This window comes from Hypanus sabinus, chromosome 21 (genome assembly GCF_030144855.1).
Source record: "Hypanus sabinus isolate sHypSab1 chromosome 21, sHypSab1.hap1, whole genome shotgun sequence".
Lineage (NCBI taxonomy): Eukaryota > Metazoa > Chordata > Chondrichthyes > Myliobatiformes > Dasyatidae > Hypanus > Hypanus sabinus.
In genome coordinates this window covers 36,011,747-36,074,436 of record NC_082726.1, presented here as the reverse complement: position 1 = coordinate 36,074,436, position 62,690 = coordinate 36,011,747, and the positions used below count along the sequence as shown (strand labels likewise).

Below are 62,690 nucleotides of genomic sequence, written 5' to 3'. Positions count from 1 at the left end.
TAGGTCAGGACTCTTGATAATGGGACTGGAAAATGCTCTGGGTGGATCTGTCAATATGCTGTAGGGCTAAAGGCCTGGCAGGTGACAGAAGACACAATACTGCTGCCTTGCCACAGGCTGGTTGAATGTAAATCCATTTAAGAAATTTAAAAACAGGTTAGGAAATATCAGATTGCCATTGAGGACGTGTACACAACTGGCCTTGTGGAAAAAAAATTGCCATCAGTGGGCATGTCCTCTGTACAGCTTTGTAAACTTAACTCTGTTTTTAATTGAATAGAATCCATCTGAATTTCAATGTAATGATCAGCATTTGCTTTTCCCTTTTCCCACATCTGCTCACCTTGTGTTTCAGCTTAAATTGTATAAAGTTCTGGGCATTGTCAAGTCCTTAAACTTCGACTTTCAGGATTGTGCAAGCCCTTCTGGTCTCACAGGACTTTAGTATTAACTCTGTTGTAATCAGTTTCATTATAGCAGCCATCACTGCTTATGTGTAATCAAAATAAACTAAGTTTCATCTCTTCTTCCCTTTCTATTACAAATATACTTTGACATTGCTTCAGCAATGGTATTTATAGATTTTGGTTTTAAGTATGTAATCATCTCAATAAATGCTGTAGCAAAACTAAGTGCCTTCATGACTTTTATATTATTGTACCAATCGATTTTAAACTAGGCTCCGATGATATTGTACGATATCAAACCTCTGCCAGTGGGTTATGCTTTGGATTTGATGGGGGTGTAGTTTAAACAAAAGAGTGCTCCATTCTTTTTTTTTGTTTTTGATGTCACCATTTCTGAGGGTCTTGACTCTTACCACAATTTTGACTACTCAATTTTACCCTTGCCTCTGTTGTAGCTGATATTTACAGAATTCTGTTTATAACTGTTCCTCTTTCTAAATCTAATAATGCAATCATGGCTGATTTTTATTTCTCTCAACCCCATTCTCCTTTCTTGTCCCTGGAAAGTTTACCAACCAAGAACCTATCACTCTCTGCCTTAAATGCACCCAAAGACTTGGCTTCTGCAGCTTTCTGGCTATGAATATCCAGATTCACTATCTTCTGAAAGATTATTTTAAGGCTGTGCTCATGGATCCTAGACACACTACTAATGGAAACATCCGCTTCAGGCCTTTTTGCATTTGATAGGTTTCAATAGTTCTGAAGTGCAGGGTCAGATATCAAATGCTCATATGAAGGCCTTCATTCATAGGCTCATTCTTGTGAACCTCCTCTTGAATCCTCTCCAAAACCAGTACATCCATCTTTTAGATATGGGCTCCAGAATTGCTTAATATTCTAAATGTGGTCTGACTAATACCTCATAAAGCCTGAATGGTCCATCCTTGCTTTTATATTCTAGTTCTCTCGAAATGAATGCTAACTTTGTTTCCCTTAATCTGCAGGTTTAATCTTAAGAAAATCATGTCTGATTTCTGAATTCTCCACATTTAGAAAATAGACCTTTATTCTTTGCAAAATGCATAAACCCAAACTTTCCTATGTTGTATTCTAGTGGCACCCAACCAGGGGGCTGCAAGGAAACAACATATGGTATGAGTCAGCTGCAGCTTTCCTCAGTCCCTGTCACACCCACTGTTAAACTGGAATACATGTAAGGTCAACAGTGGCTTTAGCACACCAAATGTTCGTGGGAAACCCGGTGTTTAAAATATTTGCAGACTACCTAATTCGGGCTCAGGGTTTTGTAAGTAGCAGAGCAGGCTACCTCGCTGCAATCTACTTAAAGTCATCCCTCGAACCAAACTTTTGTCAGCCAATAGATCCTGCCTACCTACAAGGAGGGGTGGGCGTGTGCTCTGTCACTCGCCCCGGACTGCGACCACCGCAGCCCTGACAAGGGGACCTCCGGCCCTTCCTTTGTCCTCTCACCCCACCCACGACCAGCCGCACCTGGCCAAGGTGGTGGGCGGTAGGCTGTCTTAATGAGGCAATGAAGCCCTTAAAACTGCTTTGGCACCTTGCATCCAAGCACTCTACACTTAAAGACAAACCCATTGAGTTTTTTGAGCGGAAAAAAATGTGAGCAAGCGGGACAGAAGCAAGACCCGAGAGCCATGAAAACTAAATTGTGGAATAGACTGGACATAAGGAACCACCTTCGAGTATCTCTGTCTCCCATCATCCCTCGACTGGACTGTCTTGTTGCAGGCTCCCACTGATGCAGTGATGTTGGTGCATTGCAATGATTTTATATGTTCATATGAGGAAAGTATGTGCTGTGTTTAATATCCGAACATTATGCTATTGACAAGTGACTTATAATGGACTTATCACTATATTCATGTGAGGAAAATGTGTGCTGTGTTTAATATTCATTAGGTAAACCCTTTTAGAAATGAAATTGAGTTTATTGGCCACTTATAGTTGACTTATCACCTGTATTCTGGTCCTGATTAACACCCCGTCGGCTGGTCTGCAAGAATATTGTCAATATTAAATCTGTCCGCGGTACAAAAAAGGTTGGTGACCCCTGTTGTATTCCACCAACAACTTTGCCCACTCTCCCAACCCGTCCGTCATTTTTGCAGACATTCTGCCTCAGCAACACTAAGTTCTCCCCCCCCCCCCACTTCTATCTTTGTATTGCCTACAAACTTGGCTATGTTATCCGTTCCTATGTCAAGATTTTTACAGTATGAAGTGAAAAATTGTGATCCCAATAGCTCTGCAGAGTTCCACCGGAAACTGGCAGCTGTCCTGAAAAGGGCACACTTATTCCCAGTCTCTACCTTCTGCTAGTCAGCTTATCTGCTATCCATTCCAGTACATTACCTTTAATAAGGCCTATTTAACATCTTCATATGTACCACATTGACACGGACTTTCTAACCTACTTGTTCCTTAAAGAATTCTAACAGATCTGTCCGGTAACATCACTTATGTTCTAAGTGCTCTGAAATTTCCTGCTTAATTATGGGCTCAATCTTACCATTCAGGGTAGATTAACTGGTCTATTTTACCTCCTCTGCTGGATCCCTCCTTGACTACAGCGATTATTCAAAAGTCCTGTGCTAATGCCTCCTTTCCCTTTGGCGGCCTTTTTTTCCCCCCAGTGTAGTCCATTTAGTCCAGGTGATTTCTCAGGTTCCCCAGCCCCTTCTCCTTAGTAATGGCCACTACACTCACCTCTGCCCCAACTCCAGTAGCCACTTCCCTATTCTCCTTTTCCTACTTTTCCAATGTCATTTTTTAAACAGTCCAATCTTACCTTTTTCTTATCCTCCATGAATCTAAAAAAATCTTTCATGCCGTTGGTCCAATTTCCCTTTGTATTTCACCCTACTGCTTTTTAAAATTTACCTCTGTTCGTAAGGCAGCAAGGCAGCAGAGGTTTGAAATCAGTTTTCTTTCTCCATGGCTGATGAGCCCTATTTGCCCAAAGTGACTAGTTTTAAGGCAGCAGTAACCCACCTTTGCACGTTATCAGTAGAAACGGAAAAGGGTCTGCCAGCTAAGCCACATGTGAAGGCCAGGAGCTGGACCTGGTTGTCAAAAGACTTTGATATGCACACTATTGGGAGTACTTAATAGGTAATGGGAGCTTATCCTCAACATCCCCCCTCCCCCCCAAAAAAACCAACCCTGGTAATGACAAGCTTAAGGAACAAACTTGTATGGTATCTTGTTTGCTCTTATGCTTTTGACTTCCTTTGCCAGCCATAATTGTATTCACTCCTGTGTTTGCTGTCAGCTTTAGTATTCTGGATCCTCTGGATGACCCATTAGCTTGATGTAAAATATAAGTGGTTCACCAACCTTCAGAAAGATCTGCCATCCTTACATGCTCTGGTTTATCACCAGCTTATAACATTCACACTAAATCAATTCTAATATAACCAACCACATTGCTCATTAGTTATGCCAATAGCATTACTTGTCCTCAACTGATGAATTGATATTACATAATGAATGCATCCTAAGTAGAAGGCGCAAAATATGCTGGTTAGGGAATTTGAATGTCAATAGCAAGTGTTTGTTACCATGACTACAACCAGCCCAAGTCTTGATATAGTTGCTCATCCTGGTCTGCAGCAGATGGCAGATGAGGACTGAACTTGTTAGTGCTTGTTGCAAATACATTTAACCCTGACAGGTCAGTAGGACTGCTTTTCAATCCTTTAATAACTACCACAATTGAGAGGTCAATGACATCTTTTACAAAGGGCGGCTTTCATTATTGTGTCACTTCATTTGTGACATGGTATAAACCTGACTTATAAACTGAGCATCCATGAGGTATGTAAGCCATCAGTGGCAGCAACAATTGAATTTGATTGCATGGTTCTGAATATCCCTCATTTAGTCACTAGACAATTCTGGGTCAATGAAGTATATAGAAGGCCACAACCATCAGACATAGTAAAAACGAGATGCTAACCTGGCACAACTGCAAGATCTTCACATGCTCCACAATCCCACAGATACATCAGAGTTTTGCAGTATACCATGTCAATTTGAGTCACTGGGCTTCAAAACCATTTCTATTGTCTACAAGACCCTATTGTATCCACTTCCACCCCTGTTGCCGGCAGCCCATTCCACACACTCACCACTGAGTTTTTAAAACAATTACCCCTGACATCTCCTACCTACTCCCCAGCACCTTAAACCTGTGTCCCCTTGTGGCAGCCATTTCAGCCCTGAAAAAAAGCCTCTTGACTACATGATTAATGCCTCGATGTTAAATAGTTCTAGAAACTTTAAGCTCCAAGCATTTGTGTAAATATTAAAAATAAATAAGAATATTATTAACACAATAAATAGCTTTCCTTTATTTTGTTCTGTGCTTGCCATACAGTTTGTGACTAGATTCCTCCAATAGAATACATTTGTCTAAAAAAATACAATAGAACAGTTAAAAGGGTGGCAGCTTTGACCCAAGTAACTCAAGTAATAATTAAAGGAACAGTTCACAAGTTATTTTTCCAGCAGAGTCCTTGTGGACCTTTTCTTGGATTTCTCCAATATTTTACAAGTGATTAACAGATCAATGACAAGCTTCCCTCTTTGATACTCATTCTGAACAACTTTATTTTCAGGCACCTTATTTTTCTCATTCCATTTCAGGCCCCAATTTTATTTTCTTCACAACTATTGCTCGAAGATTTTTCCAAAGCATGCCCATGTACATAATTAGCAAGTATTTATATAGCTTTATCTCATGGGAAGTACATCAATATAACAAATGGTATGTGAAGTTTGCTTTGTTGGGACAAAATTGTTGAATCTGAAGTGATGGCAAATTAGACCAGAAGGTGGGGCACCTTGACATTCCCACAAAAATTTATGAGCATGAAACTTTTTTTTACCAGGCACAACATGGGGCAAAGTTGGGCTATATAATAAAGTAAGGAGTTTAGCTAATCCATTTTCAGAGTGTGCTGCACAATACAGGAAGTAAAAGAAAACCATCTAATTAGCTATCTTGCCATAAGTATTTGTCAAATCACTTGAATAAAAATCTAATTTGCTGCATGGGGAATCAGCAGAACAGTTGGTGAACAACCAGTTCAATCCACAAGGTTGTTGCTCATAGATCAGACACACTGAGTAAAGGCATGAATGTTGTGCAGAAGCTGAGATACCCATAATAAATCGGTACCTCGATAACTTGAGTTTAGACATCATTACAAAGCTGGATATTGAAAACAAATTAAGAGGAACATAATGAAATGGCCTGAAGATTCCTCAGGTGTGGAGGTTCTGATCCAATGTCTGATTGAATCACTATTCATGCTAGTGGAGTCTTCAGTTTCTGCTGATGGAAGGTTTGATTAATTAATAAATTATCCCACTGCTTGTGACCCAAGAATCATTCTACATTGATCCATTCTATTTGGGATTGCTGCCAATCTGAGAGCTGTGCTTGAGGGGAGTTTGTTATTTCTGCAGACTCTGCTCACCTCAGTGTCACAGTAAGATTAGGATCAATCAACCAAAAGAACAATACAATTCACTCACAATGTGAGTGTCTTCCATGTCAAATCTCAAAAAAGGATAAAGTGGCATTTAATATATACTTTTTAAAAGATCAAGTCATTTACTGTACTTATTTCCTATTCAGATGTCCATCTTGGCTCTTCCCACAGAATTCCCATAGTGCAGTCTCAGAGGGAATGTCGCACAGATACACCCTTTATATGGTCCCAGTTGTTATAGAGAGCATAGAGTCCAGTCAGAGTGAAGCCAATAAATCCTCCCCGTACAGCTCCACGAAGTCCAGCTGGGTAAAAATACAAGGAGAAAAGAAAGTTACATTGCATGCAAACCACAGAAGACCTAGTGTAGAGATTCCCAACTTGAGGTCCACAGACAACTTACTCAATTGTATTAATCCATGGCATTTAAAAAAGTTGGGAACCCCTGTTCTAGTATGTTTTCTCTTACAGGAGCTCTTCAGCAAAACTATAGAGAGGCAGAATTTGTGAAGAGAATTTGTGAAGAAAGGAACCTACAAACCCTAACACCAACCTTCATTCTCTGTAAGGGACAGACATTTGTCAGGAAAATTACAGCCAGTTTCTTTGCAAGTGGGCTGAATTGATGAACTAAATCTCCCTAGATACACTTTAAGATGATAAAAATTAAAATTATACTAAGTACTCTAAAGCCCCTTCAAACTCAAATGAATGAGGGCATTGCACTGTGGATGCATAGAAATAGACTAAGCAGGTTCTGTCATTTTGTTTGAATTATTACAGTTTGTTTTTCTTTTAAAAAAATTTCCTACCATATATCTTCATACAATCTGTTTCAGAGGTAAGTGAATCAGGAGAATCTTTACATTTCCCCCTCAGTTTTTGGACTTGGCAAAATTAACCATTGCTACAAATAGTTTACATTTTGGATTAGTCTTAATGCACTAAACAAGAGCTCTGCCCTCACCCTTTTAACACAAATCTAAAACAAACATAAAACTTAGGTTAATTTTATTAACCTAAATTTAGCCAATAAATTATAATAACCCAAATATTTCCAATTCCTAAGACTGCTAATAGGTATGCCCATAATTCAGTACCCCAGAGTTCTTTCACCACATCCAGCATAAACTGAGCTGAGAATGCACTGCACTTTATTCATCTTTAAAGCAGCAAGGCAAGAGGGATTCTGACATACTTAGTTACACTGTATTTCCAAGCCACAAAGGCAAAATGATTGGGAAGAGTCTCCAATACACCATTTTTACAGAATTCAATGAGATAGTAAGATAATTCTTGGGTTTGGGTCTGGGTCAGGGTCAGGGTCAACATTAAGTAGGAAGGATAGTGCCAGGCCAATGACTCTGCCCTCAGAATCTGAAGGAGGTCACAGAACGTCTGCCTACAAAGATCTGAGGAAAGGGCAGGATACAAGGTGCAGTTGTTCGCTAAACCATTTGCTTCAGTACACATTGCCAAAATGTGTTCAGTAGCAAACCACAACAATACAAAGAAAACAGGAACAAAGACGTTCACACAATTCACAAGAACACATCATTCCACAGCATTTCAAAGATAGGCAGAGAAGGCTATGGGATAGAAATTAAGACTTCAGATTTACCTTTTGTTCAATTCTTTGCATATCACTAAGTAAACTTTTTGCAGAGGGAATATATTTAAATATTACAAGTTCATATAATACTCTCAGTGAACTAAAGTGTCAAGACAGAGATTATACTGTAGAAATAAAAATCTGGTGGAAATCAGCACCTATGGTGCTGATTTCTCCAGTGAAGCTGATCATTTAACAGTGAACAGCATCACAGAACTGTACCCAAAGTCAAGCAACAATTAAAAAATACATCCCACCCAGCCTAACATACCATGAAATATTGTCCATATTAACACCAGATTTGAAGGCAACTCTCTACACTCCCTGTTCATACTCAACAAATGAACTGAACACATGGTATATCACCAGTATATGGAGCAATGCTCTGCACCACCATCACGAACTTGACTGAATGAAGGTCTCTGTGAATTGAGTTTGAAAGTTTGTATGACAGGCATTGTGGCTGTTACAGGGGCCCATTTCTTTAGGTGTAGATCTTGATAATAGAAACCTTACACTTTGCCCTCTTCAAGTAATTTAAATCCGAAATAAATGAAGGCCTAGAACCAATCAATCCTTGCAGCCTGTTAGTGTCTCCCATGAACTAGGAAGACAGAAACATCCAAGCCACCTCAGTAGCAGACAATCATCCAGTGGGCTGCAGAATGGTTTTTGCTGGAGCTGCATCTTTGAGGGCAGCTAATGTGTCTGCTGTTTTAAACCAACCTCACCACAACGTGGATTTCAAAACCAAGTTTTGCAGTTGTACAATATATCCCAGAGTTACTGCTGGCCTTTGAGTGTAACAGAGAGACTTCAGTGCCTAATGGTGTGCCCCAAGTACCAGTTCTTGGCATGAAGTTTTATTCCAAAACAGCTATGCATCTCTGAAATGCTGCCCTGTGAATTTTGGGACCCTTTTCTGAAGCGTCCCTTACTGTCATGATAGTAAACCTCTAAAATGGTAAACCACTACCAGAAACTAATCCTTTTTGAAAAGGATCTTTTTGTAAATTAATGAAATTCCTCAAAAAAAACCTAATTCATGTGAAAATTAGACCTTGATCACTCTGATTGATCCGGTGTTCGTTCTGCTTGTTTTTAGAGCAGTGCACTATAGTTAGTTACTTTCCAAAACAAAAATGAACCCTGGAAATCTCAAAACAAGTACACAAATATACACCCAGTGGCCACATTATTAGGTACACTTGCTCATTAATGCAATTATCTAATCAGCCAATCATGCGGTGACAAGTCAATACATAAAAGCAGTTCAGTTGTTCAGACTAAACATCAGAATGTAGAAGATGTGCGATCTAGGTGACTTTGTTGGTACCAGCCGGAATAGTTTGAGCATCTCAGAAACTACTGATCTGGGATTTTCATGCACAACAGTCTCTAGTTTACAGAGAATAGTGTGAAAAACAAACGGGTGACAACAGCAGAGTCCATGAACATACACTCAGTGGCCACTTTATTAGGTATGTCCTGTAACTAATAAAGTGGCCACTTAGTGTAAGTGAACAATGGACAATCCTTACGGAGGAACTGCTTCAATTCAGAAATAATTTTGAAGCAGTAGCTAACCAGACAACTCATCAGTGGGCAAGCAGAATTCTAGATTAATGAAAGCTTAAATCCCATTTGTCATTTACCTGTAGATTTGTATAGCAAGCCAGTTAAGGTCCCCGCTGCCACTGTATTCAGGTCATCCTCTGCACCTCGAACCTTTTCAATCACAACACCAAATGTGCTGTATAAGAGAGCTGCATAAATAAATCAGGGTAAGTGATGTGGTCATACAGTGATGTATAGACATAGGCGCTCATGAGGCCTGGAGAAATACAGACATCAATTAACTAACAGGCAATACAAACATGAAGCAGTACAAAGCTAAAGTACCTATGCAAAATGACCTGGGGCTAAATAACAATTCAGAGACTTGATCATGGAATATTCCTTCTCCAGTATGGAATTGCTTTACATCAATTGTCAGTCTGAGAATTCAAATTTAAAATGAGATTATATCTGAAAAGTGGCAGCTTTCATCCTTACAACTAATTAACACAGCCAAAGTTCAACGACAACCCTTAGGAAAACTACCCCTGGCATTCTACTAATCTGCCATGTATGCATTTTCCAGACATACACACAACATAGAACATTACAGTATAGTTCATGCCCTTGGGGCCACGATGTTGAGCCAAACTTTGAACCTACTCCAAGATCAATCTAATCCTTTCCTTCTACATTGCCCTCCATTTTCTGTCATCCATATACCTATTGAAGAGTATCTTAAATGCCCCATTACCACCACCCTGGCAGCGTGTCCCACACACTCAACTCTCTAAAAAAAAACATACCCTTACATTCCCCCAAGCTTTCCTCTAATAACCATAAAATTATGCCTCCTCATATTAGCCATTTCCACCCTGGGGTGGGGAGAGAAGAAAAACACTGGCTATCCACTTAATCAGTGACTCTGTATTTTGTGGACAACCATCAAATCATCTCATCCTCCTTAACTCAAAGGAGAAAAGCTCCAGCTCACTCAACTTCTCCTCATAAGCCACGTTCTCTAATCTACACAGCATCCTGGTAAATCTCCTCTTCACCATGTCCAAGGCTTCTGTATCCTTCCTACGAGGCGATCAGAACGGAACACAATATTGTGTGTGGCCCAACCAGGGTTTTATAGAGCTGTGACATTACCTCAAGGCTCTTGGACTCATCCTCCTGACTAATGAAGGCCAACACACCATATGCCTTCTGAACAACTTTATCAATGTACACGGCAACTTTGAAGATCTATGGATGTGGATCCCAAGATCCCTCTGGTCCTTCACATTACTAAGAATCCTGCCACTAAAACTTGTATTCTGCTTTAAATTCCATCTTCCAAAAAGTAAATTACCTCACGCTTTTCCAGGTTGAACCCCATCTGCCACTTCTCTGCCCAGCTGTGTGTTCTGTCAATGTCCCGTCGTAACCTTTGATAACCTTCTACATTATCCACAACTCCACCATCCTTCATGACATCTACAACCTTACCAGCCCGCCCTTTCATTTCCTCATCCATGTCATTTATCAAAATCACAATGAGCAGGAGTTCCAAAAAGGATCCCTCCTGAACACCGCTGGTCACGGAATTCAGGCAAAATACACTCCATCTACAACCACCCTCTACCTTCTATGGGCAAACCAATTCTAAATCCACAAGATTCCCTGGATCCCATGCTTCCAGACTTTCTGAATAAGCCTAACATGGGGAATCTATTAACTGCTTTACTAAAATCGATATACACCACATCCACTATCCTACCTTCATCAATGTGCTTTGCCACATCCTCAAAGAATTCAATCAGGTTCATGACCTGACCCACACAAAGTCATGATGATTAACCCTAATCAGACTATGCTTCTCCAAATGTTTGTAAATCCTGTCTCTAAGAGTCTCTCCAAAAATTTGCCCAGCACTAAAATAAGACTCACTGGTTTTTACTGGAGTAAGGTTATCCCTACCTCCTTTCTTGAATAAAGAAATAACACTTGCCACCCCCAATCATCTGATTCTACTACTGTGGCCAGTGTTGGCAATTTCTTCCCTCATTTCCTGTAGTAACATGGGTACATCCTGTCTGACCCCATAAAGCAAGAAACAATGTAGAAAAAACCTGTAGTAGAAGTTATGTAAAATTTTAGTTAAATTAGTTCTGTGGGAAAAGAATAAGTATTTTTCTTCAAAATAGTCTCACAATATCTGAAATATATGTTCATAAATGTAAAACACTTACCCAAGGAGCCCAACGTGTTGGCCCACAAAGCTCCTTGCCGTGTGACCATATTCAGGATTCTGCAAAATAAAACAAGCATTAGAGTACAAAATTATAATGTATTGAAGCATGGCAAGACTTTCCATAACCTTTTGGAAGTTGGAGAACAAGGGGTCAGGATTGGCACTGTGGCCAAATGGTTTCTAAATCCCTTGGAAAGCTGCAAACTGACAGAATGGAATTTTCCTACAAAAGTTGGCAGAAGGATTTAATTAACTTCTAGAGGGCTGAAGAGACCAAGAACCTACTAAAGGAGCAGAGGGAATGCGGAGGTAGTTGAGCTGGGGAAAAGTGGTGTTGAAGCCTATGGGAAAGGTTTGTCAATGATTATTTGAAATACAGTGAATGCTGGATAATTGGGACAGCTGCCTATTTGGGTAAATTCTCAGAACAAACTCAAATCAAGAAAATAGCCAAGATACCCTTCATTTATTTGGGACAAAATGGCACTTAACTGGGACAGGAGACTGTTGTGGCTGTTAAGATACAACACTGTGCTTCGAGCGAACAGTTTTTAAAACAGCAACACACACAAAATGCTGGAGGAACTCAGCAGGTCAGGCAACATCTATGGAAAAGAGTAAACAGTTGATGTTTTGGGTCAAGACCCTTCATCAGAAAAAGTTTTTAAAATAATGTCAGTTGCACGTGCTTGTGTTCAAAAAGTGTCAATTGTTGTCACTGACAATTGGCAGGAAATAAGCAGCAAGACAATTCAGAACTCTTTTGCTCACTGTGGTTTCAAGCATTCAGGCTTGGAGATACCAGAAATGGCCAGGAGTGAAAATGGAACAATGTTACTACTTCAACAAGTTAAGAACCAGAAAGAACTTGAAGATATCGACAATCATCTTGAATGTTTTAATGAAAATGAAGATTTGGAGGAAGCAATTGAGAAAACCTTTGTATGAAGGCAATCCATTATCTGCACTAGTAGTCTGTGTTGATTTTGTTCATTTGCACTCAAAAGAAAGTGATGTGGGTAAATGCTTCCATTGATAAGTATTAGAAACTAATACACAGTTTTATAGTACTGTAGTGTTTTAATCTGTTCTGTAATTCTTTTAAAAAAATATTTTCATGAAACTTTGGCTAACTGGGGCAGGAGCTTAATTGAGCCAAAATGAACTGGGTTAGCCAAACTACTCTTTGCACAAATTAACTTGGGAAACAAAAGTTTATTAGTGAAATACTGCAATGCAACTGTTGAAACTGCTTTCATTACGAATAAGCAAAGGATTATACCACAGGGTTCCATGAAGTGATTTCAAGTGTCCTACAGGCATTCTGCTAGACCACTGAACCATTGATTAATTCTGATGGTTGAATAAAATGAGCTTTAAATGGTAAATTTAAATTAAGGATCCATTAAAAAGGGGATAACAACTATTCCAAAAAGAAAGAATATGGAAAGAATTAAGACAGAAATATTTCAAGCAAGGGTATCAAGGTCACTGAAACAATGAGTTTTAAGAGCAACTAAGTAAGAAAAAAAATGAATAGCAAGAAGCTCAGTTTCAGTCTAATTATGCAGGAATAATAGTATTATTTCTAAAATTTGCTATGTGCCAAGGTACAATTAACTGCTGTGTTACTGAAACAATTTCATCTGCATTTCTACATGCTATTTGGTATTTAAACACTGACCACTCAAATTAATTCTGAATCCCAGTATTTCCCAGGCAAGAGTAATGGAAGAACAAATAATTTCCATTTCTAAAATATTCTTCATGCCAAAAGATCCCAAAGCAGTTCACAACCATTGTATTTCTCTTTACGGGTAATCATCATTGTAATATAGAAATCAGAGACAAAATAGCACTATCTTTTTAAAAAATCAGCCATGACCGTCCATGATTAAATTAGCCAATGAGAATAGCTTCCCTTCAGCACTGCAACAGGCATCAACTTACAATTTCTGCCCAAATCTCAGCAGAGCGACTGCTTATATTTACAAAAATTATAAATGGTGAAATATTTTATACATTATATTTTATAAGTTAATAAAAAATAACAACTATTTGACAGCAATATGCTTGAGATGGAAGGAAAATACTATTTCCCCTTTTCTCAACAAAATGAAAGAGCTGCTCATTGACTTTAGTGAGAAGGGTCAAGTGCACACCTGTCTGTATCAATGGTGATGAGGTGAAGGTAGCTGAGAGCTTCAAGTTCCTCAGTGTAGATGTCACCAACAATTTGCCCTGGTCCGGTCATGTCGACGTCAAGTCAAGAAAGTACATGAATGCCCCTACTACCTCAGAAGACCAAGGAAATGTAGCATGTGCTGATGACTCTTTCCAATTTTTAATAGATGATACCACGGAAGGCATCATATCCAGATGTATTATAGCTTGTTATGACAGTTGCTCTGCTCAAGATTGCAAAAAAAATTACAGAATTATGAACATAGTCTAGACCATCACACATACCAGCCTTCCATTTTTGACTCTGTCTACACTTCCCACTGCTTCAGGCAATAATAGAATGATGGACCCTTTCCACCCCAATCACTGTCTTGTATCTTCTTTCCCATCATGCAGAATATATACAAAGGCTTGACAGCATATACCACCAGATTCAACATACAGGTGTCCCCCGTTTTTCGAACATTAGCTTTACCACAACTCACTGTTACAGAAGACCTACATTAATACCGGTTTTTGATAACCAAAGAGGATTTTCACTTTTACGAAAAAAAGATGCCCGCTTTATATGTGTGTTTACCCCGAGTAAGACTACAATGACCGTGAAACCTTGAGCGGGCGGTTGTTTGCACATGCGTGCACATGCTGATTTTTTTTCCTCCAAATCGATTTTGGCTCACTGTCTTCCTGATTTTGATAAGTGAAACTGCACCGTACACACAATATTTCTACTTTATATAGAGTGTATATTTATAATATCATTCCTGCTTTTACTATATGTTAGTGTTATTTTAGGTTTTATGTGTTATTTGGTTATTTTTTTGGGTCTCGGAACGCTCAAAAATTTTTCCCATATAAATTAATGTTAATTGCTTCTTCACTTTACGACATTTCGGTTTACAAATGGTTTCATAGGAACACTCTAACTTTGGATTGGGAGGGAAACCTGTACTGGAAAGGTGGATGACAATGGATAAACGGATCATTTGGTTTAAAAAATTATTCATTGTTTCATCATTTTGACTGATTAAATAGACTCGGTACACAAACTACACAGCTGCTCAAACACTCTCTGACCCAAGCAAAATAAAGTAACCTCAAACTATGGTGGTGTGCATTTGTTTTTGGAATTGCAGGATCAACTTCAGAAAACATTATTTCCAAATACTTAATATTCAACAATGAGTAAAACTAGTAAACAGAAGAGATATTTAAAATGAAAATGTAAGTGTAGGAAAAAAAATGGGCAATATTGCCATAGTCAGCATTTTGAAAAATGGTATTCATACCACTTTTGAATCAATTCACCAAACCTGTGGGTTAAACATGTTTGTTAATGCAGTGACATGGGAATTGGATGCTTTAACTTTGAATATTAAATGCTCACCAGTGTAGTTCCAATATGTTTATATTTCCAGAATTTTAATGAATTAGGAGGAAATTCATTTAGGAGCAAGAAAAGGGACAAACAAGAAACTTCCCTGCAATAATGCAGCATTTCTGCAAGTGAAATATAATTCAAATAAAAAAAGATTAGTTATCACCTTAGGTTTAGAGAACCAGACTGATAACATGTACTCACTGAAACAGCTGTCCAACCAGTGATAACACATGATGCAAAGTTAAGTGACCTTAGGAAAATTAAATATTAAAACTCTGGGAATTCATGTCATTGTGGTGGTCAACATTTGCTAAATATGCTAAGGCACTGCTATTCCAAGTATTCAAAGACAACAATGTGGTGTGAATCCATCAAAAATCAGCAGCTTCCATTTCACCAAACTTTTCTTCATATGAGTTCTACTGAAGGGCAGTACAGATAGGACAGATGAAAAGAGTAAAACAAAGCAGCAAACTGAAAAGGGCTAATTTTGACCTTAATGTGCATTTGTGTAGTTCTTTCCCAGTGGGAGTTGTTATGAAGGGTAGGTATCATGGATCAATGATTAATAAAACAATATCACATAATGTTTATAGAAGCTTGCTGTCCACGAATTATTTACTATACATACAACAGTGCTACACTTCATGGTTATAAATTGTATTCGTACACTCCAAGGCTGTGAAAAGCATTGACAAAGAGAGCTGATGTTTTTACCAAAAGAGATTTATAATTAAAATTTTTAAATCGATATGTGCCCACCACTCTCTTCTACAATTTAAAGTGGTTCATAGGGCCCATATGACCAAGGATAAGTGGTCTTGTAGCGGTGTGTTACACGCAGCGCTGAAATAACGACACAGTAGATGAACTGCAGTTAACAAAACAGATTTTATTCGAACTTCGCGGCCTCGCTTTAAAGCCTTCCTGATCCCGCCCTCCCCGGGCGCGGATGCTGTAGGTGGCACGTATTCACAGTCCTGTCCCCCGCGCGGGCTTTTCCCCTCGCTGGTGAAGCAGACTTGGTGCCCTTTTGGGACTGGCCTTTATGCTGGCGCGCTGGTATTTGTGAGCCGGTTCGAGTGCGCTAGGAAGTGGGTCGCCACATAACCCCACCCACCCCCCCAGAACCGGCAATACACCCCCCCCCCCCCCAATGTCCACAGTCTGGGCCGGACCCTGTTTGGGAGGTCTGCCTCTGCATCGTGGTGCCGGAAACCTGACCGGTTGTGCCACGTCCACATGGGCCAGTTTGAGTCGGTCCACTGTGAAAACCTCCTCTCTCCCCCCAACGTCCAGCATGAATGTGGACCCATTGTTCCTGATCACCGTAAACAGCCCCTCATAGGGCCGCTATAGCGGTGCCTGATGTCCGTCCCTTCGTACAAACACAAACTTACAGTTCTGCAGGTCTTTGGGTACGCAGGTGGGTTCTGCCCATGCTGTGAAGTGGGTATGGGGGCCAGGTTGTCGAGCCTCTCGCGTAGTCTGCCCAGGACTGCTGCAGGTTCTTCCTTGTGCCCCCTTGGGGCTGGTATGAACTCCCCTGGGACGACCAGGGGTGCACCGTACACCAACTCGGCCAACGAGGTGTGCAGATCGTCTTTGGGCGCCGTGCGGATTCCAAGCAGGATCCAGGGAAGCTCGTCCACCCAGTTAGGTCCTCTCAGGTGGGCCATGAGAGCCGACTTTAGGTGACGGTGGAAACACTCCACCAGCCCGTTCGACTGTGGGTGGTGGGCAGTTGTGTGGTGCAGCTGTGTCCCCAAAAGGCTGGAGGTGAACTGGGCGCCTCTGTCGGAGGTAATGTGGGCCGGTACACCAAAGCGAGATACCCAGGTGGCGATCAGTGCCCGGACGCAAGATTCGGAGGTGGTGTCTGTGAGCGGGATCGCCTCTGGCCATCTTGTGAACTGGTCCACAATAGTGAGGAGGTGGAACGCTCCGTGCGACACTGGCAGGGAGCCCACAATATCCACATGAATGTGGTTGAAACGGCGGTGGGTGGGGTGGAACTGCTGCGGCAAAGCTTTGGTGTGGCGCTGCACCTTGGCTGTTTGGCAGTGCATGAACGTTTTGGCCCAGTCTCTGACTTGCTTGCGGAGTCTGTGCCAAACGAACCTGTTGGAGACCATCTGGACAGTTGTCCTGATGGAGGGGTGCACTAAGTTATGAATGTAGCTGAGAACACGCTGCCGCCAGGTGGCCGGGAAGACGGGACGAGGTTGGCCAGTGGTGACATCACAGAGCAGGGTCATCTCACCTGGGCCTATGGGGAGGTCCTGGAGCTGCAAACCGGAGACTGCAGTTCTGTAACTAGGGATCTCCTCGTCTGCCTGCTGCGCCTCCGCCAGCGCCTCAAAGTTTACCCCTTGGGAAAGGGCATGAATGGTAGGGCGAGAGAGTGCGTCTGCCACGACATTGTCCTTTCCCGAGATGTGCCGGATGTCCGTCGTGTATTCAGAGATGTAGGACAGATGGCGCTGCTGGCGGGACGACCAGGGATCAGACACCTTTGTGAACGCAAAGGTAAGCGGTTTGTGGTCCGTGAACGCGGTGAAGGGCCTACCTTCTAAGAAGTAATGAAATGCCGAATTGCCAGGTATAGCGCCAACAGTTCCCGGTCGAAAGCACTGTATTTGAGCTCGGGTGGTCACAGGTGTTTGCTGAAAAACGCCAGGGGTTGCCAGCGATCCTCGATGAGTTGCTCCAGCACCCCACCGACTGCCGTGTTAGATACGTCCACTGTGAGGGCGGTAGGGACTTCCATTCTGAGGTGCACTAGCATCGAGGCATTTGCCAAGGTTTCTTTCGTTTTAATGAAAGTGGCAGCGGACTCCTCGTCCCAGGTAATGTCCTTGCCCGGACCCAACATCAGGACGAACAGGGGGCGCATGATTCGGGCAGCTGAGGGGAGGAAGCGGTGGTAGAAATTTACCATACCCACGAATTCCTGAAGGCCTTTGACTGTGGTGGGTCAGGGGAAATGGCAGACTGCGTCTACCTTAGCGGGCAGAGGGGCTGCCCCGTCTTTAGTAATCCTGTGGCCCAGGAAGTCGATGGTGTCGAGCCCAAACTGGCATTTGGCCGGGTTGGTTGTCAGGCCGTATTCACTCAGTCAGCCGTAGAGTTGACGGAGATGGGACAGATGCTCCTGACGACTGCTGATGGCTATGAGGATGTCATCCAAATAGATGAAAGCGAAGTCTAGGTCGCGTCCCACCACGTCCATTAACCGCTGAAACGTCTGTGCAGCATTCTTCAGGCCGAACGGCATGCGGAGGAACTCGAAAAGGCCGAAATGAGCGATGAGTGCCGTTTTGGGGACATCATCTGGATGCATCGGGATTTGATGGTATCTCCAGACAAGGTCTACCTTGGAGAAGATCCTTGCGCCGTGCAGGTTTGCTGCAAAGTCTTGAATGTGTGGCACAGGGTAGTGGTCCGGTGTTGTAGCCACGTTCAGCCTGCGGTAGTCGCCGCATGGTCTCCAGCCCCGATGCTTTGGGCACCATGTGCAGGGGGGAGGCCCATGGACTGTCAGACCGCCATATGATCCCCAGTTCCTCCATCCTCTTGAACTCCTCCTTTGCCAGTCGGAGCTTGTCCGGGGGAAGCCTTCGAGCACGGGCATGGAGGGGTGGTCCCTGTGTTGGGATGTGGTGCTGTACGCTGTGTCTGGGCACGGCTACCTTGAACTGCGGTGCCAGAACCTATGGGAAATCCGCCAGGACTCTGGTGAAGTCGTTGTCGGACAGCGTGATGGAGTCTAGGTGTGGGGCTGGCCACTGGGCTTCACCCAGGGAGAACATTTGAAAGGTCTCGGCATGGACCAGTCTCTGCCTCGGCAGGTCGACCAGTAGGCTGTGAGACCGCAAAAATTCCGCGCCCAGGAGCGGTTGGGTTACGGCGGCCAGTGTGAAGTCCCACGTGAACTGGCTGGAGCCGAACTGCAGCCGCACCATACGGGTGCCGTAACTTGTCGGAGGTAAGACACTGATCTCGGCTCTGGTGTCGACCAAAAGACGGCGTCCCGACCGCCTGTCCCACACATACAGGAGGCTATCCCGATGGCCAGCCGCTGTAGCCATCAGCGGTGGCTGGCCTTGGCGTTTCCCGGGAACTTGCAGGGTGGGCTACAGCGGCGGGCTTCTGCGCCCCACCACTGGTGGTAGAAGCACCATTGTTCGTTGGTCTCCTCACCCCTGCCTCTGGGGTTAGTGGGCTCTGCTGCCGGGCCTGGTCTGGTCTGCTGCTGGGAGCGTGGCCTGGTGATCTGTGCGACGGACACCCCACTCTCCTTCTTGGCTTTCCACAGCAAATCTGCCCAGGCTGCCACCTTCCGGGGGTCGCTGAAATCCGCGTCGGACAGCAGCAGGCAGATGTCCTTGGTTAGCTGCTCCAGGAATGCCTGCTCAAACATGAGGCAGAGCTTGTGTCCTCCGGCCAGGGACAGCATCTCATTCATCAAAGCCGATGGCAGTCTGTCTCCCAAACCATCCAGATGCAGTAGGCGGGCAGCTTGCTCGCGCCGTGAGAGTCCGGAAGTCCTTATGAGCAAGGCTCTGAATTCCATGTATCTGCCGTCCGCTGGGGGAGACTGTATTTAAACTCCTCAACCTGGACCGCTGCCGCTGTGTCCTGGTCAAGGGAGCTCACAACGTAACAGTAACGTGTGTCCTCCGAGGTTATCTGCCGAACGTGGAATTGGGCTTCTGCTTGCTGGAACCATAGGTGAGGTCGCAGCGTCCAGAAGCTTAGCAGTTTCAACGAAAATGCATGAACAGGTGCGGCATGCTACACGCAGTGCTGAAATAACGACACGTAGTCGATGAACTGCAGTTACAAAAGAGATTTTATTCGAACTTTGCGGCCTCGCTTTAAAGCCTTCCTGATCCTGCCCTCCCCGGGCACGGATGCTGTAGGTGGCACGTATTCACAGTCCTGTTCCGCGCGCGGGCTTTCCCCCTTGCTGGTGAAGCAGACTTGGCACCCTTTTGGGACTGGCTTTTATGCCGGTGCGCTGGCTATTTGTGAGCCAGTTTGAGTGCGCTAGGAAGTGGGTTGCCACAGTCTCACTTTTATTTAGATATATCTCCATATTGTGGTAAGTGTAATAATGAAGAAGCTTCACTCATTCATATGTTTTGGACATGCCCGAGTCTTGGAAAGTATTGGAAAGAAGTATTTCAATCTTTCTCAATACCTTACAAAGTAAACTTTAAGCCTAATCCTTTAACTGCTTTATTTGGTATTGTTGGAGGAAAGGATATTATTTTGGAGTCATCTGACTTGCACATTTTAGCTTTAATTTCACTTATGGCCAGAAGGACGCTCTTGCTTAAATGGAAAGATGCAGCCCCTCCTATTCACACCCAATGGTTACGTGATGTGATGTCATGTTTAAATTTAGAGAAGATTTGATGTTCAATCTCTGAATCTAGTCAAGACTTTCAAACATTGTGGGGACCTTTTCTGAATTATTTTCAAACATTTGATTTGCTATTAAAGTACAGATGATGACTAATAATTTTTTTTTTCTTTTTTCTTTACTAATCTGCTTCGGTCTTGGTAGTGGGTTAGACTTTTTTAATATAATAAAATTACTATATTTCAATGTTACAAATTAATTAATCTGTATGAATATAAGGTAAGGAGTCTTTATATACGATTTAGTATAATGTATTGATATATTTTTATTGTACTCTGTATTCTTATATGCAAATTAATAAAAATATTGGAAAAAAATTCCTACCTCCACACTCTCTTCATCCACCACCACCCCCACCACCAAACTCAATTGAGCTGAAGGCTCACATTTTCTATGGGCAAACTTCCCAGTCCTGTTAGGGAATCAAAAGCTATCTATGCTGCCCTATCCAGACTCCTTTTGAAGCACCTAGCTAGAATGGACTTCATCCTTACTCAGGAGTCTGAACCATCCTGTAGTTTCAGCCGAATAGATATGTTGGCTTTTCAGTAGAAGACTAGGGCTGTGAGCTAGCTTTAATTAAAAATGTTGCACAATTAAGTGCTAATCTAATCTTAAAAGATCAATGAAAAATATGCTGATCAAACATCTTAAAACTCATTTACTCCTTCCTTCATTCACATTTTTTGTCTTCATATGATTACTACACACATTGCTTCTGCCATTCCAAGGGGCCCTCAGTACATAACAGCAGAAGGCAACCTGTTCTGATCTTTAGTTGTTGAAATGAACTCAATTAGCCTTATTTATCACATTCACCTGCATTCTCTTAGATATGTATACCTTGGCGAAACCAGAATGTGGAGGTTATGACATACAACTATCATCAGAGTAGGCAAAACTGCAAAAGAAATTAGCATACCTCTATGTCGGCATCAAAAGGTGGAACACATTTTAATTTGTGGTAAAAGGCAGCCAAGTTGACTTGGCTCTCAACATTGAGAAGAGTTTTGTCGAAGGTTAAAGCAAATGCTATCAAGGAGCAATAGTTCTTTGTCGAAGAACAAAAATGTGGGCCCAAGACAGATCACTTTGGAGACAAAATTTGGGTTACATGATTTAAGTTAGAATATGCAATAAAGAGCAGGCTGTGTTGCTTTAATATGTTATTTTTATGAACAAAATGATAAATCTTGAGCAAAATGTGCTTATTTCCATGATTCAAGTGATTATCCAAGATCTGTCATCACTGTGGGATTATTCTGCTAATTTCACAAGATCACAAGACAAAGGAGCAGAAGCAGGCCATTTGGCCCATCGAGTCTGCTCCACCACTCCACCATGAATTAAACTATTCTCCCATCTAGTTCCAATTTCTGGCTTTTCCCCCCATATCCCTTGATACACTGTCTAATTAGATACCCATCAATCTCTTCCTTAAACACCCTCAATGATCGGGCCTCCACAGCTGCATGTAACAACGAATTCCATAAATCCACAACCCTCTGGCTAAAAAAAATTCTCCTCATCTCTGTTTTAAATGGGTACTTTCTAATTCTAAGACTGTGGCCACTTGTCCTGGACTCACCCACCAAGGGAAACAGCCTTTCCACATCTACCCTTTCAACACTTAAAATGTTTCTATGAGATCCACTCTCATTCTTCTATACTCTAATGAATACAGTCCAAGAGCTGACATATGCTCCTCATATGTTAGTCCCTGCATTCCAGGAATCATCCTCATAAATCTTCTCTGAACTCTCTCCAACATCAGTACATCCCTTCTAAGACAGGGGGCCCAAAACTGCACACAGTATTCCAAATGAGGAAAGTACATTGATACAGTATGTGGATGACCTGTTGATTTGCTCCCACAGTAAGGAACAGTGTGAGCAGGACACTATAACTCTGTTAGAGAAGCTGGCGCATGGAGGACATAAAGTGGCTCTTGTTATAGGGACTATGATGGAAATCATGCAGGGTTCTCAGTTGTGCAGCAGGATCAGTCGAGCTATAAGATTATTAGGATGGAATCCTGTCCCCAACCGTGTTCTGCCCAACTAGCGGAAATCAAAGCCCTGACAGCTGCGTGTGAATTGATGGAAGGGGAGAAAGTAGACATCTATCCTGATTCGGCATATGCTCATGGAGTATGCCATTTGTTCGGGGCAGTGTGGAAGCAGAGAGGTTTTTTAAAAAGTAGCAGAGATCCCATACAACATTGTCAGCAAATTCTAGACTTAATAAAAGCCATAATGAAACCTAAAGCATTGGCTATAGTAAAATGCCAGGCACATAAAAAGGGAAATGATGTAATAACAAAGGGAAATCAAGCTGCGGATGAGGCAGCCAGAAAAGCGTCTGGGTGTACGTCAGCTGTCATTGCCCCCCAGGTAAGCCTAACCCCAGAACCTGATGTAAAGGACCTAATTAAAATACAAGGTAAGGCAACTTTGGCAGAACAGACAATGTGGAGAAAAACGGGGGCCAAGCAGAACCCGGAAGGCTTGTGGAGCATGGAAGACGGTTTGTTGGTAACGCCCATCCTTCTCCTGACAATTCTGATTTCAGAAGCGCATGGGATAGACCATTGTGCAAGGGGGGAAGTGATAAAGAAAATAAAGAAGGCTGGTTTTTGGTCACCTTATTTACAGGCTTCAGTGGACTTTTTCTTGTCACAGTGTGAGGTATGCACACAGAATAATGTTCGAAAGGGAATTACAACCCCAATAGGCCACATTCCTGTACCTGAAGGACCATTTAAACATCCAGTGATCGATTACGTAGACATGATAAAGACAGTGCGAGGGAAAAGATACATGCTGGTAGTAATTGATCGATTTAGCAGATGGGTGGAGGCGGTACCTTCAAAAGATCAAGGGGCAAAGACAGTGGTAAAATTTCTGACAAATGAAGTGATCCCAAGGTTTGGAATACCTACAGAAGTTAGCTCAGACAATGGTTCAGCTTTTATCCAGAAAGTGGTCAAACTGGTACTACAGGTGCTGAGGATAAAGCAAAGATTTGGATGTGTATACCACCCTCTGTCGCAGGGCATGGTAGAGAGAATTAATGAAACCCTAGAAGCCAAACTAAACAAAATTTGTGCAGACACTAAACTTAATTCAGTCGATGCTTTACCGTTAGCATTGATGAGTTACCGCATGCAAACTAATCGAATCACATGCCTGACACCGCATGAGATGCTCACTGGGAGGCCCATGCCAGTGCCCCAGCGGAGAGGGCCGTATAAGGGACCTAGTTTGGAACAATTGGAAATAGAATTGAAACAATACATGCAGCAGCTAACTATGATACATAGGTCTATTTATGCCCAGGAAAAACAGAAAGAGCCGGAGACCATACAAGGGGAAGGACCGATTAAAATAGGAGACCAGGTTTACGTGCGAGTTTTTCGGAGAAAGTGGAACGAGCCAAGAAGGGAAGGACCCTTTACGGTAACCAAGGCATCACCCACCGCAGTTCAGGTAGAAGGCTGCTCCACCTGGTGCCATCTGAACCATTGCACGAGGGCAGTCCTGCAAGGGCAATCAGGTGAAGTGTCTGAGTTAAGTGATGCGGAAGAGCAGTTAGCGGGAGACAGACAGAGGGAACAAGAAGCTGACACTGTACTGCAGGAGTTTGATCAATTAGTAAGGGAAATTTTTGATTCTGAGGACGGGCCTCAAGACCCTCAGGATGTGGTGATGGATAGTAGGGCTTCCTCAGATAATGGGGATGAGCTGGGAACGACCAGTTGTGCCCCTGGGGACAAAGCACCCACATACTCCAGTGCAGACTTGGGAACCATTAGTGGGGCAGATATGGAATGGGACTAATAACCTGCAGAAAAGAAGTAAGAGGAGCATGACACTTACCTCCTCGCCATGGTTAAAGACACATACTAATCAGTGGTATCAATGGGCAACTTACACGGCAGGAATGATGAAGAGACAGAATTGTTACCTGTGCTCAAGGGAAAGCCCCACTCAGCATGTAGTTCCCATGCCTTATAACTCCTCCACCTGCACGCGGTGGCGAAGAGAGCGCAGGGAACAATGCGAACGACAGTGTCCAGGTCCGGTTAGGGCTTGTTTCATGAGGATTTGCGTTAAAGCAGATCCCTGCTATCAAAGCTGTCTGAACAATGCACCAATATGCCCCTATTGGTGTATGCTATATCAGGCTTCCTCGTAGTTTGATCAAAGCAAGATTGCCTCTGAATGCAACTAAAGCAGACCATGGGCTATAAATAAAAGAAGCCAGACACCGACACTGCAACAGCTTATAATGCAGGACCATCTGAATTATGAGTGTTTCATATGGGTGGGCACTCACCCGGTTGGCCACTTCCGAGGCAACTGCACTCAGATGTGGGATGTCACCCCAGGTAAAAGACACTTGACGGGTTCCCCTCCTCCTGAGGGTGCAATGGACTCTCAGACTATCCCATTAGCAGATACTTGGTGGCTGTGTGGACAAGAAGGAGGTCTGAGATCTACGCTCCCCCTCAGGTGGGAAGGAACATGTACGCGTGTCATGCTGCTTCAGGAAGTTATAATGTCCCCTGAAGTACATTCCAATGCTAACTTCCCTGAGCAGCGGACTCTGCTACGGCAGAAGAGAAAATATGACCCGGACCCGACAATCCGGATTGACAGTATAGGGCAGCCGAGAGGTATACCTAACAAATTCAAGGCACAAAATGAGATTGCTGCAGGCTGGGAAGCTATCATACCTGTGATAGGGGTAAGCAAAAATGTTGAATGGATAAACTATATATACTATAATCAGCAGAGATTCATCAACTACACCGATGGTGCACTGGAGGCCTTAGGGCAACAGCTAGATGCAATTGGCAGGATGGCGTGACAAAACAGACAGGTACTGGATTGGCTTTTGGCAGAAAAAGGGGGTGTGTGTGTAATGTTTGGAGAACAATGCTGCACTTTCATACCAAACAATACTAGCCCAGAAGGGTCTTTCAGCAGAGCAATGAATAAATTAAAGAATCTGCGGACGGAGGTCAAACAGAATGCAGGATTTGAACAACAGTTTTTTGATTGGTTAGAAAGCAGACTCGGAGGATGGGGAGCATGGCTGACTAAAATAGCAATAACTGTCAGTATTGTATTGTTGAGCTGTGCGCTTGTGCTGTTTTCTTCCTTGTCTCAAATCTCTTGTAGTGCGTGCTGCAACCAAACAAGTTCCAATGCTCGTGGCAATTACTGAAACAAGCTTAGTGGAGAAAGAAACACCGAAAATGTATCGTTACAGCCTACAACACCTGTAGGATGAACAGGAGCAAAACGACAATGTGGGAGTAGATTGTAAGGGCTTCTGAGTCTTTTTCCCTGTCTCAGGTACAGAGGGACAGGTTTTTGGCTCAGGGTAACAGGGAGAGAATACTTTGAGGTCTTGGCGCAGAAAATCCTAGTTTTTGGGAATAAGTGCTTGAGTTTATTGGGGCTTTTGTGCGCAGACTCTTAGTCTTCTTTCTCTGTGTGAGACAGAGGGGATATATTGGAGTATAAAAAAATATTATGGAGTATAAAACTTGTATTACTTGCTGTGTAACCAAAACTGGAGTATAAAAATATGATGGAGTATAAAACTTGTATTACTTGCTGTGTAACCAAAACTATGTAGTCAGCCTTGATGTAGATTATGTAGTTTGAACTTGCTATTTGCTATGCATGTACCCAATTTAGTAGGAGAATGAAATCTTAAGAATGTAGAAGACAATGGTGTGTTAATGAGAGGTAGCTAAGAGATGTAGACTAGAACATGATTAAGTCAATAGGTAGAAACAATAGTGGCGGATGTACTTGTGATATGCACCTATAGACCGATTGGATATGCTAATGCAACTAAACCAGGAGATTGCTATAAAAAATACTATGTACAAGGATTGGTGGGCAATCAGCGACTAGCTCACTGACAGTCTCAGCTTTGATTTGCAAATTAAAGTTTAACCCTTCTTGAAGAATCTTCTGCGTCTCCTAGTCATTTGTGAGGAACGAAAAACCACGACACTAGTAACCGGCAACAAACCAGAAAAGGATCCCTTTATTCCCACCCTTTGCTTTCTGCCTATCAGCCAAGGTGCCATCCATTCCAATATCTTTCCTGTAATTCCATAGGCTCTCATTTTATTAAGCAGCCTCTTATACTGCACCTTATCGAAGACCTTTTGAACATCCAAATACACAACGTCCACAGCCTCTCCCTTGTCAATCTTATTTGAGATTACCTCAAAAAATTCCAATAGGTTTGTGAGGCAGGATCTTCTCTTCATGAAACCATACTGGCTTGGGCCTATCTTGTCATGAACAGATGTATTTCATAACCTAGTCCTTGAGGATCGACTCCAATAACTTTCCAACTACCGATGTCAGACTAATAAGTCTGTAATTTTCTTTTTGCTGCCTCCCTCCTTTCTTAAACAGTGGAACTACATTTGCGACCTTCCAGTCCTCCGTAACCATGTCAGAGTCTATTGATTACTGGAAGATCATTTCCAATGCCTCCACAATCCATGGGTGCACCTCATCCGGTCCAGGAGACTTATCTATCCTTACTCCATTTAGCTTCCCAAGCACTTTCTCTGTAGCAATCTTGACTGTACCTAATTCTATTCTTTGAGATCTCTGGCTATCAGGTATGTTGCTAATGTCTTCCACTGTGAAGACTGATGCAAAATACTCATTTAGTTACTCTGCCATCTCTGTTACCCAGTATAATTTCTCCAGTATCATTTTCAATTGGTCCTATATCTACCCGTGTCACTTTTTTTACTTTTCATACATTTAAAAAAAACTCTTAGTATCCTTTTTTATGTTAATTGCCGACTTCCTTTCATAATTCATCTCTTCTTTCCTAAAGACTTTCTTAGTTTCCTTCTGCAAGTTTTTAAAAGTCGTCCAGTCCTCAGTTTTCCCACTAATTTTTGCTTCCTTGTACGCCAACTCTTTTGCTTTTATTTTAGCCTTAACCTCTCTCGCTAGCGTCATTTGTGCTATTTTTCCACTCATGATTTTCTTTTTTCTTGGAATATATTTTTCCTGAACTTTCCGTATTTCTTGTAGGAATTTCATCCAATTTTGCTCTACCATTCCTCCATCTTTTCCAATCAATTATGGGCCAGTTCCTCTCTCATACCACTGTAATTTCCTTTGTTCCACCGAAATATCGATAGACCTGATACTAGCTTCTCCTTTTCAAATTTGAACCTGAACTCAATCATATTATGATCACTGCTTCCAAGGGGTTCCATTACCTCTAGTTCCCTAATCACCTCAGGTTCATTACACAGCATCCAATCCAAAACAGCCAATCCCCTGGTGGGCTTATGGACAAGCTGCTCCAAAAAGCCATCCTGTAGGCATTCTACAAACTCCTTCTCCTGAGATCCAGTATCTTCCTGACTTCCCCAATCCACTTTCATATTAAAATCCCCCATAATTATCTTAACATTTTCCTTTTGACACGCTTTTTCTATTTCCAGCTGTAACTTGTAGTCCACATCCCAGCTGCTGTTTGGAGGCCTGTATATAACTGCTATTAGTGTCTTTTTACCCTTGCCATTTCTTAACTCAACCCATAAGGATTCTACCTCTTCTGATCTTATGTCCCTTCTTTCTCGTGATTTGATATTGTTGCTTACCTTCAGGGCACTCCACCCCCTTTAACTACTTTCCAATACACTGTGTATCCTTGGACATTCAACTCCCAATCACATCCATCATTTAGCCATGACTTGGTGATGGCCACAATGTCATTTTTAACCTGTAGCTGTACAACAAGGTCATCCATTTTATTTCTAATGCTGGGTGCATTTAAGTACGGTACATTTAGATCAGTATCTGTTACCGGTTTTGCTACATTTCTATTGCACAACAAATTATCCTGTCTATTCACCTGCCAGTCCTTCTTGCCATCTTTGCTGCACAGTATCTTTGACTTATTTCTATCTTCCTCCACCCTAACACCTTGGTATCCTTCCCCCTGACAACTTAGTTTAAACTCTCCCTAACAGCTATGTTAAACAATCCCACCAGGATATTAGTACCCTTTGAGTTCAGGTGTAACCCATTGTTTTTGTATATTTCATACCTCCCCCAAAATAGATCCCAATGATCCAAGAATTTGAAGCCCTGCCCCCTGCATCAGTTACTTAGCCACACATTCATCTGCTTAATTCTGCTATTCTTACCTTCATTAGCGTGTGGCTCAGGCAATAATCCTGAAATTATTACTCTGGAGGTCCGGCTTTTAAATTTTCTTCCTAGCTCCCAGTAATCCTCCTTCAGGACCCCTTCTCTTTTTCTGTCTATGTCACTGGTACCAACATGTACCAAGACTTCTGGCTGCTCACCCTCTCTCCTCAGAATACTCTGGACCCGATCTGAGACATCCTGTACCCTGGCACCAGGGAGGCAACACACCATCCGGGTATCGTTGTCCGGCTCACAGAATCTCTTGTCTGTTCCCCTCACTATGGAATCCCCTATAACTACTGTATTTCTCCTTGCTCTCTTGATCACGGCACTAAGCAGAGTGTCAGAGTCCTGTTTGGCTAACAACTTTCTCAATAATGCTGAAGTATAATAAAATGTCATTTATCACATTGGCCATTTGTGAGAGTTCCCTATTCCAACTGATTATCACTTTTCTAAAGTATTTCATTGGCAATGCAACTATTGGGGCAACACTTGACTGGTATTTGGACAACAAAAAGTTCTCTATAAGTAAGCATTTTCAACTGCCTAATTTCTCTGCACCTTTGAACAGGACAGGATGTTTTAATTACACTTATAAAGGTTATCCCTTGACGAATAACTTAAAAGGACAGCACTGTAGTGTAGCTCTATTACAGAGCTGGCAACCGGAGTTCAATTCCCACTGCTATCTGTAGGGAGTGTGTATGTTCTCCCCATGACTGGGTGAGTTTCCTCTGGGTGCTCCAGTTTCCTCCCATAGTTCAATGATGCACAGACTAGTAGGTTAATTGGGTGGCATGGGCTTGCTGGGTCAGAAGGGCTTGGTTCCCTGATGTATCTCTCAATTAAATTTAAAATAAAAACACAAATAATCTACATAATAAAAAAATTGCTCCCTGATACCCATTTACTCCAATGACAATTATGACTTCCTGCCCCAAAGAAAATCTGTGGTCATTTTACAAAATTTGCATGTTTGAAATCCTTGCAAAATATTTAGAGCTTCAGGACCATTACTCTATTTGCTGGATTTGGAGACAAATCTAGATTGGTCAGCTGCAAAAGTGTCTTGCACAGGTGCAGCCCCCTCTTATAAGGTGGTGATAGCTCTGTCTCTGCTTTTGGTTACAGCACAACAAATGCTCATTCAGACACTTATATAAAATTAAGTTTATTTTCCTATACTTACTTGTGTAAGGGGAATAAAACAAAATGTTTGTACACTCGTGCGTTTCAACAGATAAAACTGGTAGAACTTGATTTTTTAAAAAATATCATTTGTTAATATCCAGATTTTCATATTTTCCTCATAATTTAGCAAACCTGATTTGAAATAATTAAATTCGAACTATAACAATAAAAATAGAAGGATGCATTGAAGAGCATTAGAAATGTACAGGCCCTTTTAGTTCACTGTGTCCATGCCAAATGTGATGCCCATCTATGCTAATCCTATTTGCCCAAATTATACTGTACCCACATTCCTTTATGCCATTCCTATCCAAGTACCTGTCCAGGCATCTTTTAAATGGTATAACTGTATCTGCTATTTCCACTTTTTCTGGCAGCTTATTCCATATAACTACTACCCTCTATGTGGAAAATTTTACTCCTTTATAAAAAGTATTCACCCCTCTTGGAAGTTTTCATGTTTTATTGCTTTACAACATTGAATCACAGTGTATTTAATTTGGCTCTGTTGGCACTGATCAACAGAAAAAGACTTTTTCATGTCAAAGTGAAAACAGATCTCTGCAAAGTAATCTAAATTAATCACAAATATTCAATTAATTATTTTGTGTTTTATAAGTATTCACCCCCTACAATGTGTCACACCAAATTATCACTGGTCCACATATTTTAGAAGTCACATAATTAGTTGAATGGAGATCTGTTTTTGGAAACTTGTGTGCAGTCAAGGTGCTTCACTTGGCTGTAGTACAAAATACACTTGTACCTGGACAGTAAACTGGCAAAAACTACACCAGGAAGACAAAGTAACACTCCAAGCAACTTCACAAAAAGCTGATTGAAAAGCACAAGTCAGAAGATGGGTACAAGAAAATTTCAAAGTCACTGGTCAGATCTTGGAGCACAGTTGTCAATCATCAAGAAGTAGAAAGAATATGGCACAGCCGTAAATCTGCCCAGAGCAGGCTGTCCTCAAAAACTGAGTGACTGTGCCAGGAGGGAACCAGTGAGAGAGCCACGAAGAGGCCATTAAGCTTCAGTAGCTGAGAAGGGAAAGACTACGCATACAACTGTTACCTGGGTGCTTCATCAGTCACAGCTTTCTGGGAGAGTAGCAAAGAGAAAGCCACCACTGAGAAAAAACTCACATGAAATCTCAGCTAGAGTTTGCCAGAAGTCATGTTGTGAGACTCAGAAGTCAGCTGGAAGAGGATTCTATGGTCTGATGAAACCAAAATTAAGCTTTTTGGCCAGCAGACTAAATGCTATGTTTGATGTAAGCCAGACACTGCACATTGTCAAAAACACACCATCCCATGGTGATTGCTGCATCATGCTGTGGGGATGCTTCACCGCAGCAGGCCCTGGAAGGCTTATGAAAGTAGAAGGTAAAATGAATGCAGCAAAATACAGAGAAAGCCTGGAAGAAAACCTGATGCAGTCTGCAAGAGAACTGCAACTTGGGAGATTTGTTTCCCAGCTGGACAATGACCCCAAACATAACATCAAAGTTACAAAGCAATGGCTTAAAAACAAAGTTAGTGTCCTGGGGTGGCCAAGTCAGAGTCCAGACCTCAATCCAATTGAGAAGTTGTGGCTGGGCCTTGTGGCTGTTCACTCATGATCCCCATGTGATCTAACCGAACTGGGGCAGTTTTGTAAAGAAGAATGGGGAAAAAATGTAGTGCCCAGATGTGCAAAACTGATAGAGACCTATTCACACACAGTAATTGCTGCCAAAGGTGAATCTACTGAACAAATACTAACTTGAATGGACTGAGTTATTATGCAATCAATTATTTTGCGTTTTAATGATGCAATACATTTAAGCAATTTGTAGAAATTTGCTTTCACTTTGACACGAGTCTTTTTTGTTAATCAGTGTCAAAAAAGCAAAATTAAATCCACTGTGAATCAATGTTGTAAAACAATACAACATGAAAACTTCATGGGGGGGGGGAATGGAAGAGGAATAGGCACTGTTCATTTCTTCCTTCTCACCTTGTATCTGTGCTCAATAGTTCTAGGCTCTGTTTTCCTGTAAATAAGATTCCATCCACCACATCTACAAGATCACTTCTCGGTCCCCAATGTTCCAATCAAAACACAGTGTATCAATGTCTCCTTTTAACTATAGAGTCACAGAATAATACAGCATGGAAACACCATAATCCTCAAGCTCCCCCCCCCCCCACTTTTCCATGTACCCATCCAAATACATCTTAAGTATTGTATTTGTATCCCCGATTATAGCTCTCCATTCCAGATGACATCCTAGTGAATCCCTTTTGCACACTCACAATTCCTGTCACATCCTTTCTGCAAATTGTGACCAGAACTGTATATATTAAACAAGATCTAATCAAATGTTTGTACAACCACAACATATCCTAACTCTTATACTCAATGGCTTCTTCTATGAAGTATATGAAATTCCCTTTTCAACATTTTGTCCACTTGTGCCAGCACTTCCAGGGAGCACTGGACTTTCAGTTTAAGGTCTCTCTGTATATCATTGCTTCTAAAGGCCCCAACATTTACTCCATGCCTTATAAGAATTTAACTTCCCAAAATGCATTACTTCTCACTTTTTTGGATTAAATTCTGTCACCATTCTAACTTTCCAGTTGATCTATGTCTTGCTGTACCTCAGGCAACAACTTCTTTAATGCATGTGCCTTCTGCAAACTTATCAAACCACACACATTCTCATTCAATAATTTATAAACAATTACAGACATAGTTCCAGTATACCAAATGTTACAAACATTTAGTCAGACAAACACTTGCCCACCACTGTCTTCGGTCTCATATCACCAAACCAATTGCTGGACCAGTTTGTCCAAAGTGTCCAAATCATTACTGTAATATGCACAGGATTTGCATTGGAAAGCATCTTTCAATCATTAGAAAACTAATTAACATGTCTATCTTGAAAAACTTAATCAGAGGTAACCATTCATAATGGATTGTCTGAACAAATCATTTCTAAATTTGGCATGTGCATTTTCCACAGCATCGGCATCCTTATTGTTTAGTTAAAACTATTCATTTGCTGCAAATTCTATGGGTTATACATTGGAAGCCTTTCCTGCTCATTACAGAATTCAGAGAGGAGTCTGCTTTGGAATGATACTCACTGAACGTTTCTAGGTTTTGACCAAGCCATATCCCGCGTTTCCTTCAAGCCCAGACGCAAGCCATTTACTGCACCAATAGCGGCACCTGATGAAACAAATTTTTCAGAGGGAAATCAGAAACATAAAAAAGCTACAGCACAATACAGGACCTTCAGCCCACGTGTGCCGCACATGTACTTACTTTAGAAATTACCTAGGGTTGCCCATAGTTCTCTATTGTTTTAAGCTCCATGTACCTATCCTGGAGTCTCTTAAAAGACCCTATCATATCCGCCTCAACCACCGTTGCCGGTAGCCCACTCCACACACTCACCACTCTGCATAAAAAAACTTGCCTCTGACATCTCCTCTGTAACTACTTCCAAGCACCTTAAAACTGTGCCCTCTCGTGTTAGCCATTTCAGCCCTGGGGAAAAAGCCTCTGACTATCCACGTTATCAATGAATCTCATCATCTTATACACCCCTATCAGGTCACCTCTCATTCTCCATCGCTCCAAGGAAAAAAGGCCGAGTTCACTCAACCTATTCTTGTAAGGCATGCTCCCCAATCCAGGCAACATTCTTCTGGTAAATCTCCTCTGCACCCTTTCTATAGTTTCCACATCCTTCCTGTAGTGAGATGACCAGAACTGAGCACAGTACTCCAAGTGGGGTCTGACCAGGGTCTTATATAGCTATAACATTACCTTTCGGCTTCAATCTCACAATTAATGAAGGCCAATGTACAGTCAACTTGCGCAGCAGCTTTGAGTGTCCTATGGCCTCTGACCTCAAAATCTCTTTGATCCTCCGCACTGCCAAGAGTCTTACTATTAATGCTATATTCCGCCATTATATTTGACTGACCAAAATGAACCACATTACACTTATCTGGGTTGAACTCCATCTGCCACTTCTCAGCCCAGTTTTGCATCCTATCGATGTCCCGCTGTAACCTCTGACAGCTCTCCACACTATCCAAAACAACCCCAACCTTTGTGTCATCAGCAAATGTACTAACCCATCCCTCCACTTCCTCATCCAGGTCATTTAAAAAACCCTGAGGCACAGCCACTGGTCATCGACCTCCATGCAGAATATGATCTGTCTACAACCATTCTTTTTCTTCTGTGTGCAAGCCAATTCTGGAACCACAAAGCAAGGTCCTCTTTGATCCCATGCCTCCTTACTTTCTCAATATGCCTTGTATGGGGTACCTTATCAAATACCTCGCTGAAATCCACATACACTACATCTACTGCTCTACCTTCATCAATGTGTTTAAGTCTCATCCTCAAAAAATTCAATCAGGCTTGTAAGGCACGATGTGCCTTTCACAAAGTCATGGCTGACTATTCCTAATCATATTATGTATCTCCAAATGTTCATAAATCCTGCCTCTGAGGATCTTTTTCATCAACTTAACAACCACTGAAGTAAGACTCACTGGTCTAATTTCCTGGGCTATCTCTACTCCCTTTCTTGAATAAGGAAACAACATCTGCAACCCTCCAATCCTCTGGAACCTCTCCCACCCCCACTGATGATGCAAAGATCATCACCAAAGGCTCAACAATCTCCTCCCTTGCCACCCACAATAACCTGGGGTATACCTCATCTGGTACTGGAGACTTGATGCTTTCCAAAAGCTCCAGCACATTCTCTTTTTTAATGTCTATATGCTCAAGCTTTTCAGTCTACTGTAAGTCATCCCTACAATCGCCAAGATCCTTTTCTGTAGTGAAATCTGAAGCAAAATATTCATTAAGTACCTCTGCTATCTCCTCCAGTTCCATACACACCTGATTGGTCCTATTCTCTCACGTCTTATCCTCTTGCTCTTCACATACTTGTTGAATGCCTTGGGGTTTTCTTTAAAGCTCTCACCAAGGCCTTCTCATGGCCCCTTCTGGCTCTCCTAATTTCATTCTTAAGCTCTATCCTGCTAGTCTTATAATCTTCTAGATCTCTATCATCACTTAGTTTTTTGAACCTTTCGTAAGCTTTTCTTGACTAGATTTTCAACAACCTTTGTACACCACGGTTCCTGTATCCTACCATCCTTTCCCTGTCTCATTAGAATGTACCTATGCAGAACTCCACACAAATATCCCTTGAACATTCGCCACATTTCTGCAGTACATTTCCCTGAGAACATCTGTTGCCAATTTATGCTTCCAAGTTCCTGCCTGATAACTTCATATTCCCCCTTACTCCAATTAAACTCTTTCCTAACTTGTCTGTTCCTATCCCTCTCCAGTGCTGTGGTAAGGAGATAGAATTGTGATCACTATCTCCAAAATGGTCTCCCACTGAGAGACCTGACACCTGACTAGGTTCATTTCCCAATACCAGATCAAGTACAGCCTCTCTTCTTGTAGGCTTATCTAATATTGTGCCAGGACACCTTCCTGTACGCACCTAACAAACTCCACCCCATCTAAACCCCTCACTTTAGGGAGATGCCAATCAATACTGGGGAAATTAAAATCTCCCACCACAACAACCCTGTTATTATTACATCTTTCCAGGATCTATCTCCCTATCTGCTCTTCGATGTCCCTGTTACTACTGGGTGGTCTATATATAAAAAAAAACAGTAGAGTTATTGACCCCTTCCTGTTTGTAACTTCCACCCACGGAGACTCAGTAGACAATCCCTCCATGACTTCCTCCTTTTCTGCAGCCCTGACACTATCTCTGATCAGTATCATGCCCCCACCTCTTTTGCCTCCCTCCCTGTCCTTTCTGAAAGATCTAAATCCTGGCACTCTAAGTAACCATTCCTACCCCTGAGCCACCCAAGTCTCTGTAATGGCTACAAACATCATAGCTCCAAGTACTGATCCACACTAAGCTCATTCGTTTTGTTCATGATGCTTCTTGTGTTAAAACAGATACATCTAAAACCAACAGTCTGAGCATATCCCTTTTCTATCATCTGCCTATCTTCCCTCTCAAACTGTCTCCAAGCTTTCTCTATTTGTGAGCCAACAGCCCTTCCTCAGTCTCTTTTGTTCGGATCCCCCCCCCCCACCTCCCGCCCCAGCAATTCAAGTTTAAACTCTCCCCAATAGCCTTAGCATATCTCCCTGCCAGAATATTGGCCCTCCTTGGATTCAAGTGCAGCCTGACCCAAAAGAGGTCCCAATGACCCAGAAATCTGAATCCCTGCCCCCTGCTCCAATTCCTCAGCCACGCATTGATCCTCCACCTCACTCTATTCCTATACTCACTGTCACATGACACAGGCAATAGTCCTGAGAGGTCCTGCTTCTCAACTCCTTCCTCACTCCCTGTAGTCTGTTTTCAGGACCTCTTCCCTTCTCCTGCCTACGTCATTGGTACCAATATGTACCATGACATCTGGCTGTTCACCTTCCCACTTCAGGATATCATAGAAATTGCAGAAGGAAACACTTTTTCCAGAGAAACTGGTGCGAAATGTTACATTAATAACTCAAATATGAAATAAATTAGAGACTCATGGAGGATTAGCATTCTGTAAAATCTACTGATAAGTATCCATGTTGTATTACTCATTCACATATTTCCACAAGTGCTCTGTACTTAATCCTGACAATCAGCCGAAAAAGGAACCATTATGAAACTATTTCCAATGGATCAAGATAACTTTGATTTTACTTGTACATAATAATTAGGAAGTGCGGAATGTTCATCTACAAATTTTTCCCCCATGATTAAAGCAAACAAAATAGATCAAACAGTTTCCTTTATTTCCACTGAACTGACATCTTCCACTTCTATCAATCAGTACGAACAGTATCAAAATTAGTTATACATTCAGATTACTACAGACAGGTTCCTTAAGGTTGTCATAGTAAGGGATGGGTAGTGGGGAGAAGCTCCCACTACTATTAAATGCTCTCAATGACGTTCACCTTAAATAGTCTCTGAAAACCAAGTCCACCTCCTGGCCTTCACATATGGCTTAACTACCGAGTACGGCAGAACCATTTCTGCTGACAGGAAAAGGGGCAAAGGCTAGTTACTGCTGCCTTAAAACCATTCACTCCAGGCAGATGTGGCTCATCAGCTGAGGTTGGCAGCTCATCTAGAATGAAAACTCTAATCTTAAACCTCCACTGCCTTGCAGCTATACCCACACATAGGAGTAAACCCCCGAGGAAAAATCTGAACTAGAGTTCTATGTTGAATTGAACACTGACTGGCAACTCCTGTGATGCTATTTGTGCCGAACAGTACTCCTGCCATTCCTTTGGATTCATCAGCTGCATGAAAGGGGGAACCTGCTGCATGAGTAATAGCTTGCTCTCCATCCCCCTGGCTTGAGTACTGATGATGTTGCACCAACAATGTAGGCAGCTAGGATGTAACATCCATGGTCGACTCCCACCAATGGAAGGCCTCCTACAAAACAGTTTCTTCTGGGAGGAGAGGATGGAAGCAATATAATTCAATGTGCATCATGTATTCCTAAACAAGTTTGCAGTGTCCTGTGAAGCACTTTACTCAGGCCCAACTTGACGCAAAATCTTCTAGTCCCTAACTGAACAAAGAGTCTTTGTCGTTACTTTGCACCTGTTCATCACTAACACCCCAACCCCATCTTCTACCTTTGGAGCTAAACCTATACACCTTCCTTGGAGACCTGTTTGTGTTAGTTGATACATGTAAAAGTGAAACTGAGAGCTTACAGGATTTAATTTTGGCTTACTCAAAGGGCATCACTCATCTAGTGATCAAAAACAAAGCAAACATACCAGTCATACAGCAGCCACCAATTGTAAAAAATGCCAGCTCAAATCTTCCTCTCGTCTTATTTGCTCCTGTTGGTAATATAAATTCATCAGTATCCTGAAAAAGATGAGAAAAGGAGAGCTTTGGTATCTACAGTGCAAGTTAACTTTATAATACATCACTGTTGGAATTTCCCTGCTGCTGACATCTCCATTCCATCCATAATGACATGTGCTTACAATGCCAGACAAGCAATTCTTATCATCAATATTAAAAATATACTCTTGCACTTGTACCAACTAAAATCATGAACAACAATGCTGACAAAAGAAATCAGGTCTTAATACTGACCATGGAAAAAGATTAAAAAGTGTGTAGTTTGGTAGTGGAAGTTAAAGCAATCTATTATTAATTTCAGATTTCCAAAATTCACAGGAGAAAATCTTGGAAGTAATAAGCAAGTCAGAGAGCACGGGAGTCAATCATTAAAACAAAGATTAGCTTTATTTTTCACATGTATATCAAAATCCTTACATTTCTTTATCATCAACAGGTCAGAGTCTCCAATTAGGGATTGAAAATCCCTATCCTCAACTCTTGAATATAAAAAGCCCCATCATTAAGACTTTCAGGGATGTGTAAAAATTCTTCACTGAAGCCCTTGACTGCCCTGTCTACTGTAATGAGAACACCCTGGCAAGCCTCATTTAAGATGAAATAATAATAAAGCAAAATGTGTTGTTTGTGTCAATGAGCAACACAGCCAGTGGATGTGCTGGGGCAGCAGTAAGCATAGCCATGCTTCTGGCCCCACCATACATGTCTATGAGAGCTTTAACCAGCAGCCAATCTAGCCACTGGAAGCTTGAAGAGGGGGGGAAATTCCTGGTTGGTACATTGCCTCTCAGGTGCCAGGATCCAGGACATCTCGGATCAAGCCTTCAGTATTCTTAAGTGGGAGGGTAAGCAGACTGAAGTCATGGTCCATGTAGGTACCAATGACATGTGTAGGACAAGAGATGAGGTTCTGCATAGGAAGTTCAAGGAGTTAGGTTGTCAGTTAAGTGCAGGGCCTCCAGGGTTATGACCTCAGGATTGCAACCCATGCCACGTGCTCAAGAGGCCAGAACTAAGAAGATTTTACAGCACAATAACAGCTAAGGAGTTGGTGTAGAAATGAGGGCATGAGACTTTTGGCTCTTTTCCAGGGAAGGTGAGTCCTGTAAAGAAAGGATGACTTGCACCTGAACTGGAGGGAGACTAACTAGCTGGAAGGTTTGATAGGGTTTAAACTGGAGTTGCAGGGAATTGGAAACCAGCTTGCCAAAACAGTTAGTGGAAAGGTTGTGGAGGCAGATGTTGGTAAGACTTCAGTTAGGAATCAAAAGGTTGAGCATGGCTCAACTAGTGTCCTGAGCTGCCATTACTTCAATGCAACAAGTATCATAAGAAAGGCGGATAATAGTGCAGAAGAAGAGGTAGGTTTATAAACAGAGGCAAATATGGTGAGGAGAGGCTGTTGATAGGCCAAAACTGAAGTCAACAGGAGGAGTTGCAACGTAAAAGTCGGACAATATCGAAGAGGGTGATAACAAGACTGAAGGTGTTGTTTTTAAATGCACGCAGTATACAGAACAAGGTAGAAGAACTTAGACAATAGACAATAGGTGCAGAAGTAGACCATTTGGCCCCTCGAGTCTGCACCGCCATTCTGAGATCATGGCTGATCATTCACTATCAATACCCAGTCCCTGCCTTGTCCCCATATCCCTCGATTCCCCTATCCATCAGATATCTATCCAGCTCCTTCTTGAAAGCATCCAGAGAACTGGCCTCCACCGTCTTCCGAGGCAGTGCATTCCACACCTCCACAACTCTCTGGGAGAAGAAGCTCTTCCTCAACTCTGTTTTAAATAACTGACCTTTTATTCTCAATCCATGCCCTCTGGTACTGGACTCTCCCAACATCTGGAACATATTTCCTGCCTCAATCCTATCAAATCCTTTAATTATCTTAAACGTTTCAATCAGATCCCCTCTCAATCTCCTCAATTCCAGCGTGTACAAGCCCAATCTCTCCAATCTCTCTGCGTAAGACAGCCCTGCCATCCCAGGAATCAACCTAGTGAATCTACGCTGCACTTCCTCAATTGCCAGAATGTCCTTCCTTAAACCTGGAGACCAAAACTGTACACAATATTCCAGGTGTGGTCTCACCAGGGCCCTGTACAAATGCAAAAGAACATCCTTGCTCTTGTATTCAATTCCCCTTGTAACAAAGGCCAACATTCCATTTGCCCTCTTCACTGCCTGTTGCACTTGCTCATTCACCTTCATTGACTGGTGAACTAGGACTCCTAGGTCTCTTTGCACTTCTCCCTTACCTAACTCGACACCGTTCAGACAATACTCTGCCCTCTTGTTCCTGCTTCCAAAGTGGATAACTTCACATTTATTCACATTGAATGACATCTGCCAAGTATCTGCCCACTCACTCAGCCTATCCAAGTCTCCCTGTATTCTCCTAACGTCCTCTTCGCATGTCACACTGCTACCCAGTTTAGTATCGTCAGCCATCTTGCTGATATAGTTTTCAATGCCCTCATCTAAATCATTGACATAAATCGTAAAGAGCTGTGGTCCCAATACAGAGCCCTGTGGTACCCCACTAGTCACCTCCAGCCAGTCTGAGAAACACCCATTCACTGCTACCCTTTGCTTTCTATCTGCCAACCAGTTTTCTATCCATGTTGAAACCCTGCCCCCAATGCCATGAGCTCTGATTTTACTCACCAATCTCCTATGTGGCACCTTATCGAATGCCTTCTGAAAATCTAGGTACACAACATCTACTGGCTTACCCTCGTCTAACATCCTTGTTACACTTGCAGCAGAATTGCAGATATGATGTTGTGGGCATCACTGAATCATGCCTGAAAGATTACAGCTGGGAGCTTAATGTCCAAGAACATATATTGTATCAAAAGGACAAGCATTGTTCTATTGGTATAAATGAAATCAAATGATTCGAAAGAGGTGACATAGGGTAGGAAGGTATTGAATCATTTTGGATAGAACTAAGGAACTGCAAGGGTAAAAAGACCCTGACAGGAGTTGTTTAAAGACCCCAAACAGTAGTAAGGATGTGGCCTACAAATTACAATGGGAGATAGAAAATGCATGCCAAAAGAGCAATGTTACAATAGTCATGGGGACTTCAATATACAGATAGATTGGGAAAATCAGGTTGCTGCTGGATTCCAGGAGGGGAAATTCTAGGGCATCTACAAGATGGGTTTTTAAGAGCAACTTGTGGTTAGGCCCACTAGAGGATCCCCTATTCTGGATTGGGTGTCGTGCAATGAACCAGAATTGATTAGAAAGCCCAAGGTAAAAGAACCCTGACGGGAAGTGACCATAATATGATTGAAGTTACCCTGAAATTTGAAAAGATGCGTCAGTATTACAATGAAGTAAAGAGAATTACGGAGGCAGGGGAGAGGAGTTGGCCAGAATTGATTGGAAAAGAACACGGGCAGGGATAATGGCAGAGCAACAATGGCAGGAACTTCTGGAAGCAATTCGGAAGGCATAGGATATATTCATCCCAAAGAGGAAGAAGCATTCTAAAGGAAAGATAACACAACTGTGGCTAACAAGAGAAGTCATAGCCAACATAAAAGCCAAAGGGAGGACATATCATAGAATTAAAAACTAGTGGAAAGTTGGAGGATTGGGAAACTTTCAAAAGGCAACTAAAAAGTCATTAAAGTAAGATGGAACATGAAAGTAAGTTAGCCAATATTACAGAGGATGCCAAAAGTTTCTTCAGATACCTAAAGTGTAAAAGAGAGGCGAGAGTGGTCATTGGACCACTGGAAAATGATGCTGGGGAGGTAGTAATGGGGGCGACAATGAAATGGTGAACAAACCGAATAAGTATTTTGCATTAGTCTTCATGGTGGAAGACACTAGCAGTAGGGTGGAAGTTCCAGGTGTCAGGGATCATGAAGTGTGTGAAATTACCATAACTAGAGAAAAGGTTCTTGGGAAACTGTAAGGTCTGAAGGTAGATAAGTCACCCAGACCACATGGTGTACACCCCAGAGTTCTGAAAGAGGTTGCTGAAGATATCATGGAGACATTAGTAATGATCTTTCAACAATCACTAGATGGTTCTGGAAGGCAAGAAATTTGCAAATGTCACTCCACTCTTCAAGGAGGAAGAAAGGCAGAAGAAACAATAGGCCTGTTAGTCTGACCTCAGTGGTTGGGAAGATGTTGGAGTCAACTATCAAATATGAGGTCTCAGGGTACTTGGAGGCATGTGATAAAATAAGCCATAGTCAGCATGCCTGATAAATCTGTTAGAATTCTCTGAAGAAATAACAAGCAGGATAGACAAAGGAGAATCTATTGATGTTACATACTTGGATTTTCAGAAGGCCTTCGACAAAGGTGCTACACATAAGGCTGCTTAACAAGCTACGAGCCCATGTATTACAAGAAAGATTCTAGCATGGATAAAGCAATGGCTGACTGGCAGGAGGCGCACAGTGGGAATAAAGGGAAACTTCTCTGGCTTGCTGCCAGTGATTAGTGGTGTTCCAAAGTGGTCCGTGTTGGAACCACCTCTTTTTACGGTATATGTCAATGATTTGAATGATGGAATTGATGGCTTTGTTGCAAAGTTTGCAGATGATATGAAGATGGGTGGAGGGGTAGGTAGTTTTGAAGTAGAGAGGCTACAGAAAGACAGATTAGGAGAATGTGCAAAGAATTTGAAGGGTTAACAATTTTTGAAATGGAGAGAAAATACAAAACATTGAAGTTCAAAGGGACTTGGGAGTCCTTGTGCATTATTCCCTAAAGGTTAATTTGCAGGTTGGGTCTTTGGTGAGGAAGGCAAATGCAATGTTAGCACTAAGTTCAAGAGGACTAGAATATAAAAGCAAGGATGTAATGTTGAGACTTTATAAAGCACTAGTGAGGCCTCACTTGAAGTACTGTGAGCAGTTTTGGGCCCCTTACCTAAGAAAGGATGTGCTGAAACCGGAGAAGGTTCACATAAATGATTCCAGGATTGAATGGTTTGTCACATGAAGAGTGTTTGATGGCTCTGGGCCAATATTCGCTGGAATTCAGAAGAATGAAGGTTGACCTCGTTGAAAACCATTGAAGGGTGAAATGTCTTGATAGAGTGGACATGGAGGGGTTGTTTTTATGTTGGGAAAACCTCAGAATTGAGGGGTATCCCTTTAGAACAGAGATGAAGAGTTTCTTTAGCCAGAGAATAGCGAATCTGTGGAATTCTTTGCCACAGGCAGCTGTATCTTTATGTGTATTTAAGGCAGTGGTTGATAGATTCTTGATTGGTCAGAGCATGAAGGGATGTGGGGAGAAAGCAGGAGCTTGCGTCTGAGAGGAAAATTGGATCAGCCATGATGAAATGGTCGAGCAGTCTACATGGCCCAAATCTGCTCCTATACCTTATGTCCACAATTTATTAATTCTAACACATATGCCTTTGGAATGGAGGAGAAAACCCACGTAGTCATGGGCAGAACATACTAACTCTTTACAGACAACAGTGGAAAATGAACTAGGACTGTTGGTGGTGTAAAGCATTACTCTAACCACTACACTACTGGGCCACTCCAATAGTAACATTGATTATATGCTTGGGCAAGATTTACAAAAAAAAAAGGAAGCACTGCTACACAAGAGGATAATAACCACGAGAAGTAGATTTTGAAAAATAACTAGAACGCAGACATTAACTTTAATATTCAGGCATAACGATACAACTTAAAAACAACTGGATCACAGGTGCGCAAGTATAGAAGGAGAACTACTCAGAAATCCTGATTGCTCAACAGTATTTCATTTGCTCCATTTAAAAATTACTGGAAAATTTCTTAGACTATTGTACAACTTAAAATTAAAAGTGTACTGTGTGCTACTATGAATAATATCCAAGAATTAGGAATATCTGCCAGTCCGACACCAAGTCACAAGGGTGCCAGATTATTGGAATTTCAGCAGTGGTTGTTCTAGTATTCTGGCACTAGATGGCATGATATGTTCAGTCACAGCACAACAAGATAAATAAACAAGGTTCTCTCCACACAAATAGAGAAAATGTTTTCCTCCTCACCTTTCACCCAGCCCCATCAGTTAAAAACAAGTTCATACTTGCAGCAGGTTAAATTACTTTAAACTGAGGCCATTTCCAAAACCATGGGCACATGGGAAATGCAAATTCTCTAAATCAATTTATAAATATTGGAAACACAAAAGGTAGGGGGAAAAAAGGTCATTTTGATAAGCAAATACAAAGCTCCATAGAAATACAAACATTTATTTGCCCTGCTGCTTCAGTACTGGGTTCAGAGATTACATTCCAGAAAATCTGCTCCAATAGAAGCAGGGTGGGAGCAAATAGTTAAAAGAAAGGCGGGAAGAACCTTTTCTTCTTTCTCTGCCCTCAGCTTTTCCTCTATGCTATTTCTTTAATGATTTGGTTTTTCAAATTTTTAAAACACAGAAACTATTTGTACTGTGGATACTATAAATCAAATGATATGCCAAAATTGTGCAATTCAGCACCTCATAGCTATGGTCCTCATTTTCTGGTAAGACCTCTGCTGTCTCCAAGATTCCTCCACTGCCCTGTGCCATTAATGCTACAGACACGCAAGAGGTGACAGATGAGAGATCAAGAGTAGAGGGAATGGCCTCAGGAGGTTCCATGAAGTATCCAGGCATAAAATAAATTCTTGTTGGTCATCTTTCACAGTAATGTTTAACATGGAAAAGCACTGAAAGTGCTTTACACTGCAAAAAGGTGACACCCTGTTGTCCACATTCATATGAAGGATGAGGCCAGTTACTAACAGACTGCATGTTAATCAAGTGTCAAGCGAACTAACATTAAGTCAAATTTATATAAACTATAATTATTACTAATCTACTATCAAAACAGTTCTATGATCATGACATTAATGGATGTAATCATAGGAGTTCTTCAAGAAATTTTATTTCTTCATAGAGGACATGCTTCATGGTGTTATTTGGCACCAGTATTGTAACAAAATGGGATACACTCACCATCTCCTTAAGGCAATCTCCCTTCACTCTAACATAATCATCTAGGACAAGGACAAGGACTGGTTTCACAGTGAAATTTAAGAAACCATGCCAGGAAGAATGGCACTAAGAAAAACACAGAAGAACTGGCATTGTCATGTAGACACAACACAAGATTATACAAATGAAGATAATCTGCTAGAGACAGAGCTGAGAGATGTCCCAGGCTATGGATCTGATAACAAGCGTGGTCCATAAACTTTTACTTCAGTGCATGAGACCAAAATATAACTGCAATATTCAGGACTGAAACAGCTGCAACAACCATTAGGGCCACGCAGACAATCTCCTCATGTGGACTACAAAAATCACTAGTAACAGAATTGATATTTAAGAAGGCTGTATACACTGGATAAGGCTAAGGACCTCAATAACACAAAGGCCACAATATTAAAGACTTGAGTTCCAGTATCAGGCCCAACCTATATTCAGTAAAAGAAAGTCAAAACCAGAAGGATGTTGGAAATCCAAAGCAAAAACTCCACCAGTTAAGCAACATCTGTGGAAGGAAATACGCAACATTTTTAAGCCCATTGGAAAAGAGGGAAGTACAGATGACCCCTACACTGTGGCAGTTTGGATAAAAGAAGTATCTTTATGGAATTCGCAAATCCCTATAAAAATACTGGGATACAAAATAAAAATTTCTTACAAAATTTATGCAAGGTAAATAAATTGTTCTTCCAACTTGCAATTCGTGAAGCATGCATAGATGACACAACTTTGCATTACAGAAAAAAAATGTGGTGTACATTCAGTGGCCACTTAATTAGGTAACTCCTACATGTTTGTGGTCTTCTGCAGCTTAAGCCTATCCACTTCAAGGTTCAACGTGTGCTCAGATGCTTTTCTGCACAACACTGATGGAACAAATGGTTATTTGAGTTACTGTTGCCTTCCAGTCAGCTTGAACCAGTCTGGTCATTCTTCTCTGAACTTTCTCATTAAAAAGGGTTTTGCTGTTTTTCCGCACACTCCGTAAACTCGAGAGGCTGTTGTGTGTAAAAATCTCAGGAGATCAGCGTTTTCTGAGATATATAGACCACCCCGAATAGCAGCAACAATCATTCCACAGTCAAAGTCAAATATTCACATTTCTTCTCCATTCTTAATGTTTAATCTGAACAACTGATCCTCTTGACCATGTCTGCATGCTTTTATGCACTGAGTTGCTGCAACATGACTGACTTATTAGATATTTGCATTAACAAAGTGTAATAAAGTGGCCATTGATTGTTGAGCGTTTTTTCAGCACACCCTTTCACCCTGTAACACAAGGGTCAACTATACAACACGCACAAAATGCTGGTGGGACACAGCAGGCCAGGCAGCATCTATAAGAAGCATTGTCGGCGTTTCAGACCGAGACCCTTCGTCAGGACTAACTGAAAGGAGATACTGAGAGATTTGAAAGTAGTGGGGGGAGGGGGAAATGCGAAATGATAGGAAAGGACCAGAAGGGGTGGGATGAAGCTGAGAGCTGGAAAGGTGATTGGTGAAAGTGAAACAGAGCTGGAGAAGGGAAAGGATCATGGGACAGGAGGCCTCGGGAGAAAGAAAGGTGGAGGGCAGGAGCACCAGAGGGAGATGGAGAACAGGCAGGGTGATGGGCAGAGAGAGAGAAAAAAACAAACAACTAAATATGTCAGGGATGGGTTAAGAAGGGGAGGAGGGGCATTAACGGAAGTTAGAGAAGTCAATGTTCATGCCATCAGGTTGGAGGCTACCCAGCCGGTATATAGGGTGTTGTTCCTCCAACCTGAGTGTGGATTCATCTTGACAGTAGAGGAGGCCATGGATAGACATATCAGAATGGGAATGGGACGTGGAATTAAAATGTGTGGCCACTAAGAGATCCTGCTTTCTCTGGCGGACTGAGCGTAGGTGTTCAGCGAAACTGTCTCCCAGTCTGCGTCGGGTCTCACCAATATATAAAAGGCTACACCAGGAGCACTGGACGAAGTATACCTCACCAGCCGACTCACAGATGAAGTGTTGCCTCACCTGGAAGGACCGTCTGGGGCCCTGAATGGTGGTGAGGGAGGAAGTGTAAGGGCAGGTGTAGCACTTGTTCTGCTTACAAGGGTAAGTGCCAGGAGGCAGATTGGAGGGGGGGGGGGGAACGAGTGGTCAAGGAAGTTGCATAGGGAACGATCTCTGTGGAAAGCAGAAGGGGGGAGGGAAAGATGTGCTTGGTAGTGGGATCCCATTGGAGATGGCGGAAGTTACGGAGAATTATACATTAGACCTGGAGGCTGGTGGGGTGGTAGGTGAGGACAAGGGGTACCCTATCCCGAGTGGGGTGGCAGGCGGATGGGGTGAGGGCAGATGTGCGGGAAATGGGAGAGATGCATTTGACTATACAAGTTAGCTTTCAGAAGGAGAGAAGGCAGGAGAGGGACGTATAAAAGAAAGGGATTGCATACATCGGAATCAGGTTAATTATCACTGACATACAGTATTTTGTGAGATTTGTTTTGCAGCAGCAGTACAGTGCAAGACAACATTTATTGTCACCAAATAAACAGTGCAAAAATTAATGACCTGTTAGTGTTAATAGACTATTCAGAAATCTGATGGAGGGGAAGAAGCTGTTCCTAAAATATTGTGTTGTCTTCAGACTCCTATACCTCCCTATAGTGGTAATGCAAAATGGCCAAGTATTAGATGGTGTATGTATTTAATCATGGATGGCACCTTATTGAAGCACTGCCTCTTAAAGATATCCTTGATGGTTGGGGGCGGGGGGGGGGGGGGGGTTGTGTCCTTGATGGAATTGGCTGAGTCTACTACTCTCTGCAGTTTTTCACGATCCTTTGTGTTGTAAGTTCCATACCAAGTGCTGATGCAACTAGTCAGCATGTTACATCTGTAAAAACCTGCAAAAAAGTCTTTGGTAACATACCAAATTGTCTTAAGTATCTAATGAGGTAGAGTTGATGATGTGACTTCTTCACAATTATATCAATGTGTTGAGCCCAGGATAGATACTCAAATAAAGACTGGAGTGTGTTCTCCTGAATCCCCCTTTTCTAAAGTTCATAATTGATTCCTTGGTCTTGCTGACATTGAGTGCAAGGTTATTGTTACAACATCACTCAACCAGCAAATCTCACTCTTGTATGGTTACTCGTCATCTGAGATTCTGCCAGCAAGAGTGGTGTCATCAGTAAATTTCTAGTTGGTGTTTGATCTGTGCCTAGCCTCACAGTCATAAGTGTCGAACAGTGAGTTAAGCATGCATTCTTGAGATGTGCCTGTATAAATTGTCAGTGAGGTAGAGATGTTATCACTGAGTTGCACTGACTGTGGTCTCCAATAAGATAGTAGAGGATCCAGCTGCAATGGAGGTAGAGGTTTTGAAGCTTGTTGATTAGTACTGAGGAGATGCCAGTGTGAAACACTGAGCTGTAGTCATTAAACAGCAAGCTGGTGTCTGTTTTCTTGTTGTCTAGGTGCTCCAAAACTGAGTCGAGAGCCAGTGAGGTTGCATCTGTTATGGACCTGTTGTAGTGGTAGGCAAATTACAGTGGGCCCAGGTCCTTGCACAGGCAGGAGTTATTTCTAGCCATGACCAGCCTTTCAAAGCACTTTATTACAGTAGATACGAGTGCTACTGTGTAATAGTCATTGAGCCAGCTCACCCTGCTCTTATTGGGCACCAGTATGATTCCAGCCCTTTTGAAGTAAGTGGGAACCTGACTGTAGCAGTGAGAGGTTGAAGATATCCTTAAATACACCAGCCAATTGGCACAGGTTTTCAGTACATGCTAGGGACCTGATACCCTGTGAGGGTCCACCTTCTTGAAGGATATTCTTCCATATGCCTCTTGCTGCTGTCACCTGCTGTGGGGATTTGCACAGGCAAAGTGTAATTCTCTTTCGAAGTGTACATAAAAGGTGTTGAACTCATCAGTGAGTGAAGCATGATAGCTGTTAGTTTTTACCTTATAGGAAATAATTGCATGCAAACCTTGTCACAGCTGTTGTGCATTTAACTATCCGTAGCTTCATGTGGAATTACCTTTATGCTCTCATGATGGCCTACAGTAGGTTGTACCTGGACTTCTTGTAGGACTCTGGATTGCCAGTCTTGAATGTCAGTCTTGAATGCCACAGGTCTAGTTCTCAAAAAAATAAGAATCTGGTGTATTTTCAAAGGCTGTCACTCATCCATAAAGGTGCTGATGAAGTTGGTGATAGTTGTGGCATATTCATTAGATCTGAGGAGACATCCCTAATTATGCACCTCTCCACTGATTCAAAGTTATCCATATCCAGTTATTCAAGTTGACCATACCTTTGCTGTCCTCACCACTGGTGCTGCTGTCCTCAGTCTCCACCTGTGTACCAGGAGTAGTATAACCAGGTAATCATACTTGTACATGATGGCATGATAAATGTTCTTGATAGTGGTGCAACACGGATCAAGTATGTTGCCTCCTCTGGTACTGTGGTGACATGGTGGTAGTTTATCCGTCTTCAGTGAGATTTCAAAACGCCATTCCCAGACAATCTTGCCTAGTAGAATAGTCTTTATCATTGAGGTCAATTACTAAATTCTGTAATAACTTTCCTTGATGATAGGCTAGCACTTTGGTGATATTAAATCATAGATATTGTACAGTGTTCATTATAATTTCATCCTTTTTAAAATGAGGGATAATGAACCACTCGTTTGTCATAATAGCTGCTTGTATTTGCCATTTAACTAATGTGGTTTGTGCACAGGAGGTATGAGCTCCTGAGCTGCAATTGCTCAGCAGTTAAAACCAAAATGCTTTTTTCTGACTTTTCACAATTCCACATTTCTATTATAGCTTTTGAATCATTGTACAGTATAAACTTGCATAAATTACACATCTCCTATAAGTCTTTAATGAAGAGCTGCAGCCTAGAAATCCACATTAATGAATCTTTGCTAATTACTTCAAACCTGAGGGCTGTAATCTTAAGAACTAATTATGCTTTATTATTTGCAAAAGTAAATTTATTATATCCTTTGCTTCCCATTTTCTACCCTAGTTACTCTTAAATTCTTGTTTTCAAGCATTATTTTTCTTCCTAGACTTCCAATTGTACTGTGATTATTTTGAGATACCAGTAAACAATTCCTAATCATGGATTCTAACTTTTCTGCTAATTGCTTTAGGCTAACTGATCCACAGTTCCTTGTTTTAATTCTCCCTTGGAAGTTGCTTTCGTTGTTTTAATTCTCTGAAATTGTAGCACAGCAGTGGAAACAGCAAACTCCTGGGAGTGCACATCTTGCACAACCTTTCATGGTACTAGAATACATCCTCCACTGTCAAAGCTCACCAGCGCCTCTACTTTCCAAGGAGGTTGAAGAGCTGCTCTAAGCATACCAATACTCATGACCTACTGATACACAGTAGAAAGCATCCTAACATGCTGCATCACTGTGTGGTATGGAAACTGTACTGTGACGTAGAGGACCCAATACATCACTAGCACCACCTACATAACATCAAGGACATAAATACAGAAAGGTGCCAGAAAAGGATCATAAAAGAGTCCACCCACACAACTTGTGGACTGTTAGTCTAACTCTTAATCAGGGAAGAGGCTCCAGACCAGAAGCATTAGACTCAAAGTTACTTCTCCTAAGTTGCACACACAAAATGCTGGTGGAACGCAGCAGGCCAGGCAGCACCTATACGGAGAAGTGCTGTCGATGCTTTGGGCCGAGACCCTTCGTCAGGACTAACCGAAAGGAAAGATAGTAAGAGATATGAAAGTAGGAAGGGGGAAGGGAAAATGCAAAATGATAGAAGACAGGAGGGGGTAGGGTGAAGCTGAGAGCCAGACAGGTGATTGGCAAAAGGGATACAGAGCTAGAGAAGGGAAAGGATCAAGGGAGAAAGAAAGGGGGAGGGGAGCACTAGAGGGAGATGGAGAACAGGGAGAGTGATGGGCAGAGAGAGAAAAAACTAAATATATCAAGGATGAGGTAAGAAGGGGAGGGGCATTAACAGAAGTTAGAGAAGTCAATGTTCATGCCATCAGGTTGGAGGCTACCCAGCCGGTATATAAGGTGTTGTTCCTCCAACTTGAGTGTGGCTTCATCTTGACAGTAGAGGAGGCCATGGATAGACATATCAGAATGGGAATGGGACGTGGAATTAAAATGTGTGGCCACAGGGAGATCCTGCTTTTTCTGGAGGACAGAGCGTAGGTGTTCAGCGAAACGGTCTCCCAGTCTCACCAATATATAAAAGGCCACACTGGGAGCACCGGATGTAGTATACCACACCAGCCGACTCACAAGTGAAGTGTCGCCTCACCTGGAAGGACTGTCTGGGGCCCTGAATGGTGGTGAGGGAGGAAGTGTAAGGGCAGGTGTAGCACCTGTTCTGCTTACAAGGATAAGTGCCAAGAGGGAGATCGGTGGGAAGGGATGGGGGGGAGGGGGGATGAATGGACAAGGGAGTCGCGTAGGGAGTGATCCCTGTGAAAAGCAGAAGGGGGAGGGGAGGGAAAGATGTGCTTGGTAGAGGGATCCCGTTGGAGGTGGCAGAAGTTACGGAGAATTATACGTTGGATCCGGAGGCTGGTGGGGTGGTAGGTGCCCATCACTCTGCCTGTTCTCCATCTCCCTCTGGTGCTCCCCTCCCCCTTTCTTTCTCCCTAGGCCTCCCATCCCATGATCCTTTCCCTTCTCTAGCTCTGTATCCGTTTTGCCAATCACTTGTCTGGCTCTCAGCTTCACCCCACCCCCTCCGGTCTTCTCCTATCGTTTCGCGTTTCCCCTCCCCCTCCTACTTCCAAATCTCTTACTACCTTTCCTTTCAGTTAGACGAAGGGGCTCAGCCAGAAACGTCGACAGCACTTCTCCCTATAGATGCATTCCACCAGCATTTTGAGTGTGTTGCCTGAATTTCCAGCATCTGCAGATTTCCTCGTGTTCTCCTAAATTGTCTGGGTTATCAACACCATTACTCATTAATCCACCCCAATGCCATTATATATACATCCCCTCGTGTCACTTTCTGTACATATCAGTCTATGTATATAACATTTGCTTATACATTATGTTGTATAAGGTTGCTTTTATATTCATTGTTTTTGTTTTTTTGTGTTTACTGTATTTTTTAATAAAACATCAAATCTGGAGTAACAATCATTTTGTTGCACTTTACATTTGTGTACTGAAGAACTTATAATTTTTTAATCTGTAGGGGCATTCTAAAATGTAGAGAATTACAGAGTCAAAACTGTTATCTACACTTTGACCTCTAAAAATCTAGGCTATACAGAGGGAAAAGGAAACAAACTGAAAATTGAAAATGCTAGAAATGATTATCAAGTTTGAGATGGTCGCTGTGGAAAAAGAAAGTTAAAGATTCACATTGAAATCCCCAACAGAGGAAGAAAGTGAAAACAAGTTGCTGAGCATGTGGAGGAATGGAAAGGACAAAAGGAATATCAGGAGTCAGGATTGCTGAGATAAAAATGTTTCAGTATTTTTGGAGCTGTTTAGAGATTAACAAAGAGAGAGGGGGAAAAACTGACATAGGGATATGTAATTCTGTGAAATGCAAGCCTAGCAGGTAGTGTTTTGAACAATGTCTGTGGAAAAAGAAGAAAGAATTTGTTTGTCATTGATTTAGATAATGGAATTGATGGTTTTGTAGCAAAGTTTGTGGATGATATGAATATAGGTGGTGGTGTAGGTAGTGCTGAGGAAGCAATGTGATTGCAGCAAGACTTGGACTATTTAGAAGAACGGGGAAAAAAGTGGCAGATGGAATAGTGTTGGGAAATGTATGATAATGCTTTTTGGTAAAAGGAATAATAGTGCGGACTATTTAAATGGGAAGAAAATTCAAACATCAGAGGGAGTTGGGAGTCCTCATGCAAGACTCCCAGAAGGCCGAGTCTGTGGTGAAGGCGGCAAATGCAACTTTCACATTTATTTTAAGTGGAATAGAATATAAAAGCAAGGAGATAATGCTGTGGCTTTATAAGACACTAGTCAGGCCACATTTGGAGTACTGTCAACAGTTTGGGCCCCATATCTCAAACGATGTGTTGTAATTGGACACAGTCCAGAGGAGGTACATGAGGATGATTCTGGAAATGAAGGGGTTAAGATATGAGGAGCGTTTGGCAGTTTTGGACCAGTACTCACTAGAATTCAGAAGAATGCGGGGGGGGGGGGGGGGGGGGGAAAGAGTCTCATTGAAACATACCGAATGTTGAAAGGACTACATAGAGTGGACGTGGAGAGGATGTTTCCTATGCTGGGGGTATCCAGAACTAGAGGACACGAGGACACAGCCTCAAAATTGAGGGAAGACCTTTTAGAACAGAGGTAAAGAGTAATTTTTTTTAGCCAGAGAGTAGTGAATATGTTCCCATTCCCTACTAAACTATTTTATCTTCTCCCCAATGAAATTAGCAAACCTCTCTTAAAAGATATTGGTTCCAGCCCTATATATCCAACTTCCTCCAACACAAGTAAAGCCCCAATTTAATTTTAGCAAAACTATCACTTGCAATATCTTTCTATTTCTGCATTCACTAGCATGTGACAGCTGTAGACATCAGGAGCTTACTAACTTAGAAACCCTTTAATCACTTATCCTTACACCATTTTATTTTCCTGCTTGGCCACGTCTTTCTTAAAATAAGGAAAGTAAGGACACAGTTTTTTTTTGTCGCAGAAAGGTTGGCGAAATGTCTGTGAAAGGGTGTGAACTAAACTTGTCAAAGTAAAAATTAATTTTAAAAAAGCAGTTAAAGATAGAAGTGAAAAATAGAAATTGCAACAACAGATACAAATGTGAGAGAATGAGAGAGAGAATGTATTTATTTTTTAAATACACTATCAAGTTACTAGGACTATGTTGCTACAAAGATGCCCAATGTTAGCTTAAGGAAGAACACCTCTATGTATAGGGGGTGAGATGGAGAATTCAAGCAACAGACAATGGGAAAGTCAGGGTCACCTCTGTTGACTGAACTGGGTTGCTTTGGAGATGGCTTCTCCAGTGTAGAGGGGCCGATATCAGCACTTTCAAATAAATTAAATTACAAAAAGTGAAAGTGTATTATTGGTGAAAGCTGCTCAAAGTCTGAAATCCAGAAGGAATCTCCTTCTGCTTTTCACTGCATTTCCTACTTCAGGGAGCAAGAATGGTGAATTTTCCAAATGGCACAGAATCTGCTTTCAACAGACTGAATGCCCTTGCATTTTTCCATTTACTAGATTAGAACAGAGAAGTACAGTATAAGAACCTTCAGCCAAAGTTGTAAATTAGGAATTAAAGAATTCAAAACCCAATTCAATATGTAATACCTACCTGACTCAAAAGCCCATTTACTTCATTTTCTTTTGAAATAACTATTTATTTACACTATTATCAAGGAACCCCTTTCCCCCTTTTCAGTAAGTTCCCAATCTTCACTTTTTGAAGGTACATTCCTTAAAATGAGCTATGAAAGCCATGCTTTTAGAAGCAGATCATCCATTTGGATAATCTGAATGCTCTTCAGATCTTCGACAGCAACATGGATGTGTTAGTGAATGGAAACGATAAAAACCTAGATTTCAAGCCAGGAACTGCAGCTACTGTCACTGTAGCGCATTCATGAGGTGGAGTGAGAACTGACGTCAGCCAGCAGTATATCTCAGTGGTATACTTGTGCATTTCTTCTCCTTCTGAATCCACATTCAATTTGTCAAGAGAAAGCTAATACACTTTTTTTGAACGCCTAATATCAGTTTTGACCTGGGCACCCAACCAACAGAAGATTCAAAGTAGAGGCTGGGTTCATCATGACATTAATTCCAGTCCTACAGAATTGCCAGAGAAGCTTAAGAAACCTCCCAAATATAGCAGTGGCATTCTGAATTGTGAATCTGTCCTACCTTATTAATGAAAACACAAGCGGTTCTATACATCTCAACCATTAAAAAAAGACTTTTGTTCCAACCAACATAGAACCTTGATTATATTGGACAAAAACATTTTCTACTTACCTGGACCAGATATCTAGGATCAAGGTTCAAATATGGAGACAAAGGGCTCATCCCAGTCACTGAAAACAGTAAGATAGCAAAAGTAAGTTCCAGCAACATTTCACCTTTTACCCCCTCCTCAGCCCACCAAAACTCATTCTTTTTTCCCCACACTCACACCAGAAGTTGATGATATCAGACCTTCTTCAGGAAAAGAAACAATCCAGTTGGAGGATACACATACTACTTTGAGAATTTCCACTTTGCATGAGTAGAGATCCTCATACTTGTTTCTTGATCAACATGACTTATTTTCAAATGCAATTGGATTGCGCCTATTTTAGTGCACCAAAAGATGCATTTAGCATGAATGCTAATTGGATCTTCTACAAAATAAGATGCAATATTGGCTAAAATTAAGTTTAGAGCCAATACAGGGGTGGTCTATACCTGGAAAACAACCAAAAGAGACCACATATTGTAGTTGAAGCTGTTTCTATCATCTCTCCTAAAGGTATAGGTCACAGGCATTGGATTTCACCGGCCACCACAAGCACTGTGAGGACAAACTTGATGAAAACTCTGTCATCGATTTTTCTCCACAGCAGAGGGTAGGGAAAGTCCTCTGCAGTTCCTCCAGCTAGATTTGTCTTTCTTAAAGACAATCATGATTTTGGCAAACACCTCTTTTCAGATACAAATGATGAGCTAATAAATTTAGGTTTTTTTTTACTGTTGAGTTTTAAAACTTCAATGGGATAGCATCTGCCACGAAGGCTTTGTATTTTTAGTTGGGGTGTGATCTTTTGAACTCCAGTTTGCATTAGCGTTAACTGTCCATCTTACCTGGATGTTACCAGTCTGACAAATCAACAAAGCATTCTGTTTCTAACTGAGCTGCTACGAAAATTATCAATGCTAACAATAAAAGCCAAAGACACAAGAGTAATTACATTTGGGCATAGTGGGACTAAACAGCCTCTAAATTTATCTTGAAGCCACAGGATAGTGTACAGTTAAATGCTGCAAGCCTCCCCAGAGTAATTAAAAAGACTCCTCAGGATTTATAAAATAGTCTGACTGGCCAATAAGAAATTCTTCTAGAATTGCTTATAGACAATCCAAAAGTGAAAATATACAGATGCTGGAAAACTGAAATTAAAATATAAAACAATCAAGGACAGGCAGCAGCTTGAAACCTGTTCTATTCCTAACTTTCTCTCGATCCCACAAAAGAACAGTCTGAAATGTTAACTCAGATTTCTTTGCATAGACATTATGTGATCTACTGAGTAGACCCAGCATTTTCTGTTTTATACTGAACAATGCTCCATAAAATGAACTCAGGTTGTTTTTATCTACACAAAGTCTATAACCATTATTGTACCAAAACATTAATGAACAGAAATGAGTACCAAGGTATGTTTATCAGCTGCACTGTGAAATTACTTCGGAATAAATTAGCACATTTTCATTATTAAATACATGTCAGTGTCAAAAAAATCCTTTGTTGCTAACACAAGTTAAAATCCGCTAGCTACATGTTGACAGAATACTAAAGTTATCCCTGTGTCCTTGACACTGAGCTATACAGCTTAAGTATCAACTCTATTTTACTCTCTGCAGATACTTCAAGCTCTTATAAAAACGGAACTTTGTACAACTTCACTTTTTTCCCCTCACTCATCCTCAAGAACTTTTTTCCTTTAATTATATTGACACATACAAAATACTGCCAAAAAGAAACCAAATCCAGCTAAACATCTACAACTTTCTTCCCACCACCAACAATCCTAAAACCCCTTCCCATATCATCTCCCTCTGCAAAATAAACATTCCAATCAGATATCACAAGATATTTAAATGTTCTCAACTGTGCATCAACTTAGTTTAACATCTGTAGTTAGGAAAATGTTTGAAGCTATCATTAAAGAAGAAATAGCAAAACGTCTGGAAAGAAATGGACCATCATGCAGACACACCATGGATTCAGTTAAGGCGGGTCCTAAGCACAATAGATACGAGAGGAACCAATGGACGTTATTTACTTGGACTTCCAGAAGGCGTTAAGTAAGGTGCCACATAAAATACTTATCCATAAGAATACACAGAGTTTGTGTTAATGTATTAGCATGGATAGAGGACTGGTTAACCAACAGAAAGTAGAGAGTTGGGATACATGGATGTTTCTCTGGCTGGCAACCAGTGGTGAGCGTTGTGCCACAAGGATTGGTGCTGGCCTGCAACTATTCATGATATGTATTAACAATCTGGAAGAGGGGACCAAGAGTAGTGCATCTAACTTGAGTGGAAAAGCAAATTGTGCAGAGGATACAGAGAATCTGCAGAGAGTTATAGATAGGTGAAGTGAATGGACAAGGATCTGGCAGATGGAGTACAATGTTAGTAAATGCAAGCTCAACCACTTTGGAAGGAAAGATGGAGGATCAGATTGTTATTTAAATGGGAAAATTGCAGCATGCTGCAATACAGAAGGACCTGGGAGTGCTTGTGCATGAATCGCAGGAGGTTAGTTTGCAGGCACATCAGGCTATCAAGAAGGCAAATGGAATGTCAATCTTCATTGCTAGAGGGATTGAATTTAAGAGCAGGGAGGTTATGCAGCAACTGTACAGGGTATTGGTGAGGCTGCATCTGGAGAACCGTGTGCAGTTTCGGTCTCTTTACTCAAGGAAGGCTTTGGAGGTGTTGCACAGGAGGTTCACCAGGTTGATTCCAGAGTTGAGGGGATCAGACTGTGAGGAGAGATTGAGTTGCCTGGGATTGTACTTGCTGGAGTTCTGAAGAATGAGAGATCTTACATAAACATAAAACTATGAAAGGGATAGATAAGATAGAGGCAGGAAAGTTGTTTGCACTGGCAGGTGAGACAAGAACTAGGGGACATAGCCTCAAGATTCGGGGCAGTAAATATAGGACAAAGATGAGGAGGTACTGCTTTTCCTGAAGAGTGCTGAACCTGTGGAATTCTCTAATCAATGAAGCAGTGGAGGCTACCTCAGTAAATATATTTAAGACAAGACTGGAAAGATTTTTTGCATTATAGGAAAATTAAGGGTTATGGGGGAAAAAGGCAGGTAGGTGGAAATGAATATGTTGTCAGATCAGCCACGATTTATTGATTGGCAGAGCAATAAGATAGCCTACTCCTGCTCCCATTCCTTATGTTCTTAATCTTCTTTAAGTAGTACATAAAACTGTTTTCAAGTACTAACACTCATCAACCACCACCTTCATCCAAACCAGAATTTGCTACCTATCCACAATCATATGAAGTAACATTAAATTTGGGCTACTCCTCAACTTTTGCAGTATCTCAATTCTTCTTGTCTCTCTAACCATACGTTATATGAATCCACTATGCCTTAGAACCTCATATTCCTCATTCACTACACTGCACTAATGGCTGGCCCTTCAGACTTACATGGTTAGTCACTTCAGAAGTTTTTCCTGCAAATATACAACTTTCTTCTTTCTCAGCCCTTCCCCATAAGATTTGAGATATCTTCTTTCCTCTAATGCTCTGCACTGAAATTCAATTTCACAAGCATCAGCCAAACATCTTAATTAGTTTAATCACTCTCATTTGTTCTTTAATTCCAGATGCTGGAAATCAGAAATGAAAAATCAATAGACAGCATCTGGGCGTGGGGGGGGTGAGAAGAAACTGTGTTCGTGGGTTGATGACCTGAAACGTTCACTCTCTCTTTGGTGATTTAAGTAGCTCAGACTTCCCAAACATCTTGCTTGTTGCTCCAGACTCCAGCATTTTTAAAAAACTTACATATATACAACATCTTCTACACTGTGGAAGAGACTTGATATTCCAGACGAACATATACGTAACAGATAACGTTTGTGTTTTTCCCCTCGATATAATAATTTGACTTAAATTTAGTATCACAATTTCCTTGATCCAGCGTTCAGGAATGAAAATCGGACGGACATGCAGATCCGTCAAAAAAAAACATGCAAAGTTAATGAGCAGATCACTTATAACTGCACCTACAATGAGCAAAATTAATCAGTTACATAAAAGCACGTACACACCCGTAACCAATGTAGATCGCTATACTTATTTTAACATTGAGAGCCAGTTATAACGGGTACGATTAGATCGTATGTATTGTTAACATTTTGAACACATTTACTGACTCATTGCCCCTTTAACCCAGGGCGAACAAGCGACTCTTCCGTTAGTCGCTCTCGGCCTATCCCGCGCCATACTCACAAGGGACACGGGAAAGGTCGGGCTGAGAATAATCAGCTACTGAGCTCCCTGCTGCTCCCGCACCACCGCCACCGAAAAGACCGAAGCCGGCCCGCAAACCTCCGCCGGTTCCTGAGTTGTCCATTTTTAAATATATCGAAACGGAATAAAAGACGAAAAGAGTTCCGTCACCGACTGCCGAAGTTCACACAGCGAACGTTCAGACCATAGCAACCAGCATCCGCGCGACACTTCACAGCAGCTCGGACAACACACATTACGGCGCGTGCACCACGTGACACGCACATTGCTGCCACACTCGACGCCATGATGGTGAGGCTATGATCTCATTGTCAGAATTCTGTAGTCATTTACTCATTTATTCAGGAAGTTTACAACTACAAGGGTCATAGACGTCTATTTTATTTAATTTTAATACACGTTATTGTATTGCATTTGAGTTGCTCTGTACACACATGCCTACAGAAGGACCTGGACAATAGTTGAATTTTCTGGCTTGTAGTCCTGTAAATCAAGAGACACTTGAAAGGCACAATACAATTTTTTTTAAAAGGTGCAGAAGCTAGGAATTTTGGAAGAAAAACGAAGTTCTGGAAATAGTCAATGGCTCAGGCAAATCTTTCATAAGTAAAAAAAAAAATGCTGGATGTACTCAGGGGGTCAGGCAGCATCTGTGGAGGCAGAGGGATAGTTGAAGTTTCAGGTCAAGATTGGGCACCTGATCACATAAGAATATTTCAACTTACTGCTCACCCAGACCTGCTATGACTGCCACATATCCTTCCTGGGGACATGACCTTGCCACCATTTTGTGCCACATGGCTTCCAGATCCATTTTCAAGCTTCTCGATTCAGATCCTCTGAGGACCCCAGGCACTCACATTCAATTGACTGCTTCTCCGTTCTATACGCCACACTTTCCAGCATGAAGAAGTACCTGGGGTCCCCATCCCAGTGGCTTCCACAGCTCCAGGATGCTCTCTCTGCAGCCTGCAATGGACCTGTCTAATACTTTATCTTCCATCGGATCCATGCCTTTAGTCGTCAGTTCTTTGCCTTTGTTACGTTCAGCAAGGATCAAAAGATCGCTGGTCTACAGACTACAACACCAGTAGGCATGGACATCCCCAGACTGCAATTCCTGCTGTCGACCTCAACGGTTCTAACAATCCCAAGCAGATTCAGAACCCAGATTCCACCACCATCAATGCAGGTTCCAACGACCTCGGACACCTTCAAAGGGCCTGTTGTGCAACCCTTCAAGCCCAACTCCACCTCCAGGCTGGGTCTTCACACGCTGCCACTGGAGCCCCAGTCTCCCCTTCCCCTACCACCACTCCAACCCCAAGTCTCTCAGGTCCCACCGCCAGCTCTTGGGTACTCAGAGACTCTATCTTCCTCTCACCTCACCCTCCCTGAACACCCAATCTTCCCCTCTCCTCAGACACTACCAACTCCCTTCTCCCCTCTGATCCCAGCTCTCAGCCATGCTGGGTCTTCACCATCCCCTCTGACCTTCCCCTCTCTGAGGCAGAACATTCTGTCCTCAGTAGGATTTCACCATCATCCCCCCCTGCACCCACACCTCAGTTAGTTCCGTGCCCACCCCAACGCTGAGCTCTTCTTCTGCCTCCAACTCTGTGTCTACTTCTTTGTTAAGGACTCTCCAGCTCGCACTGATAACCCCTTCTCCTCTTTCTGGCACCCCGCTCTGGTCTTCTGCCTGCTTTAGATCTTTTCATTGCTAACTGCTGTCACAACATCCACCATCTCAACTTCGCCACTCTTCTCTCCGATTCCAACCTCTCTCCTTCCAAACATACTGCTTTCCACTCTCTCCACACTAATCTTAACCTCACCATCGAACCAGCAGATAAGGGGAGTACTGTAGTAGTCTGGCGGACTGACCTCTGCTGAGGCCAAGCAACATCTCTCAGACACTTATTTACCCCTTGAACAGGACCCCACTAAGGAACAATAGGCTACTGTCTCTCACACCATCACTAACCTTATTACCTCCGGGGATCTCCTATCCACTGACACCAACCTCATAGTTCCTTTACCCTGCATCTCCCATTTCTGTCTTCTACCCAAGAACCTCAAACCTGCCTGTCCAGGTAGACTCATTGTTTCTCATTATTCTTGCCCCACCAAACTTATATCTGCATACTCAACTCAGTTTTATATCCCAATTCAGTCTCTTCCTGCCTACATCTGTGACACTACACATGTTCTTGATCTTTTCAATGATTCCCTGGCCCTGATCGCATTTTCACAATGGATATCCAGTCCTTGTACACCTCCATCCCCCGTCAGGAAGGCCTCAAAGCTTCCTGTTTCTGGACACCAGACCCAACCTGTTCCCCTCCACCACCACTCTCCTCCATCCGGTGGAACTGGTCTGCACTCTCAATAATTTCTCCTTTGGCTCCTCCCATTTCCTTCAAACAAAAGGTGAAGCCATAGGCACTCGCATGGATGCAAGCTGTGCCTGTTTGTCGGCCACGTTCCAAGCCTACACTAGTATCACTCCCCAACTTTTCCTACGTTACATTGACAGCTGCATTGGTGCTGCTTCTTGCACCTGTACAGAGCTCATCGACTTCATCCACTTTGCCTCCAACTTCCACCCTGTCCTCAAATTTATCTGCTCCATTTCTGACACCTCCCTCCCCCTTCTCAATCTCTTTGTTTCTATTTCTGGAGACAGCTTAACTACTGATATCTTTTATAAAGCTCACTTACTCTCACACCTTGTTAATTGTAAGAATGCCATCCCCTTCTCTGAATTCCTCCATCTCTGCTCCATCTGCTCTCAGGATGAGGCTTGTCATTCCAGAACTAAGGAGATGTCCTTCTTCAACAAAAGGGACTTCCCTTCCTCCACCATCAATGGTGCCCTCACCCCCATTTCTAACACTTTGCATACGTCGGCCCTCACTCCATTCTCCCACCATGCCACCACAAACAGGGTTCCTCTTGTCCTTGTCTACCACCCCACCAGCCTCCAGACTGCTTTGCTGAGTACATACGCTCCATCCGCCAGAAAAAGCTGGATCTCCTGCTTTCTACTTCCCATTCTTATATGTCTACCTGTGGCCTCTTCTACTGCCATGATGAGGCCACATTCAGGTTGAGAGACAGACATACTTTATTGATCCCGAGGGAAATTGGGTTTCATTACAGCCGCACCAACCAAGAATAGCGAAGAAATATAGCAATATAAAACCATAAATAATTAAATAATAATAAGTTAATCATGCCGTGGAAATAAGTCCAGGACCAGCCTATTGGCTCAGGGTGTCTGACACTCCGAGGGAGGAGTTGTAAAGTTTGATGGCCACAGGTAGGAATGACCTCCTATGACGCTCAGTGTTACATCTTGGTGGAATGAGCCTCTGGCTGAATGTACTCCTGTGCCTAACCAGTACTTTATGGAGTGGATGGGAGACATTGTCCAAGATGGCATGCGACTTGGACAGCATCCTCTTTTCAGACACCACCGTCAGAGAGTCCATTTCCACCCCCACAACATCACTGGCCTTATGAATGAGTTTGTTGATTCTGTTGGTGTCTGCAACCCTCAGCCTGCTGCCCCAGCACACAACAGCAACATGATAGCACTGGCCACCACAGCCATGTAGAACATCCTCAGCAGCGTCCGGCAGATGTTAAAGGACCTCAGTCTCCTCAG

At 42.2% G+C, this 62,690-nt stretch overlaps 1 protein-coding gene across 1 annotated transcript; it reads right to left on the bottom strand.

The window, feature by feature from the left end:
* Positions 1-4,784: 4,784 nt before the first annotated feature.
* On the bottom strand, positions 4,785-59,227 carry timm23a (translocase of inner mitochondrial membrane 23 homolog a (yeast)). Its single transcript, XM_059946327.1, has 7 exons — positions 58,997-59,227; positions 54,766-54,824; positions 37,634-37,727; positions 32,908-32,992; positions 11,357-11,415; positions 9,218-9,328; positions 4,785-6,255 (listed from the first exon to the last, which is right to left on the bottom strand). The coding sequence occupies exons 1-7, from the start codon at positions 59,118-59,120 to the stop codon at positions 6,140-6,142; spliced, it is 648 nt and encodes a 215-aa protein (XP_059802310.1). The 5' UTR covers positions 59,121-59,227; the 3' UTR covers positions 4,785-6,139.
* Between the last annotated feature and the right edge of the window lie 3,463 nt (positions 59,228-62,690).

Bases quoted from the DNA above. Each gene is read 5' to 3' on its own strand.
- timm23a (XM_059946327.1), bottom strand. From the start codon at position 59,120: ATGGACAACTCAGGAACCGGCGGAGGTTTGCGGGCCGGCTTCGGTCTT. The intron at 32,993-37,633 runs GTATGTTTGCTT...TTGTTTCATCAG, and splicing joins TGGTGGCTGCTGTATGACTG to GTGCCGCTATTGGTGCAGTA. The intron at 6,256-9,217 runs GTAAATGACAAA...ATTTTTACCCAG, and splicing joins CTTGCTATACAAATCTACAG to CTGGACTTCGTGGAGCTGTA.